The sequence below is a fragment of the Pinus tabuliformis genome, chromosome 3_2 (genome assembly GCF_031772625.1).
Source record: "Pinus tabuliformis cultivar Carrire ecotype Pingquan chromosome 3_2, CPIR1, whole genome shotgun sequence".
NCBI lineage: Eukaryota > Viridiplantae > Streptophyta > Pinopsida > Pinales > Pinaceae > Pinus > Pinus tabuliformis.
In genome coordinates, this window is record NC_142302.1 from 1,100,527,553 (window position 1) to 1,100,599,641 (window position 72,089).

Here is a 72,089-nt window from a genome sequence, read left to right on the forward strand (position 1 = left end):
TGGATAAAGTGTAGGACTTGAGATCATTCCCTGATAGATATGGGGAAACTGAGTTCCTCCATATGGATTGTAGTAGTTCTGCACACATTAGAAGAAATAAATATAAGCTTGAGTTGGTTAGTATTTGCTCTCAGAAAACAAACCATCTTGTAACAAAGTGTTTCAAAGCAAAAGAGGATTAAGGGCAGCTGTACAAACCGGATGATAAGTGTAATCTGTGGAGTATGGAGAAAACCTGAAACAATAGAGCCAAATATCAATGCTAATGTAGCATTGGTTATATATATATATATATATATATATATATATATATATATATATATATATATATATATATATAGATATATATATGTATATATATAAAGAGAGATGGATTGAGAGATTTATATCCCTGGAGATAGATATTACAGTCATTTTATTTCAAATACCAATCCATCTAATTTATAACTATGGTTTCAGTTTATATATTCTAATATCCAACATCTCTTTTCATGTCTAAACTTTAATCAGAGTTGAAGATTATGAAAAAATAACAAGGAAACTCATAGGATTTAAACTCACCCATATATATGATATGGGAAACCCTCCTGGAATGTGTACTGGCCAAAATGTTGAGGAAATGTTGGCCTACTAGGGTATCCAGGCCCTCCTATCTAAAGAGCGAAGGAAGTCATCACTAGGACCTGATTTCCTGATTAAGATCATATATAAAGCACGTTTCATCAGTGTGAGACAGACCAACATTTTAACACACAATAGAACAGTTGCAATTGCTTTATGAGAAGGAAGATGTCATACATAATAGTTCCATCTACCTATGGTGCAGTGCACAATGGCCATTGCCGAAGCTAGCTTGGCCTATGCAAGAGCACCAAGATCAAATATATAGTATCTAACGACCGAGAATGAGAAACTCATAAAGAACTTTCATGCTTCTAGGCAAGAGGTACAACAACTCCGAGAAACAACACATAATGTAGTTTCCGCATTGGGGGAGATGTGGACATTGATACTTGTTAAAGTATTAACACCTGGAGAAACCATGTGGAATCTCTATGACAGATTTGTCACCATCGATAAAGTCGTTGTCCGTTTGCATGGCCTACAATAGTGGAGCAAAGAGTTTGTTCTAACTCTCAAAAACATACATGTTTCCATAGCCCATGTACAAGAGTGAAAAATGTGATACAAAGGAGCGCTACTCGAATTAATGAAGAAGATGAAGCCATAGGCAGAGCTGGAGAAAGCGAAGGTCTGAATGTTGATTCATAACAACAAGTAGCTCACCTCATTCATCGGCAACACACAGGCCTCATATTGCAGTTGTATAGTAGTTTGGATGTCCTGGTGAGAAAACACCAAATCCCATCAATCGGTTCCCTGAACGATGCTAAACCCAACAACCAAGTCCAACAGGAGATTGATGAGGACTTGGAGTTGCTAAGACAAGAAAACACCAGGGGAGACTTGGATCTGAATGCACACAACATGCAGAAGTACATTGGTGGTCTTGTTAAGATCAAGACAATGTTGCTTATGCTTCATAACGAGTTGGATATAGGCTCCAAGACAATATACTTGGATGCCATTGAGGCTAGAGTCCAATTCTAGAAAGACACCATTAAGCAGTTTGGGGACACCATTACACAATACCAAGCTTGTCACCAATATGTGACCGAGAAGCAGTAAGTGGAGGTTTTTGAGCTGGACTTCCCCCAAGATTTTGAATCGCAATGTTGTGTCTTGTTAGGCTATCTCTACCCTATTTTGTCTTATATGGGTATGAGTGGAAAATGTAATATTTTCTTTAATTATTTTGTAAGTGAAATTTTAAGTATCAATATTGGAATATGAAAACTCATCATGTAATTTAATGTGTTATTTTGTGAAGAAGTTGAAGAGTCATGAGGGTAGTCCAAAGGTCATAAAGGGGAGTTAAAGAGTCACCCCTCTTGTTATAACTAGAACCTCATAAATCATGTAACATGCTTTTAGGATCCAATCTTTTGGCTAGGCTTAGGCTTAGAAATATCTTGGGATTATTGTGAAGAGACTTGGCTTCTCCATAGCATAGAGTGAGTATAGTTATTTGGAGGAGCAAGTGTTCTTCACTATAATGTTCCACTATTGGGGCTAGTGGTCATCAATGGTGTATGTATGGATGGAACTCTCACTTATAATAATAAAATCATAGCAAACACGCTTTCATGCATATGTTTTTAATATAGTAGGATTGTTCTTGTTGTATTGGCAATGTATGTTATTTAACTTACGCATATTCATATGAACTACTTTGTTTTCATTTGTATGAATCTTGTTGGATGTGTGTTGTTGGATTAAATCATCACTTTAACTTGTGGACTATTCTACATTTTAGCTTGTGATGTCGTTTTTCTCCTGTGTTCCTTTCAAGCTTTGTACTATTACATGCTCCCAAGGGGCACACTTTCTTTTCCCCTCCGTGTGTTAGAACCTTCATGCATAAGGGTCACACACTTTTTCTCACTCAAATTTATCATACTTTCCTCTACATGTTTCCACGGTCAAGGCATTACACTACTACCCACTACTGGGACTCTTGCTCCAAACGGTGTGAGGTCTAGTTGGGACTTCATATCGAGGAGATCCGCTAAATGTTCGTGGATCCAACACCGTCAACATTTCTGGCGCTAGAAGGAGGGCTAGATGACAAGCTGAGGCCTTGAAGTATGTTTTAAATTTTTGCACATATTTCATGAATTCTTCTGTAATCATAACCTCGACATGTTTTTCTAACACTGCAAATTTTGAAGTGTCGGCAAGCATTTTAAATGACTTGTCTAGAATTAGGTTTAAGGGCAAGGGTGGGATAACCTTTCTCAGGCACATAGTTTCTTTTCTTGGTTTCTGTGACAAACATGACATTTCTTTTGAGGATGTTTCTTGTGGTTTGTTTGCTCTCACGTTTGAAGGGCACACAAAGCAATGGTGTCACACATTGCCCGCAACATCCATACACTCTTTCAATCAGTTTGTTGGTGAATCATGTCATTCTTTCATTCTTTATGATCGTAAATGCCTTAATAACAAAATTTTAAAATTGCGAAAAACACTTAACGAATCTCTTCAATATTTTCATGATCATTTCCTTCAATATTGTTTTGAATTTCCTGAAGATGAAGTTGACTGAGAATTCTTGGATGAAATATTTCAATATCTTGTTCATGTTTCTAAGATGGAAAAGGTTTTTGTCCCAAGTGACCCTCCGTCCCCTTCTCATCAAATAGCTTGAGCTCCGTAGGTCAAGGTGGGAGAAGTTGAGAATCCACCTGTTGACTTATCACCACCTCCTCCAACCTCCACTGCTCATAATTTCTGTGCAGATTTGAACAGTAACTCCGATGGTTCCCATGAAGTGCTATTTCCTCATCCTCCTTCCATCAGTCCCTTTGATCCTCCAGATTTTGGTTTGTTATGTTAATCTGTCTCGGATCCTTCTTGTGATGTTCATGACGATCAAGTTCTTGACGGAGTTGGCATTGAACAACCAACCTGGGATATCATCTTTGATGAGAATGTGTGGGAATCAGAACAAGAATCTGCGGTGAAGGGCGACCTCCTTCTGTTTGCACCTTGTCTGCTTTATCCTAATATCTTCCATGATTCTATCATTTCTGGTCCCTCTTGTGAAAATTCATTTTCAGGTGTTTCAACTTTCGATCATTCACAAAATACGTGGAATGTCAGTTTTTCATTTGAATGTGGAGAGGACAAATCTATTTTCCTTACTCCTCCTAAACTCTCATATTACCTTTATGGAAATGTAGAGGGTGAAATTTCTTGTTTTTCATCATCCCCTCTTTACAATTCATCAGATCATGAGGATGCCTCTGTTCGTCATCTTGAAATTTTTGATCATGGATGTTGTGATCTTTTCATTCATTCATTCGATCACGATTTCGATTTGTACACTAACTATATTTCTAAGCCACACGTCTTTGATGATCCATCTTCTGATGAATTGGAACTTCCCCAAGCTGTTGAGGCACTTCAACCCGAGCTGATGGTTATGTGAGGTTGTTGTAATCTTGAGGTTAGGTCTAGTTCCAATAAGAAATTCACTGAATCTTTCCAGTCTCCTCATCACTCAGTTGTTCACATTGAAAATCAATCTATCTTACAAGTTTTGCATCCTCCATCTGTATCACATGATCCTATCACTCGATCATTGGAGGAGTGATACGTAGTAAGCACTGTTGCAAAACGAAAATTTTCTTATTTATTCATGTTTTCTCATTTTCCAAGTTCAAAAATGTGTACATGCTTGTCTTCCACTCACAATGTGTTAGGACATCATGGTACATCGGCAAAGTGCCTCCTATGTGATTTTCATTGTTACTTTTCTGTGGATGCATTCAAGCTTCGAACGTTTTGGTTTGCATTATTTTATATTTCTCATTTGTTGGTTTGCTTGTATATCCTTCTTGACATACATGCTCTCGCCTTCATGGGCCAACCAATGCGTTGATGGCTACATTGGAAGTGTCACTTTGCGTGACTTGGCCTATGTTCTTCTTAGGTTAGGAGTAGGAGTAGTTTTTCTTTTCTTCTTTGCTTCCTGATTTTCTTACTTCTCTTTCTTTATCCCGCTTATTTACTTTTTTTATTTGCTTTTACACCCGTAAGTTAGTTTTTGCATGAAACCATGTTTGGCTTCTTAGACAAGAAAGGTGAAGTTCAGGAGGAACTTGTACAACTATCAACACTTGGTTATTTGTATATTCTCTCTCTTTATGTGAATCTTGCATTTCTTCTAGTCGATGATATCCTGATGGAAAATATGTTCCTTTAAGAGAGAGTCATGTTCAAATCATGATGTTTGCACTTTTAACTAGTACCGCCTACTCTTATCTGTTTTCTATTTTTAGTTAACCCTTGTCAACTCAATCAAGTAGAGTAAGGAGAGGGGGGAAACCTTAACAAGTATCTCAAAGGTATATATAAATATCATTTTTTGAAGGAAAAACCTCTTATTCTCTCAATAAGTCAGGATCCCTCTTCTGCCTCATGAAATAAATAAGTTCCTATGCATAGTTCTTTGAAAAATGAAATAAAGGGTGAAAGAAGAGAAAGGCTTCTTGTGTAGAGAGGTGAAGCAAGTAACTCTGTCAAGGAACTTTCTAGGCTCATTGGCAGCGGAGCAATGCTTGTGTCCCTAAAGTGACTCCACCAGGGTACTTTCCAGGTCTATTGGCAGCAGAGCGACACCAGAGATAAAAGTAAACTATTATAGTCTATTTTACTAGTGCATCTATATACCCCTCATCCCTAATCGAAACAACCCAATTGACTTGGCTTGGTATGTGTGCTTCCAATGAAGAGAATGGTAGGGACTATATCTTTAACTCAAGGTAAGTGAAGAAGCTATGATAATAAAAGAAATGAACAATACTACAAGAATAGTTAGACTCGCTTTGCAAGAGACAAGGGTCGCACAGAGAGCCAGAGTTCTACAAGTGTGTTGTTAATGTTGTAGCGGCTACAACCACCCTCCAAAATTTTTCCTATGCTTCGATTTTGGAGCCTTCCCTCTAAACCATAACAACTCATCTCGCACTGATCCAGGTATCCATACTTCGACTAATACTTATCCTTTTCATTTTGGCTTGTGTTTGCGTACTTATTTTATTTTCTAACTCACAAGTTGATCTCTTGACTTGGTCCCACAATAGTTCTGGGCTTTCCCAAGAAACCACACAATTCTTGAGGGTAACTAGCCTTGCTGTTTGGAATTATGCAGTCCTTTCTGCTAGTGAGCCTTGAGCTCTGAAAATGTGCATTCATGAGGGGGAAGCCCAACAATGAGCCTAGAAATTGGGTAACCCTCACTGAGCTAAAAAACTATGCAATGCACTGAGTCGGAAAGTTTCCCAGTCCCTAGAATTGCATTGTCTTTCCCAACAGTGTGCATGGAAATTTTCCCTAGAAATAGCCAAAAAGGAAACAAAAAGAAAAAAGCATCCCTAGAAAATAGGGATCTATTTTTAGTATCATGAAGGAGGCACTTGCGTTATTTTTAGAAACTTTCACCAAGTGTCACTTTTTCCTTGATTTTAGGCATGCACATCATAAACCCTAATTTGTCCAAATATTTTTAATCGATGATGTTAGATCTCATTTTCACACTCGATCTTAGACCTACAACATTCTCAAGGTGATCAAGGAACCTTCGGTGTGATCATATTTTGTTGCCTTTTTCTGCTTTTTCTGTCGCTTTTTCTTGCTTGGTTTGTGTTAGTGTTGTTTCACTTCCTTGTATGCATGATTGCTGGTGTTTTAACTTCTTTTAAATTATAGACGAGTTTTTTCAAGTTATAGATTGCCTTTTCCAAGTGTAACATGATTTTTCATGTTTTTGTACCAACGGTCGCCGTTGCGGTGACTCTCCTCACATTCTTTGTTTTCCTTTTGATTAATCAATTGTTGCACTTGTTTCACATGCATGCATCTACACTTATTCATATCTACACTCAACTTGAATCTATCTTTTAGATCTGTTTTTTTTCCACACTTCCCTTGGGTGGATCTAAGCTTTCCTTGCCTGGATGTCACTTTGCACAAGTTGCATTGCGCAATCTGGAGACTCAAGCCTCTAGCTTGGCCTTTAGAATTGGATAAAGCATAGCCTAATCTAGCTCCAAATGCACACTGCACAATTCCAGGAGCCAACCTCCTAGCTTGGCCACTGAGACTGTGTAATGCACACTCTCCCCCAGGCCTTGGCACAAGCTGAAATTGTGCATTGCGCATTTCCAATCATCAAGCTTCCACCTTGGCTATTAGGACTACGTAGTGCGTAGTTCCCACAGTTAGTCAACCACCCATGTTAAGAAAAACTGTGTAATCCCTCACATTAAGTGCCTGACTTGTTGCTTGAAATTTCCTTGAAGTTGTTTTGGTTTTTTAACTGGCATTTGCTTGCATGAGTGTCCTCTTTGTCCCATAGCTACAATAGTTGTTGAGCATCTCTCCAGCAGTCACAGTTAACATCGCATCCAAAAAAGTTGCATCAAAGGAAACTACTGAGAGAAGTACTGGGAAAGAAGTTTAGAAGAAATCAGTTATTTACCAATGTATGTGGATACTCAGTTGTTTATTGAGAAGGGAACATCACTGACATGGAAGAAAATCAAAGATATTTTTGCAAAATACTTTGGGGAATATTCAGAGGATTGACATGTCTATCTTAGCATACGGTAGTCAGGGTTATACAAGGTTTCATGCAGGTACCCTTCCTTCCCTTGTACGAACATCATCAGCTGGAGTGCCTCACATACAGATGAAAAAATTATGACATTGAGTATTTCCAACGGGAGGAAGCTTGCCACCTTCAAGGAAAAAGACTATCAACAGATGTATCACTTTCCTGAGTTGGTGAAGCACATGGAATCACTCTTCTATGCCACCCATAGCTATGTCAATACAAGAGGCATTGTCAACCACTAGGTGAAATAGTCATTAAAGTTTAGAGAGACACCCACCCATGTTTACAAGACAAAGTCCCTCAAGAAGGCTTACCAGTTCTCGATCATATTTTTGTGTAGAATATATGGTCAAGAGAGCATAGAGACCTTCCCTGAAGGGTGGGCAGTATTACGGGACTAGTTGGTAAGTGATGGGAGGCCATTCAACTTGTCATATTTTTTGGTTCAACAGTTGAAGTCCCATGTAGCTAAGTCTTGAAATCTGCCGAAGAATGAGCAAGCAAGTTTTTACATGTCTGCATACTTAATTGATACAATATGTGCATAGCAGTAGTTCCCTGGCATGAGCTAGACATGGAAACCAAAAGAGACTCTCATGAACATATATTGCAAGTTGCTTTCTGAATGCAGTTATCGATGAGTGATGGAAAGGCTAAGTGGCCACTTTATCATCCCACTATACAAGCTTGTATTTGAGCAAGATCCAACTTGGATGTCCCGAGAAGAAATGGAGGCGATAGTAGACATTGTAGATTGGTATGCCTTAGCAGGTGGAACCTTCATCAAAGCGTTTGGTGGAGAGAACCTTCCGCGTGTCTTACCAAGGTATACCACTGACAAACTGATCATGCAAGAAGTTTCATACCACCTAGCTATAGGGTTCTTAGGAGGACTGCGTAGGAAGAAGAAAGTGCGATGGCCCACTCTTCCTTTGTGGATTAGATTATACAAGATTAAGATCTTGAAGGATGTAGATACTGAGGCTAAGGATATAGTGAAATTCTAGTTTGGCACCAAAGGCTTTAATCTTTATAATCCCCACAGTATTTACAAGGACCATTGTATGAGAGTTTACTTTCTGTGGATCATCAAGGAATTTCATTGGCTAGAGGAGGATCCTTGGAGGTATTTTTACAATGCCTCTAAACTCGATGAGCCAGTTAATATAGAAAGGGCTTAGAAGGCTCCTCCATGTATATCAACTGCTCCTGAAGCAACAATAAAAATAGTAGAAGGAAACAATCCAGCATAGGACAAGAGAAAGAGGAAGATTGTTGAAGATCCAGAGGGAGAGAAAAGCTGCAAAATGATGGCATATCCTATTATTGGAAAGGGAGCTTGTTGAAAATAGAAACAAGAAATGATAAAAAATAGAATCCAGAATATTCCAATTTTAATTTGTCCTTGAATTAAAATTGTGAATTAAATTCGAATTTAGTCTCACCATGTTGAGAATACAACAAGATGATGGAGCTTAGTGGAAAGGAATCGCCTTCACTAAGTGGGCCCACAGGCTCTTTTTGGCGCAAAGTCTATTTTTAGACATATGGATCATGGTCTATGAGTTGCAGGATGCTATTTGTGGATGATTGTTCATGTTGGTAAAAATAGATGGAATTCTATTTTTAGACATATGGGTGGAGTCTATTTTTAGACTGCCAGGCTAAAAATAGAACAGTCGAATATTATTAGCTCTTAATAATATTTGGACTATAAACATTATCTTATCCTCTTGGAGCACTTCAGTTTGAGCTACGGATGTGGCACATGCAGCTATCAAAAGGAAATACACTTTTCTTATGGGTCAGTTGAGCTATTGCATGATGGACTTCAGTTAGAACTCAAGTGATTGAGTTTGGTGGAGTTGATTGAGGAGTTGATGGAGTTGTGTTCAGTTTGACTTAGTTGAACTAGTTGTATTTAGTTTAACTAAAAATACACTAGTGATGAGTGATGTGAATTAATTGTTAATTAATTCACTAATTATTAACTCATAAAGCAGCTAAAGAATACATCAATTAACTCAGTGCATGGACAGTTCAGTGGAGATAGGTGTTAGAGGTTGAGATTGCTATCAGTTGTGACTATAGTTGTGCATGAGATTTGCACAATCAATGGATTGAGTATTGCCAATGAGGATTGCGTGGTTCAGCCAAGGGAAATACGAGTTTGGATCAGCCATTATCATCTATTCTCATGCAGGATTGAGCAGTGGAGGCAGGCAAAGCAGTGGAGGAGATTTGAACCTGTGATTGGTTCAGATCTGAGCTAGTTTTGTGTGTAACAGGTGGAGATAGTACTGAGTACTTGTGAGGAGTATTGTTCTATGTATTGTTACATGTTCTCAATCATTATAATATACAGATAGTGTGGGGTTTTCAGCTGTATGCTTTCCCCAGGTTACATACTGTGTTAATGTGTGCATGCGATTGATGTTTCACTGTTTTTAATGCTGCTAAATTGATGATCAACGTAGAGGAGGTTATGTATTATGCATGTATTCCGCAATAGTGTATAATCGTGATAATCTCTGTGAATAAGTGTCATATTATTCAAAATTTCTACATGGTATCAGAGCAGAGTTGATCATCAGATCTATTATTCAGAAAGTGATTACATTTTATTTCTTCAGGCAGAGTCTGTAATCGGGCCAAGTAGCCTCTGGATTCATCCTTCTTTTGGAATGTGAGATATCCAGTGAATGCCCATACAGTCAATCTCTATAAGAGAAATACTTTGTTCTCACGAATTTTAGATCAGAAGTGGTTGAGTTTTGAGCTGGTGGAATCCGAATTTGCAGCAGTGTTTTCTTGGTGTCAAAGTTGAAATGTCTTTCAACGGATTGCGATTGGAGTATGCTCTTGAGGGTAGCTTGAATTATATTGCATGGAAAGACAGGATGGAGGTGGTGTTAGATGATAATGGGCTGAAGGAGTTCATAGAGGCTAAGGTCCCAAAGCCTACTGATGCTACTGAAGCTGTGGTTTGGCAAAAGAAGACAGCAAAGTGTCGAAGGATTCTGTTGGAGGGCGTGAAGGATCACATTGTATCCAGCCTACATGGAAATGCTTCTCCATATTTGATGTGGAAAGAGTTGACAGATCTATTCCAAAGCAAGAGTGACTAGAGGAAGTTTGTGCTCAATGATAAACTCAGAAACATTAAGTGTGAGAATGGAGACAATATGCCCAGGTATCTCACGAAGTTCACCCAATGTCGGGATGAGCTGGGAAGTGTGGGGGTGACTGTTGATGATGAGGACTTGGTGAGCTTGGCTCTCCCTGGTCTTCCGAAGAGTTGGCATTCCTATCAGGACTCTGTCAATGGTCGGGAGAAATTTCCAGGATGGGAGAAACTTTGGTTGGATCTTGTGCAAGAGGAGATTAGACAGAGGACCAAAGACAGTTCTTCATCCATGCATGATGAGGAGAATTGTGCCTTAGCGAGTAAGGTGAAGAAGGGGAAGGAGAAGGGTTCTCTTTCCGAATCCAGTTCTTCCAATAATGGGAAGAAGGTTGACAAGTCGAAGGTGAGATGCTTTCGTTGTCATGAGTTGGGCCATTATGCTACTAATTGCCCAAAGAAGAAATCCAAGAAGGGATCTGGGGAAGGATCTGAAGGTGAGACACTTGCTTCACAATTTGAGCTGGATTTCACACTCTTCGCATGCATGGTTTCATCCATGGTGGGAAGTGGTTGGTTTCTTGACAGTGGAGCTTCTTTCCACATGACCAGTGACAAGAGTTTGTTCAGTACTTTGGAGGAGAATGATCTCCAGATATTCATGGCGATGGGTAATGATGAGAAGTATAGTGTCTCAGGTGTAGGCATGGTTATTTTTTAGAGGGAGCATGGAGCTCGCCTTACCTTGACCGATGTCAAGTATGTACTAGGACTGAAAAGAAACTTGGTTTCGATCACGATGCTGGAAGACAGAGGCTATGATGTAGTCTTCAGCAAGGGAAAGGTTTTCCTTAGACACATCATCACTAGGCAGGTGAAGCAGATTAGTTCACGGGTCAAGAACCTATATGCTCTTGAGGTTCAAGATGCATGCAAAGGCTTAAGCAGCGAGGCAACTGATGGAGACTTGGTGGTTGAGAGGGAGCGTATATTACCTCTCAACATGCAGAGCCAGAAGAAGTCTCAGACGATTGTGGAGGAGCCATGATTGCAGCTTCAGGAGGTTGTGGAGCAACCACAACAAGGGAAGCTAAGAGGAGATCGAGTAGAGACATCTACTCATGCAGAGACCTCCAGTGGGGGGAAACTTTGAGCCAGGTGGGCTGAGGGATCACATGCAGCCATACATCCAGGTAGGAGGTGGGGCGATATAGAGTGATCGTCCCAAGGAGGAGGGGCAGGATCCTTGAGGTACCCAACCTCTTGGATGAGACCTTGCTACGGGAGCCCCGATGTGGAGTAGAAGGAACTGACTAATTAGCTAGAGACAGATGTGGATGGAGCAGCAGAGAGAGCGACAGTGTAGGGAATCCCAGGACAGCGCATAGATAGTAGGTTGCAGCAATGCGAGAGGCACAAGTGTGTTGCACAGTGCAGGGTAGCACAGAGAAGGGTGCAACGATGTGAGATGCATGGAGATGTTGCAGTAGCGTAGAGGTCAGAGAGGGAGCACTTGTCAGCAGTAGGTAGAGCTTCAGCATCAGAGTATGTTCCTAGCCCAACAGAGTGGTCAGTTGGGAGTGTTTTTGTTCCAAGTGTTGTTGGAGCAAGTGGACCGGGCAAATGTGTTACATGCAGAACATTCCAGAGTTGCAGGATAGGGGTTGTAGATAATCCATATCTTGTTGAGAGGGAGTGTTGAGAATGCAACAAGATGATGGAGCTTAGTGGAAAGGAGTCACCTTCACTAAGTGGGCTCGTAGGCTCTTTTTGGCACAAAGTCTATTTTTAGACTATGTCTATTTTTAGACATATGGATCATGGTCTATGAGTTGCAGGATGCTATTTGTGGATGATTGGTCATGTTGGTAAAAATAGATGGACTTCTATTTTTAGACATATGGGTGGAGTCTATTTTTAGACTGCCAGGCTAAAAATAGAATAGTTGAATATTATTAGCTCTTAATAATATTTGGACTATAAACATTATCTTATCCTCTTGGAGCACTTCAGTTCGAGCTACGGATGTGGCACATGTAGCTGTCAAAAGGAAATACACTTTCTTATGGGTCAGTTGAGCTATTGCATGATGGACTTCAGTTAGAACTCAAGTGATTGAGTTTGGTGGAGTTGATTGAGGAGTTGATGGAGTTGTGTTCAGTTTGACTTAGTTGAACTAGTTGTATTTAGTTTAACTACAAATACACTAGTGATGAGTGATGTGAATTAATTGTTAATTAATTCACTAATTATTAACTCATAAAGCAACTAAAGAATACATCAGTTAACTCATTGCATGGAAAGTTCAGTGGAGACAGGTGTTAGAGGTTGAGATTGCTGTCAGTTGTGACTATAGTTGTGCATGAGATTTTCACAATCAATGGATTGATTATTGCCAATGAGGATTGAATGGTTCAGCCAAGTGAAATACGAGTTTGGATCAGCCATTCTCATCTATTCTCATGCAGGATTGCGTAGTGGAGGCAGGCAAAGCAGTGGAGGAGATTTGAACCTGTGATTGATTCATATCTGAGCTAGTTTTGTGTGTAACAGGTGGAGATAGTACTGAGTACTTGTGAGGAGTATTGTACTATGTATTGTTACATGTTCTCAATCATTATAATATACAGATATTTTGGGGTTTTCAGCTGTATGCTTTCCCTAGGTTACATACTATGTTAATGTGTGCATGCGATTGATGTTTCATTGTTTTTAATGCTGCTAAATTGATGATCAACGTGGAGGAGGTTATGTATTATGCATGTATTCCGCAATAGTGTATAATCGAGATAATCTCTGTGAATAAGTGTCATATTATTCAAAATTTCTACACACCAACTGCCTAGAAATAATTAATTAATTCATTATGGATTAATTAGTTGGAGAAATTCAAGTTAGAAGTCTTTCTAAAGTCATGCAAGAGTTATCCCTTAAATTAAGGAGATTATCCCTTAATTAAGGGGATAAGGTTGAGTTATATTTGATTTGTAATTAGCTGACTCAATTTACTGAGTTAAGTCCAGTTAAATTAGTTCCAAACCATTTGAGGAACTAATTGTGAGTTATGAGTCAGTTGATGCATGCATGCACTCAACAAGTGTACTCCAGATAACTAAAGATTCTCTCATTAGAAACTCATGCATGTCTATTATGAGGAATACCCAATTGAGCTAAATGTCAAGACAGGTTACTATCAGTTTCATGTGTTTTCCTATAAAGGAAACTCATCCATGCAGTCAAGGTAAGGTTCCTTGAGGATTGCGCAGTTCTGACAGTGTGTTAGAGCAGTGTGTGAGAGCAATGTTCCATTGGGTGAAGGAGATCATCCCAGAGGAACTGCGCAAGGAAATAGGAGCTTGGAGGGTAGAGGGGAAGGCTTGTGAGAAGCCAAGTTTGCTTGTGAGCATCCAGGAGGATTGTACTGAGAGTTGGCTAGCTGTGAGAGCTAAGGCTTTGTATAATTCTAACGTATTTCCACCTTGTATGATAATACATATAGTGGGGTTTTTAGCTGAGGCTTTCCCCTGAGTATTTTCTGTGTTTCATGTGCATTGATTCTTCTTCTTATGGTTATATGTGTTCAGCTCTGATTCAGCTCGACCTTTAAGCTTCCGTAAAGTTGATAGCAGAAGTAGATTATAGTATTTTGCTTTGGTATATTGCATTATCAAGTTAATCTATAGTTAGATTTTCTACAGAGATCTCAGAGGTAGATTTGTAAATAATTTGTAGGAAATTATACATGGTATCAGAGCCTAGTTTATCGAACCTGTGAACAGTATACGAAGAAGAGAATTCAAAGTTTGAAGTTTGGGGTTGTAGGTGCAAATCGAATTCTTATCATACTTCAAGGTTGGCCAATGGCATTCCATGGCTTGAGACTCGAGTATGCCTTGGAAGGCAGCTCGAATTACATAGCATGGAAAGATCGCAAGGAGATTGTATTAGAAGACAACGGCTTGAAGGATTTCATTTATCAAGAAATCCCAAAGCCAGGTTCAACTAATGCACAAGAGTTGGCTGAGTAGAAGAAGTGTGTGGCGAGGGTGAGATGGATCATCCTTGAGGGAGTTTGAGACCATATTGTCTCGAGTCTCCGTGGGAAGGATACTCCATATTCAATGTGGAAGACATTAAAAGACCTCTACCAGAACAGTAGAGACCCGAGGAAATTGGTTCTCAAGGATAAGCTTCGAAGAATCAAGATGGAGAACGATGATACTATTTCCACATATTTAAACAAGCTCACCACTTGCAAAGATGAGCTTGGAAGTGTGGTAATAAATATTGTCGATGATGATATGGTGAGCCTTGCTCTCCTTGGCCTTCCAAAGAGCTAGAATAGCTACTAGGACTCTGTGAATGGAAGGGAGAAATTGTCGGATTGGGAACGACTATGGTCAGATCTCATGCAGGAGGAGATCAGGAGGAGCACACGAGATGGTTCTTCATCCAAGGATGATGATGAAGAAATTCTGGCCTTAACAAGTAAGGCAAGGAAAGCGAAGGGGAAGGCATCCCATTCTGAATCGAATTCTTCTCATGGAGGGAAGAAGGTTGACGAGTCTAAAGTGAGATGATTTAATTGTCACGATATGGGACATTATGTGACTAATTGCCCATCGAAGAAGTCCAAGAAGGGATCCTTGGATGGATCGAAAGGTGAGGCATTAGCCTCTCAGTTCGAAATGGACTTTACCCTCATCACATGCATGGTGTTATCGATGATGGGTTGTGGTTGGTATCTTGACAGTGGAGCCTCATTCCACATGACCGGTGATAAAAGTTTATTCAATACCTTGGAGGAGAAAGACCTCAAGATTCCCATATAGATGGGTGACGAAGAAAGTTTTAGTGTTTCAGGAGTGGGCACGGTTGCTTTTCATAGGGAGCATGGAGCTCCTATCACCTTGACAGATGTGATGTGTCTGGACTGAAGAAGAACTTGTTATCAATCGTAATGTTGGAGGACAAAGGCTACGATGTTGTCTTTAGTAAGGGAAAGGTTTTCCTTAGACACATCACCACGAGACAGGTGAAATAGATTGGTTCACGAGTCAAGAACCTATATGCTATTAAGGTTCAAGATGCATGCAAAGCCTTGAGGAGCAAGGCAAATGTTAAAGACTTGGTGGTTTAGAGGGAGATTAAATTAACTCTCAACATGCAGTCCTAGAAGAAGTCTCAGACAATTATGGAGGAGCCACAATTGGAGAAGTCAACAAAGGGATCACATGCATCCATACCTCCAAGTATGAGGTGGGGTGATGTGAAATGATAGTCCCAAGAAGGCTAAAATTGGGGAGGGTCCATTGAGAGGTTTTATCTCGTGGATCATACCTTGCTACGAGAGCCCAAAGTACATAGTAGCGAGAGGAATCAGTGGGATTGATGAAGTTAGAGATCAAAGTGACTGAGGCTAGAGCAGTTAGATATTGAAGAACGGAGAGAAGGATTGACAATAGTGTAGAAAGGCTGAGTCAGTAGAAGCGCAGAGTTTTCTGTCGACAGAGGCAATAGTAGTCAAGGACTTTGATGACAGAGGCATCATACTAATTCAGGTTGGATTTTTTGTTTTTTGTTTTTGGAGATTGCCGGAGCAACAACACTTGAGAGAAGTGTTGCATGCAGAACATTCCAAAGGTTCAGGATCGGGATCGAGTTGTATTCCTTTCTTGTTGAGAGGGAGTGTTGAAAATAGCAACAAGAAATGATAAAAAATAGAATCCAGAATATTCCAATTTTAATTTGTCCTTGAATTAAAATTGTGAACTAAATTCGAATTTAGTCTCACCAGCTGCTTGGAAATAATTAATTAATTCATTATGGATTAATTAGTTAGAGAAATTCAAGTTAGTAGTCTTTCTGAAGTCATGCAAGAGTTATCCCTTAAATTAAGGATATTATCCCTTAATTAAGGAGATAAGATTGAGTTATAATTAGTTGACTCAGTTTACTGAGTTAAGTCCAGTTAAATTAGTTCCAAACTGTTTGAGGAACTAATTGTGATTTATCAGTCAGTTGATGTATGCATGCACTCAACAAGTGTACTCCAGATAAATGAAGATTCTCTCATCAGAAAATCATGCATGTCCATTCTGAGAAAGAACCAGTTGAGCTAAATGTCAAGGATAGGTTACTATCAGTTGCATGTGTTTTCCTATAAAGGAAACTCATCCATGTTCAAGGTAAGGTTCCTTGAGGATTACGCAGTTTTGACAGTGTGTTAGAGCAGTGTGCGAGAGCAGTGTTCCACTGGGTGAAGGAGATCATCCCAGAGGAACTGCGCAAGGAAATAAGAGCTTGGAGGGTAAAGAGGATGGCTTGTGAGAAGCCAAGTTTGCCTGTGAGCATCCAGGAGGATTGTACTGAGAGCTGGCTAGCTGTGAAAGCTAAGGCTTTGTATAATTCTAATGTATTTCCACCTTGTATGATAATACATATAGTGGTGTTTTTAGCTAAGGCTTTCCCCTAAGTATTTTATGTGTTTTATGTGCATTAATTCTTCTTCTTATGGTTATATGTGTTGAGCTCTGATTCAGCTCGATATTTAAGCTTCTGCAAAGTTGATAGTAGAAGTAGATTATAGTATTTTTCTTTGGTATATTGCATTATCAAGTTAATCTATAGTTAGATTTTCTACAGAGATCTTAGAGGTAGATTTGTAGAGAATCTGTAGGAAATTCTACAGAGATTTGGTAGCAAAGGCAAAGAGGGAACAAAGGATGAAGGGAGAAGAGCAGAGGGAGAGATAAAATTAGAGGTTGGAGGAAGAAAAACTGAAGTTACGGGAGACAAAGAAGACGCTGAAGGAAGAACATAAGTTGAGGAGGAGAGAATGATAAGAGAAGTAGAAGCAGGGAGAAGAACAAAGGAAAGGCACAATTGAAGAGGAAACAAAGCCGATACAGGTTGATGAGCCAGAACAACCAATAGCTAAGGATGAAGGTGAACATATGCAGGATCGGGAGGTTGCTCAGCAGATTGAGTAATTAATTGAAGTGGAAGACATGGACTTTGAACAAGATTCGCAACATGAAGACATTGACCTAATGCTGAAAGTACCATAGGTCATCCCTTAGTCTCCACCACCTCTAGTAGCAGAGCCAACCCTGAGCAAGCAAGGAGATTTTGTTCTCCTTTATGATGATCCATTCATGGATATGTACAATCTATCATTCGATGAGTTTCGAAAGAGGATTTTACAAGTGCAAAGGAATCACTTTCCAGATGATCACACATCACTTACATTCATCGAAGAAAGGGTGATAGTCTCGAACACCACGAAGCACCCAACTATCATTGTCGAAGCTAGCTTGGCCTATGCAGGAGCGACAAGATCAAATATTCAGTATCTGGCAGTTGGGAATGAGCAACTCGCAAAGAACTTGTAGGCTGCCAAGAAAGAGGCAAAACAACTATGAGAAATAGCACAAAATGCAGTTTCCACATTAGGGGAGATGAGGACAATAATACTAGTTGTAGAATCTAGACTTGGAGAAACCATGCAGAAGCTCTATGACAAATTTTTCACCGTGCATAAAGTAGTTGTCCATTTGCATGGCCTACAATAGTGGAGAAGAGAGTTTTTTCAAAATCTCAAAAATATACATGCTTCCATTGCCCATGTACAAGAGTGGACAATGCGATACAAAGGGGCCCCTATCAACTTAGTGAAGAAGATGAATCCACATGTAGAGTTGGAGAAAACGAAGGTTTGAATGTTGATTCAAAACAACGTGTAGCTCACCTCATTCATTGGCAGCACACAGGCCTCATATGTGTGGTTGTATAGTAGTTTGGCTGTCCTGGTGAGAAAAAACCATATCCCATCAATCAGTTCTGTCACCGATGTTAAACCTAAGAACCAAGTCTGGAAGGAGATCGATGAGTACTTGGAGCAACTAAGATAAGAAGCCACAAGGGGAGACTTGGAGCTGAATGCACACAACATGTAGAAGTACATCAGTGGTCTTGTGAAGATCAAGATAATTCTACTAATGCTTCAAAACGAGTTGGATACAGGCTCCAAGACAATGTACCTAGATGCCATTGAGGCTAGAGTTGACTTCTAGAAAATATATCGTTAAGAATTTTGAGGACACCATCACACAGTACCAAGCTTGGCACCGATATGTGACTAAGAAGCAGCAAGTGGAGGTTACTGAGCTAGTCTTCCCCCAAGCTTCAAAATCATAGTGTTGTGTCTTGTTAGGTCTTCTCTACCCAATTTTGTCTTATATGGGTATGAGTGGAAACTGTAATATTATTTGTAATTATGTTGTAAGTGAAATTCCAAGTGTCAATATTAGAATATGAAAATTCATCATGTAATGTGATGTGTTATTTTGTGAAGAAGTTGAAGAGTCATGAGGGTAGTCCAAAGGTCACAAAGGGGAGTTGAAGAGTCACCCCCTCTTATTATAAATAGAACCTCATAACTCATGTAATACGCTTTTGGGAGCCAAGATTTTGGATAGGGTTAGGCTCAAAAAGAGCTTGAGAGTATTGTGAAGAGCCTTGGCTTCTCCATAGCATAGAGGGAGTATACTTCTTCTGAGGAGAAGTTGTTATTGACTGTATTGTTCCACTATTAGGGCTAGTGGTCGTCAATGGTGTATGTATGGATGGAACCCTCACTTATAATAATAAAATCAGAGCCAATATGCTTTCATGCCTATGTTGTTAATATAGTGGGACTATTCTTGTTGTACTGGAAATGAATTTTATTTAACTTACGCATATGCTTATGAACTACTTTTTTTCATTTGTGTGAATCTTGTTGGATACATGTTATTGGATTGACTCATCACTTTAACTTGTGGACTATTTTTCATTTTAGCTTGTGATGTCATTTCACTCATGTGTTCCTTTCAAGCTGCGTACTGTTGCAGGCTTCTGAGAGCCACACTTTATTTTCCCCTCTATGTGTTATAACCTTCATGCATCGCACTTGACTCTCTGCAAGGTCACACACTTACTCTCACCTAAAGTTATCATACTTTCCTCTGCATTTTTCCATGGTCAAGGCATTAGACTACCACCCACTACTGGGACTCTTAATCCAAATAGTGTGAGGCCTAGTTGGGACATAATATCAGGGAGATCCCATGAATGTTGGTGGGTCTAGCACTGTCAATAGGACAACAACATAATTCTCCACAATTTGTACTTTTACTCCAAATCAAATTTCACAGTGCTTACATGAATTTTGAGGGATTCAATTTGATAAAAGATGAAAAACTTGAAATTTAATCACCACATTTAGCCGAAAAGTATAACATGTCTTCATGTATTCACCCTTAGACATGAAATCCCCATATCCATGGTAGTAGCTAGTCCTAACAATAATGCCTCATACTTTTCTATGTTGTTTGTAGCCTCAAATATGAATCTATAAGAGAAATGAATTCTTTACTCATCAAGAGAGGTGAAATATATTTTGACCCCATTTCCATATTTCAAGGAAGTACCATCAAATCTCATCCTCCACAATCCATCAAATTCCTTTCTTTGAGGAGCATCAGTAGCCATGACCATGTAGGATCCCATATTTGCTTCTCATTTTTCTTCTACAATCTTGAATTTATTACATGGATTTCTAGGAATTTCTACATGATTCATCCTATATGCATCCCAATATAATCTAATAGGATCAACTTTGGGGGTAGGAAATGTGATGTAAGATAAATCCATTTGAATAGCACTATCTACATCTACAATCAATTTTATAATAATAACATTCCCAAGCCAGTGGCACATCTAATACTACAATATTCAAACTTAAGAACACATCAGGATGTGCCATGAGGTGGACGTGCAAACCTTTAATCAAATCTTTGGATAGGATTTCACTAGAATGAAATGAACATATGTTTTTTATGGACGTGAAGTTCTAAGTCCCATAATATTTCCCACCTAAAGGCCCATGACATTTACTATAGCCTCAAAATCCATTATGTGGTTATGAAGTATTTAATCAATCAAAACCAATGCTACCAAGAAAGGGTCATTTAAGGGGTTATTGCTAGGTTTGTTGTACATTATATATATGAGAAACACAGGGGGGTCCTCACTTTTTTATACATTAAGGGTTTTGACTCATAAATGTGTGGAAATTGACAACTTAATTAAGGGGAATAGGCACCTTGACATTGTTGGCCCAAGAAAAAAGGTCCACATCCATTTTCCTCAAAGTTCTGAGGATTTGGGTGATCAATTGGTTTCTTGGATGAAGAGAATGTTTGACTAGATGTGTGACTCGGAGAGGATGTTTTTTTAGCTTTCCATTGATAAATATTCCCTCTAAAATGCTCAACATACATTTTTTTAATCTCATCTTAAGAAGGAATCCTTCCAAACAACCTAGTGGCTTTGTCAACTTTGGGCTCATTTTCACGATGCTCTCGTTCACCAAACAAATAACCAATCCATAAAAAGGAGGAGAAATTACAAGTTTTTGGAAAACTAAGACCCTTGGGCCTATTTTCATTATATACCTCTACAAAGGTTATACATGTGAACTTGAAATGGAAATTATCACAATCTGTACAAAAACAAGGATTCAATTATTCTAAAGAATTGTTAGACTCTAAAGGTTTTGGAGCCTTACGACCTTAAGAATGGGGCTTTAGAATTGATTTAGAGGTGAAATTATTTTAGGGGGAAATTATTTTTTATTCCTCTCTATTTGCATGATTTTTTTTTGTAATATATGTTGGCCTTGCACCATTTTTTTCATGGCTAATTGGAACTATTTAAATTGATTAGCTACCTGGGAAATGGGGTCATCTGAGTTAGAAGTTGAAGCTTTGTCTTTCCTTTCAAATTTCTTAGTTTGAGACTTTCTTATGTTTCAAGTGGAGTCATGAAGTATGTTTTCTAGATAAAGTCATACTATCATTTATAGGCTTAGCAATAGATTTTTCTTCATCAATAGTTTTTAGTTGTGGATGAGAAAGGAAGAATTCATAGTTTCCTTTATAGGCATTGAGATAATAGGTAAGGATAGCTTCCTCGGGTGGCCTATGGTCATGGGGGGCCTCTTGGACCACTCTATCAAACCTAACATTAAATTCATCTACTATTTCATTATCCCTTCTTTTAGTTTCACTTTGTGCATTTAATTAAAATCCAACATCCTTATTTGCAACTAGATTTCAAAAAATTCATCTTTCAATTGACCAAATCCACTAATGTTATTATCAGGAATACTAGAAAACCATCTAGGTGCATCACCGCTTAATGCAAGAGAAAGCATTTCATTGCTACATATACATGCTCTTCTTTCATGCCAAACATAATTCGAGTAGATACTTTCCAAAATTCTATTATAGTTTTTGCTTGATCTCCCTTAAAAGTAGGCAATGTGTTTAAATAACAAGGGAGAACATGAGGATGATCAACTATTTTTGGAAAGCCAAGAAGTTTTTAAGGATCGATCAACCATGGAAAGTTCATTGCTTTTTTATTAGATGTGTTTTGATTTAATGTACATGGAAATAAAGATTAATGATATTCAAAAATTCTCTAAATGAAAGTAATGCAAATTGAGATGCAAGTATATTCTAGTCCCTACTTTTAGCATTATCTTTCTTATGTTGACAAAACAATTCATGTTCTAGAGAAAATATTAACTAACCTTCATTATAAGAACTTATTGTGTGTCTTTTGTTTTGATTAGGTCCTATTGAAGTCCCCTTAGTTGGAGTCACAAAATGAGATAACTCTTTTAGGTTAGTCGTTAAAAGAAATAATCTCATCAGAATACAAAAAAATAATTAAAAACTTGCCAAAGTGGATTGATGTCGTATATGACTAGGTTGAATGACCTTATCCCCAAGAACAATGCCAAAAAATGTTATTGATAAAATCAACAATGTTGCTAAGGATCTGACAACCTACTATATGGGCACACACCCAGGACAAAGATTCACTATCACCTTGACCAAGGACCACACTATTTAGGCCCAACATATCCTAAAAAACAAATGGAGGAGTGCCTAAATTTATCCCAAATAACTCCCATGCAATACTAGTTCCTTCTATGGGGTCACATAAGGTGGAGGTGTTCAGTTATACCTATTACCTAGTTGTAAAAATGTCAATATAATAGGAAAAATCTAAACAAAAAATATTAATAACCAAAACTCACTGAGAATATGGCTCGTAACAAGTGGATTTTGGTCTACACTAAAAATACTATCTAAAAGCATAATTATATTTTAGTTTGGGTCATTTATTATGGATGAATGGCTAAAAAGAACTTGCTTTCCATGTAACAGATTGTAAAACTTGCATAAAATGCAGTGACAATAATTTAATGTGATTCTAGAAGCCACCCTATAAGTTCCTTAGAGCCTATATATGTTTAGTTTATGGACGGAGAAGATACAAGGGTGAGTATAGAGGCTTTTGGGGCCTCCCTAAATGCAAATATGGTTGAAAAAGTAAATTTCCATCAAGCTGGAAATTATTTTCATATTTCTAGGTGAAACTTTTATGTCTTTACACACCCATAAATTTCCAACTTTAGATTTTGACAATTAATTATGGTTGGAAATTAATGAAGTTTAATCGAAATACTAAAAATAACACTTTTTAAAGAGTATATAGTAAAGAGAAAAGTTATAAGATGGTTTTACCATAGTTTTACTTACTTGGAGAGTTATAGACCTTGTCAAAATTCACAAAAATCACTCTGGTACAATAGATTAATCTTCAAATCTTCAAAAGCTAATGGCTAGATACAAGTGTAAAAATAACACACAGTAGAACTTGTATCATATATTGGCAAAGATCTATCAATTTAATCAATTATCCCCAATATTTTAGTTTGTTAAAGAAATGGAAACATGAAAATTCAATAAGCTCATATCCTAATCTAACTGTAGAAAAATAAAATATTTTTTATTTTTATTTTTATTTTGAAAATGGTTTTTATGTTATACATGTACCATTTTATGTCTCACTTTTTGCTAGAATGAGAAGTCAATACCTATCTAAGTCAATATAGATGGTTTGTTCCAATTGAATGAGCTTGGTCCAAAATGGAAGTTATCTTCGTTGTTATTTAACCCTTTTGGTGACTTTTAAACTGATCCAGGAGGATCTCGTTAGATCAATTACACAAGTTCAGGTCGTCGTCAACATTCAGTTCGGTGTCGTTCAGTTTCAACAAAGTTTTTTATGGTTCAAGTTATTTAGGTAATGTTTATGGTTGATATGGTTTTGTACCTGGTTGTCGACAAGTGTTCATCGTTAGTTCTGCCAGGGTTGATCATTGACATGGGTGTGTCGTCCGTTGCAGGGGTTTGATATGGGTTCATCGTCATATGATGTTTGTCACAAATGTCACTTTGATGTAAGTGGTTGATGTGGTCTTCATGGTCGTCATGACCTTCTTCAGGTTCTTCTGACATGGTGATGGTTTTTTTTTTTACAACATTATAATACACCTATTTTAAATGTCGGATCTAAACCCTAGAACCTATGTCTAAAGACCTAAGACCTAACACATTAACCTAACACCTAATACATCAAACCTAAGTCTACACCATACATAAGTCCTACACCTATCAAAACAATGTATCAAATGCATAACCCTAAGCCTAAAACTATTAAACCATATTACAACGCTAAGTGCATTAAAATACATAAAATCTATATTCTAAACAAACTCTCGGCCTTTGAAAAACCAATGCAAAAACAATATAAAACAAAATATCAGTCCCTAACCGCCATCTGCTAACCGCGTTGGGACTATGCCATGTGAGCGGCGAGAGGAGATTGGGTGGAGGTTAGCATTGACTGTAGTGGAATATGCTATTGGGCTTGGAAACTGCAAAGAAACCACATCGAAAACAATGGTAATGTGATTAGATGTTAACCGACGGAGTTCACCATTGCAATTACTGTGTTGGGTTGACATGTGAACAAAGGTTGATAACCATCGGAGCAGGAAACTGTAATATGTAAACACCAGAGCACCGTCAGCCGAGACCGTCGAGGGAAAACACAGAGGTGGTAGCTTGCAGTTGGTCACATGTAACGGCCGCCCTCCTCCACCCGGTGAGAAAACCATTTACGGTTTTTCTTTATTATAAAGTTTTATTTTGGTTTTTCGTTGCAATTTTGGTGCAAACTAATTCAACCACCAAGCAACCTTATCACTAGGTAGCAAATCATAACTTGACCGAGACTCATGAACCAAAACTTCAACCAATTCATGCCAAGTTTAGTCCATAGAGGTTTGAATGTACCTGCGGGGCTATAAGAGGCAGTTTTTGCTCATTGAAGTAGAAGAGAGTGGTTTTGGGTTTTTGGTATGCAGGTACTGGAGGTTATAGTCGTTTTTGTTTTCAATGTAACAGGAGCATCGGGAGTCAGAATTGGAAACTATGACAGGCGTTGGAAAGTTGGTTCAGAGAGATTTCTCATGATAGTGACCAGAAGTGCCTATGTGCACATTCAGTTCAGTCAAATTGTTGTGTAATTGACCTCTTTGGTTTCAATCCTAATAAAGCGGTCGCCCATCTTGAAGGTGGACCCGGAGACGTAGTCCATCAAGGACGAACTCCGTAATCAATTTTGTTAGTCTGGTATCATTGTGTTTTTGTTGTTTTCACTTCTGTTTTGCATTGTATTTATGTTTAATCATCTTTCGTAAAGTCTTCTTCTTAAGTAGATCTCACGATTTCAACACTTTCAGTTAACATTCGATTCATTAATGGCATAATCAAATCTACATCAATTTTCACATATGATCATTTCAAATCATATAATCTGGTATCAAAGCAGGTTGCGTTTGTAGAATTTTCCATTGAATGTTAACCAAGTCAAAGTCACAATGTGGAGAAGGCATCCTTGATCAGATTGATCCAGAGATTGGAAAGCTTCGATTTGTTCATAAGTCGACCATGACAGGATCTGATTCAGGTGAAAATATTGAAACTAAGATGAGTGATGAACAATTTCAACAAGCATTCTTAGATATGCATCAAATGTTGGGAGAACTCTACGAAGACAAAGAAGGCGAGAGATGCAGCTTCTTCTTCAAAGACATTGAAGAAGGAAAAGGTAAAGGCAAGGTTGATAAACCACCTTCACCTCCATCATCTCCATCATCATCATCTTATTCTTCTTCTTCTAGTGCAGAATCTGAAACATAAAAGAAACCTAAGAAAACATCTCTTTTGAAACTTGATGTAAAATTTGATTACCTATTTATGATGGCGAAATGAATCCTGAAAAGTTAGATAACTGGATTAAGCAGTTAGAAGTGTATTGCCGTATTGAAAACATTTCTGATGATAAAAAAAAAAATTGGTTAGCTGCACTTAGAATGTGGGGAACAACTTTAATCTGGTGGGAAAGTAAAACTTAGATAGATGTAAAGTGAAAAGGTAAAGTCATCTATTCATGGTCTAAGTTTTTAAAAGTTCTTAGGAAACAATTCTATCCTTTAGGATACATGCAACAAGTTGTTATTAATTAGAAGCATCTGAGGCAAGGTAAAGGGCAAAGTGTTCAGGAGTTTACTTACGAGTTCAGAAAGAAAGCATTGGCGTTTGGTAGTTCATTGGATACACGTGAAACTTTATTTAAATACATCAGCAATTTACATTCATATTTGTAGCATACATTATTGATGTTTAATCCTGATGATTTCGATGAAGTGTGTATTCAGGCCATACATATTGAATCAGGTGGCAGACCATTCAAGTTTTCATCGCAATCATCCAAAGAATTGGAAATCAAAGATTCCAATGACAGTAAAGGGAAGAACAATTCAAAGAGAAAGAAATCAGTGATAGCTCAAAAGGAAAGACCTACTTGTTCTCATTACCAGAGAATCGGTCATGATGAATCGAAGTGTTGGAAACTTCATCCAGAACTTAAGCCCAAAAGGTCCCTTAAGGAGAAGGATGAAAAGAAGGCAAATGCAGCAGCCCAACAAGATCTAGGTTCAGATTTAGGTGATGAAAGGAGGATAACTGCTATGGTTACGACAAGTAAAACTTCTGACACTAGTTCAAGTTCTAATACTATTACATCTTCATCAAACATAAATCCATCAAATGAGGATAAAAGAGTTGAATTGTTTAACATAAGGATAACTTCTAAGCACACAAATATAGATACAATTTTTGATAGTGGATCATAGGCCAATCTAATATCTGAATATTTAGTTAAGAATTTGGGTGTGGAAACACGGAATCATCCAAGACCTTACCCATTAGGATGGCTAAATAAATCAACTTAGATAAAAGTCACCAAACGGTGTCGATTAAGATTTTCCATTACAACTAATTACATTGATGAACTGGAAGTAGATGTGGTTCTAGTAGACATATGTGGAGTTGTCTTAGGAACTCCTTATCTTTATGATCGTGATGCAGTATTTTACATAAGAGAGCATAAATATCACCTTAAGAAAGATGGGATTGAATTTATTGTCAGGGCACATCAAAACAAAAATCACTTGAATTTAGTTGTTGCTAATCAGATGAAGCGATTAATAAGTTCAAATAAAAGATTTGTAATCATGTGTGTAAAGGAACAACATAAGAATCAACATGATGTTTGTTCAATTTATGAGTCTCAGCTTAAAGATAGTCTGATCAAAGAGGTAGAAAATTTTCCAGTTCTATTTAAAGAAACCAAACATCATTCTCATAAGCAAGGAATACAACATGAATTACATTTTGTGCCTAAAGCTCCTCTTCCTAATGTAAAGAATGAACCAATTCAGTTCAAGTTTTGAAATTAACAGTTACAGGGATGCAGGTCAGTATTGGGAAAATTCAATGTTAAATTTCTCTTGCATTGTGTCACCATTTCATGTTTCAAACAGTTTCGAACCCTCTTTTCAAGTGGAGAGGAAGCCTATTTGTTTTCATATCAAAGCCTTTTCTAAAGCAGTGTCAAAGCATTTAAGGGAAACTTATGCATCAGGGGAAAGTGATAATCAATGGAAACAACATTTAATAAATGAAGAAACGGTGATTCAAACAAATCAACAGCTAATTCAATACTTTCAAAGACAAACTAAGTTGCAGCAGTTTTCACCTTACAGTTTGATGGGTTATTTGTAGCAAGTTCACTTAGTAATCATGAATCAGGAAAGTATATCAAGTCAAGTAGCTGGTTTGATGTCAAAAATGTCTTTGATTGTCTTAGTCATTCTACAAAATAGATTGTTAATACATGTCAATGGTATTGAACAATATCCTGTAGACGTTGTTTTCAAAGATGATTATGAATCACTAACTCATGGTATTTCGTGGAAAGAAATCAATTTACATGTTCATAACAGATTTCTTGACCATCGTCGCAAGTTGTTCATATTGCAGATGGATGGAACAGGTCACCGAATCAAAATGTTCCATGGTCAGTATCATCAGGGTCATCACTTGCAGGTGATTGATCGAATGTATTGGTGCATCATCAGGTCAAGGTGGAAAGTGAGGGAGTTCTACCCTCATCGACTATTTGTTTAAGTCAAACTTTTTGGGTTCAAAATCTTTCAAGTGGAGAAGATTGATCTAGGAGGATCTTGTCAGATTAGTTACACAGGTTCATGTTGTCATTAGCATTCAGTCTGGTGTCATTCAGTTTCGACAGAGTTGTTTATGGTTCAGGTTGTTCAGGTAATGTTTATGGTTGATATGGTTTTGTACCTGGTTGTCGACAAGTGTTCATCGTCAGTTCTGCCAGGGTTGATCATCGACATGGGTGTGTCGTCTGTTGTAGGGGTTTGATATGGGTTCGTCGTCATATGATGTTTGTCGCAAATGTCACTTTGTGACAATTTGATGTAAGTGGTTGATGTGGTCTTCATGGTCGTCATGACCTTCTTCAGGTTCTTCTAACATGGTGATGGTTTCTAGTTTTACAACATTATAATACACCTATTCTAAATGTTGGATCCTAAACCCTAGAACCTATGTCTAAAGACCTAAGACCTAACACATTAACCTAACACCTAATACATCAAACCTAAGTCTACACCATACATAAATCCTACACCTATCAAAATCATGTATCAAATGAATAATCCTAAGCCTAAACCTATCGAACCATATTACAACTCTAATTGCATTAAAATACATAAAATCTATATTCTAAACAAACTCTCGGCCTTTGAAAAACCAATTCAAAAACATTATAAAACAAAATATCAGTGCCTAACCACCATCCGCTAACCGCGTCAGGATTGTGCCATGTGAGCGGCCAGAGGAGATTGGGCAGAGGTTAGCATTGAGCATAGTGGAATAATCCATCGGGCTTAAAAACCATGGAGAAACTACATCAATAACTATGGTAATGTGATCAAATGTTAACCGTCGGAGTTCACCGCAGCAATTACCGTGTCGAGTTGACATGTGAACAGAGGTTGATAACCATCGAAGCAGGAAACCGTAATATGTAACCATCGGAGCACCGTTAGCTGAGACCACCGGGGGCAAGCGCGGAGGTGGCAGCCTGCAGTTGGTAACATGTAATGACCGCCCTCCTCTGCTCGGTCAGCAAACCGTTTATGGTTTTTCTTTATTATAAAGTTTCATTTTGGGTTTTCGTTGCAATTTTGGTGCAAACTAATTCAACCACCAAGCAACCTTATCCCTAGGTGGCAAATCATAACTTGGCTGAGACTCATGAACCCAAACTTCAGCTAATTCATGCCAAGTTTAGTCCAGAGAGGTTTGAATGTACCTACAGGGCTATAAGAGGCAGTTTTTGCTCATTTAAGTAGAAGAGAGTTGTTTTGGGTTTTTGGTATGTAGGTTCCAGAGGTTATAATCATTTTTGTTTTCAGTGTAACAGGAGCATCGAGAGTTGGAATTGGAAATCGTGATAGGCATTGGAAAGCTGGTTCAGAGCGCTTCTCATGACAGTGACCAGAAGTGCCTGCGTGCACATTCAGTTCGGTCAAATTGCTGTGTAATCGACCTCTTTGGTTTCAATACTAATAAAGTGGTCACCCATCTTGAAAGCGGACCCAGAGACGTAGTCCATTAGGGATGAACTCCATAATCAATTTTGTTGTCTGGTATCATTGTGTTTTTATTGTTTTCACTTCTGTTTTGCATCGTATTTATGTTTAATCCTCTGTCATAAAGTCTTCTCAAACAACTCTCATGATTTCAGCACTTTCAGTTAACATTCGATTTATTAATGGCATAATCAATTCTACATTAGTTTTAACAAATGATCATTTCAGATCACAAACCTTCCTAGGAGTAGCCTCTTCTTAAAGTAGCATCTCCAACCTTTGATCTTTGTATGTTGTAGACTACAAAATCTTGAAGACAAATTGAAGCTCTCTTAACAAGATGGTTCAAGTGTTTGGATTGGCCTACCTACAAAACTAAGAAAACTTAAGTGGGGATTCTTCCTAATTGATTATATCCACCTCATTGGGTAGCCCCTTAATGGAAAAATTTGTTAGTCTTGGAATAGTTTTATTAAACAAAAAAATAAGTTAGAATAATTATTAACAAATCATATATCAAGAACAAGGATAAAAATAATAAACATTTCACTAATGTACAAAATAAATTACACAAGGGTTTGCAAAATATAAACTCTTTATTATGATAGCACTTGTCTCAATTAACAACAAGAACTTTACAAATACAAATAAGGAGGGCCTAGCCTTTATAAACAAAATTCTAATAGCTAGTGAGACTCTCCTTAATAAAATATTTTCTTGTCATCTGTAAATTTGAGACTTAGCAAATTTTTAATTCTTGCAATATTACAACAATAATTTGATATTTCCCTCATGAGGAATGAATTGAATTAGATTCCACAAGCAGGCCCATGAAAACCCTTTGGAAGTGATTTTTGGTAGTCAAGGTAAAAAATACTAGCTTTGGTCTTCTAACATTTCTCTTGCTTGGTCCTTTACCCAATTTGACTTGCTCTAGAAAGTGGTACGACTTCTTCTTTATGGATCAACCTGGCCCTTTTGTGAGAAAAAATATTTTAATGACTATTTCTTTGGTTCATCCTCTAACCTCTCAGTCCATCTTGGCTATAATGACTAGTCAAGTCATCCCCAATGGCTAGTTTGACTTGACTTCTCCCCTTAGTAATTTGACTTGGTCACCTTACCACTAGATCCCCAATGTCCTCATCCATCTAGCGATTTTAGAACCTAGGTTTTTCTCTATTGGTCCTGATATGTACTAGGTATGCTTCTTTCCCTCCACATCATCTAGGGCTTTGCCACATCATCACTCTATATGCTACATCATCATGCCTATGTGTCATATTTGTAATGCCTTAACTTCTCTCTAAAATCTAATAACTGGGCTTTCTTTGCCTCTTTGTGTCTATCACTTTTGACATATTGCATCCCTAATTCTGGTCAATGCTCAACTGAAATGCCCCCTATAAGCTTTTCCTAACTTGTTGACCAATTTTGACCAAATGCTTGGATTTGAAAAATTCGATGTGGTATTGAATTCTCTTGTCATGCTCGACAATTTGAGAATGGGTTGAATTTTTTACCACTAAGACCACATTGCATTAGGAACCATGAATTGCCTTAAGAAATGTGAGCATTATCAAAAGAGATTGTTATTCTTTGGGAGTTGCCGTGAGGAATACTTCACCATGGCCCAAATCACATACAAACTCAATAGATTTTGACCATTTGGAGTGATATAGGTCTACCTTGACATGGTATAGATAGGCCCAATCATCGATGATCACCCCTACAAATGTAGGCTCCCATTAAGCCACGAGTTAGCAAGAGAGTTCACCTAAAGCCCTCAAATTCGATTAGGGATAAAAGATAACTTAAGCAGAATTTCAAGGGACAAGGGACAATTTAATCAAACAACTAAATATAGTCTCAATGACAAACACACAAGTCAAGGATGCCTAATATAAGGCCTCACATAATTTTTACATAGTTTTTGACTTGTTACCTTAGGGTTACAATGGTGATGAATGTTACACTAAAATATAAATATATCCCTATTTGACACACAAAGTAACAAGTTATATTATAGTTTTCATTAGCTAAGAAAGTGCTCTTTTGGATTAGTTTTTTTATTCCTTTTAAAAATATGGCAATCTTTAAGATGAAAAATTCTGAAAATTAGTTTTTTAAACACTTAAATTTAAGTTATTTTTATTAAAAATACTTTATAAATCTTATTATGCTTTATTTGTTAATTTTCTTTCTAACTAAACCGAGTGACATCCTCGAGTAAAGAGATTCTTTTGCAAATGATCACCCTCTAAAACTAATTAGACTCGTGCATAGGTTTAATTATAATAATTTTAACGATTGCCCACATATCATAAAGAAGTGAGAGTTGGTGATTTCATTCTTTAACAAATAAAATTTTGAAAAAATAATAATATTTATTTTATTTTAAAATTATTTTTTAATCATGTATATGTTTATTGTTATAACATTTACTTTTTTAAGTTTATATTTTATATATATTAATAAACTAAAAAAAAAATTATATTTTAAATTGACAAATATAATTTATATAATATTTGATAATACCAAATTTAAAATCATATATATATATAAAAGTTGTTAACTCAATTAGTTATTTTATATATATAAATTTTATAAATAAACTAAATTCTTTTAAAATAATATATATATAATTAAAATTAAGTAAAGTTTAATCAAAATAAACTTCCCACAATAAACTCCAACTCTCATCTCCAAGTAACCTTATATATTTTTATTTTTCAAATTTTAGACCTCCCTTTAGTAAAGAAATAAAAAAACTGTATACACATTTTAAACCTCAAGACACTCCTAGTCTTATTAAACGCGTTTTATGACATTAAATGTATGGTTTGTGTCAATCAATTACTTAAAAACTACAAAATTGCAAAGCCTGCAGAACCGTATTCGGCAGGGCCCTGCAAACATCTAAGAAACTGTTTTAAAAGTGATAAATGAATGAATTGTAAAAGGCTGGGCAGCGTTAACATCTAGGAAAACTCTTTTCAAAAATGACAAATGAGTGGAGAAGTATGGAAATACTACACAGTCTGCTCGAATGATGAGCATTTTCTGGACTATATATTATTCTATTGGCTAAAACAATGGTCACGCTATGGCCATCACAGATACACACAGCATTGCTCCCTTTGGCCTACATAAAAGTGAATACATTATTAAAAAAAATATAACCGCAGCTTTTGTTAGATCCCATCGAAGTTTGGCCAATCACCTGAAACTATGCATGTCACGCCAGAATGATTAAAACCAATCACCTGAAGCTATGCAGTGTCACGCCAGAATGATTAAAATTGCATGCCAATGTGAAACACCATCAATTTTCTCTGACCCATTGAACGAGGAACCAAATAAATATTAAACCAGATGAGCTTTGCAGGAAACCAGTTGCCCTGAGTTCCATTAGATGCAGTACTGTACTGAGAAACCAATATATAATTTCTTCTCTTGAAAGCTTGGGAAGGAGTTAATCTTAATAATGTGATCAGGCTGTACTAAACTAAAATTGCTAAATCTGCAATTAGAAGTAGCATATCCATTCACTAGTGGAGAAAAATTAGTTGTCAAAAATGGCAGAAGTCTTCGCTTTTTTATGTTCACAGAGTGCATATTGTTAGATTCATATAGATTGCTTCAGCTTTCCTCATCTTGCTGACTGTTCAATGGGAGGGCCTTACGCTGATGTATCACCTCCTTGCTGTGGTATATAGCTGGCTGAACTGCATATTGTTGGACTGTATGATTTGGGAGTACAGAAACTGTCATTACCAAATACATAGTCACACAGTTTTGTTCAGTAATAATTTTGTTCTTGAATTTTCTTTTCTTCTGAAATATTTTGAATCAGTTAATCAGGAGAGATCACCTGTGGTTGCAGGAACTGCAGCAGGTGTGGACATGATTCCCCCATAAGTCTGCTGTGGCAATCTTGAAATCCCATTGCCAGGTGCTGGAGTTGGGAATTGTAATACATGTGCAGGCACACTTAATGTCTGAGCTTGAGGATATGATCCACCGTTAGCAGTTTGCAGAGGTTGATTGAATGGATAGCATGGATAAAGTACAGGACTTGAGACCATTCCCTGGGAAGGATAGATATGGGGAAACTGAGTTCCTCCATATGGATTGTAGTAGTTCTGCATACATTAGAAGACACAAATATAAGTTTGGCTTGGTTAGTCTTGCTCTCAGAAAACAAAACATCTTATAACAAAGTGTTTCAAAGCAAATGAGGATTTAGGGCAGCAGTACAAACCGGAGGATAAGTGTAATCTGTGGAGTATGGAGAAAACCTGAAACAGTAGAGCCAAATATCAATGATAATGTAGCATTGGTTATATATATATATATATATATATATATATATATATATACGTAGCATTGGTTATATATATATGTATATATATATATATATATATATGATAATTGGTTATATATATATATATGAGAGATAATGTAGCATTGGTTATATATATATAAAGAGAGATGGATTGGGAGATTTATATCCCCGGAGATAGAAATTACAGTGATTTTATTTCAAATACCAATCCATCTAATTTATAACTGTGGTTTCGGTTTATATATTCTAATATCCAACATCTTTTGTCATGTCTAAACTTTAATCAGAGTTGAAGATTATGCCAAAATAACAAGGAAACTCGGAGGAGTTAAACTCACCCATATATATGATATGGGAAACCCTCCTGGAATGCATACTGGCCAAAATGTTGAGGAAATGTTGGCCTGCCAGGGTATCCAGGCCCTCCTGTCCGAAGAGGGAAGGAAGTCATCACCGGGACCTGATTTCCTGATTAGGATCATATATAAAGCGCGTTTCATCAGTGTCAGACAGACCAACATTTTAACACACAATAGAACAGTTGCAATTGCTTTCTTAGAAGGATGATGCCGTACATAATAGTTCCAGCTACCTATGGTGCAGTGCACAATGGCCAAGGCTTTGGTGTTAAATTTACTTACATTTAACAAAACAAAAAAGCTTTGTGTTTATATATATATATATTTATATTCTCACATAAACGGTGATAGGGTACTTTGTTAAAGCATTCTTTAATATGAAGTGACTGGTTCAATTTTCTATTTTGATCTAGGGGATATATTGGACATGATGAAGATGTAATCCTACTAGACTTACAATATATATATATATATATACACCACACCACATTCTACATATGGCAAAATTTTTGTCATTAAGTTCTATTCATATTTATAATAATAAAAAAGAATAGTAATTTAACTGATGAAATGATATTTTTGGCTGGAATCAGTTAATTTATTTTTTAGTGAGATTGTGATTTCTTGTTATTTAAACTGCATTCTTGAATGTGTCAATTAATTATGCACCTTGAAAAACTCCAAATTAAACAACTTAAAACTACATTCTTAAAAATATTTATGCTATTTTGTACAAATTTGACCAAAAAAATGTCTAGCAAAGAGTGTTTTTATCTATCAGTTAAAGTGGAAATATGAGTAGTGTATATGTATGCATGCACATAGTACAAGTTTTCTGTGTTAATTTTTATTAACATTTCATTGATAATAAAAGTCAGTGTTTATATGGGCTGAAAATAACCAACCTGCCAATGGGCCATAAATGCCAGGGGGCTGTATATGCCTACCATTAGATCATTGGCCTGCTAAAATCCAACAACAAACATATACAGCCGCCTGATATTTATGACCCATAAACAAACTGGTTATTTGTTACCCTTATAAAAAACATATTTTTTAAGTAAAAAATTATATATTCAAATTTAGAACAAATAAAATATGCACATTTCAATAAACTTCGGCCCATAATTACTATATAAAAAAAATATTCATAGCCCCATATTATTATATATAAACCCATAGGTATAAAGTATGTCACCTCCATTTCTGTTGTTATTGGGTATATATTTTGTGGTGTGAGGATTATAAACCTTTTTCTTGTTTCTAGATGATTATACTTATTTGCTTGACTTACTTTTTTCTCTGAACATATTTGTAAATGAGTCAAATATGACAACTTTGGAATACACATAAGATCCAAATATCCAAACCGGTAAGATCTATGTTCCAAGTAAAGACGAATCTAGACCGGTGAAAATTGACAGCAGGTGCAAGCCAAGTTAATAATGGTATAAATTGACAACTGGTGCAAGCGAAGTTGACACTAGGAGTGCCAGAACCCATTATTTTCAAATCCGTGCTATCAATAAGGAACACAGACTGATAAGACCGGCCTACGCGGGGCCATTCGTTTCCCTACACGAGACAAATCCAGGCTGGATCTGCCTGGCAACCGGCAAGGCGACGTATTCGTCATGGCTGTGGTACAGTATACGAATACGTCACCGTTCTGTCTTTCATGTCACTCATTCAAGACAGGATTACTGTTCATGGTCATGGCTGACAGAAACCCACCATGGATTCTGATAACTTGCTGCACTTCATTACCGACGTGATTGATTTTCACTATTATGTTCCAATTGCAAATCGAAATCCATTTTCCTAATTCAATGACCTTAAAGCAAGAAAGAAAGAAAGCAATAGAAGATCATCCAGCATTTCAGGTGGATATTCCAGTCACCATCAAGAACAAGAAATCTTAAAAATGATATTCCAGTCACCATCAAGAACCAGAAATCTTAGAAATCTTAAAAAGGATAAGTGCACTGTCCACCCTATACCTTAGAAAAAACCTTAATCTTACATGGTTCTCTTCTAAAATTTTCAACTGACTTTAGAAATTTCCAATCACATATAAATTCAGACATTCCTAATGAAAACAATCTATGAAATCAAAACTAATCTGTTTCTGATACACTGGTGGGGACTTTGGGTTTTAGAAATCTTAAAATAGAAATCTCATAACTGACCAACCTGGCCGTGGTGTACAAGGTTGGGAACGCCGAGAGCCGAGCGAAGCCAGGTTGCAATTAGCTCGTCTTCCATCGATGATCGGGGCGGGATCTGCACAAGCTCTCCTCGCAGAATCAGGGTCACGAAAAGTTACCTGGCCCAGAGATTCAACCATGGTCTTCATCATTCCCATGCACCTCTAAACAAATCTATATTCATTGATAAGTCTATGAGAGTTTTAATGGGGATCGTTTTGTTATGAAATATTATGTAAATTATGAAATTTAATGTTAAAATTGGTCACCAATCAATTTAATCAAAAAAACATTGTAATATATTGATAACAAAAATCTAATACATCAACAAATTCAGGATAAAAAGAAAAAAAAAAAATACAAAACTAAAACTAATATTGTGTAAACCATAAAATTCAAAAATGAAATCCACCAAATCAATCTAACCAAAAAAACACTATAATACATTAATAACAAAAACATAATACATAAACAAATTCATGATAGATAAAAAAGAAAGAGAAAAGAAGAATACAAAGCCATAGCCCCTGGAGCGTCCAGTGTTCTTATCAGTAATAACCACAGCCTCCAGAATTTCCCCAAACTGTTCAAAGTAGAGATGCATAGCTTCACGTTTTGTCTCCCAAGCCAGACCTCCCACAAAAACTTTGGTGTTCGTTGTATCTCCAAATACCTTCCCATTGCTAGATCCAGTTCCTTCCATGGCTGCCTGCCAATGCCAATGCCAATGCCACCAAGATCCCTTGCAATGTTTTACCTATCAAAAATCAAGACCGTGACAATCCCTGCAAGTACTGTAAGGCTTCTTCTTGCTGGCTATCAAGAACTCAAACAGACCGACAAGTTGTGGGCGCAATGAATGCTCTGGCCGTGGAATTTCGATCCAAAGGAATGGGGTGAAGCACTGACAGAATTAGGGTGAAAAAGATAATGAGAAGGGGGAGGATTCAGTGGGGAGCAAATGCAATGAAAGAAATAATAATAAGGCCTATAGTTATAGGTATGTAGCTAGTTGGTGTCTGACCCTGCCTGACTGGCCTGGCATGGCCTTGATCACCTCAACACCTGCCTTTGCTGAGGCCACCTACTTGGCAGCTGCCAAATTTCGTACACAATCAGACTTCTTCCATTCCAGTTGGCCAGCTTGCAGCTTTGCCATCGAATTGCCTTCTTTGACCACAGACGGAACTAATGGCCAGCCACCAAGGGCCGTTATTGTCTTCTCACATTTTGTTCCAAGTTGTTGGAACTTGGTTATATGCTAAAAAAAAGCGAGGTTTGATTGAACTGGAATTTTAGTCAAGCTGTTTACCTATTTGGATGTTTCTGGATAATTTTGAATGGGACAAGCTTTATCACAATAATAGCTATTTTTTATTATACATTTAATATCATTAATATTTTTATATTTTAACACTAATTTCACTTATAAAAGAAATTGTCATTTTTCAGATTTTTTTTTGGTTAAATTTACCATAAATTTATTAGAGATTTATGAAAATTACAAATATAAATTTTATTTCATTTATAAAATTTAAATATTTCAATTAATAAATAATTTAAATTACAATTTTATTTTAATATTTTAAATTTTATTTTGGAAATTGCTTAAAATTATATGTGAAGAGATTTATGTCTAAGGGTCTCTGACACTATACAAATATAAATTTTATTTCATTTATAAAATTTAAATATTTCAATTAATAAATAATTTAAATTACAATTTTATTTTAATATTTTAAATTTTATTTTGGAAATTGCTTAAAATTATATGTGAGAGATTTATGTCTAAGGGTCTCTGATAGACACTCATAGTGATTAGAGGCATGGGTGTTGGATAGACAATGATCGTGATCAACACATTCTTTATATGAAGTTATGGGATAAATTCGTGCCCGAATTAGAATAATATATTAGAAATAATAAAAATATAGTCCAACCAAATTTACAAAAAATATTATTTAAAAAACCCTTGTTTATTATATAGTTAGTTTATTAAATTTATGAAATAAAATTTTATTATAAAATTACTATATAATGCTTTAATTAAATTTAACTAATAAAAAATTTTAAAACTTTTTTTTTAAATATATTATAATGTTTTTATAAATATTAATCAAATTACTTCATTTTTATTTTTATTTTATTTAAATGAAATAAACTATTTTTTAAAATATAATTAAATTCATGGTTTAAATTATAATTTTAATTTAATATTAAAAATATTTTTATTTTATTTACATTTTAAAATCTAATTAAATTCGTGATTTAAATTATAATTATAATTTAATATTAAAATTTATAAACAAGAATAAAATTATTTTATTATAAAATTAATTTACTTACGTGACAAGATACTTTCTCACATTAAACTCGATAACTATACTATTTTTCTTAAAATCTAACAAACCAGAAATCTCTAAATTTAACTTTAAATTTAAAGAAACCAAGCGCCCACATAGTAAATTTGACAATTCTGTTATGTTTATCTAATTTTTTTTTTGCCAAAACCCAGTTGGACTTATGGGGTGGAAAAGTGGGCCATTTTACCATCAATGGTCCATGCTGTAAATTTGACAATTTTTTGGATAATTGTTTTCCCATAGTATTGTTTCTTTTTTTTGTAAGCTAAAGTAGGACCTTTAATTTTCTATTGAACCAGGTTGAAATAAGTACAAGCATTTGGTGGCCTCAACCCGCCCCGAGGGAAACCGAGTCTGTTGGCCACCTTAAGTCTTTATAAGCCGACCAGTAGCAAAAAAGAATAAGTCTTTCTATCCATGCCAGGTGAACTATACTGCCAAAAATACTAAACTAATTTCCTATCATCATTAGAAACTATAAACAAAAGGAGAGCTACTTCTTGACTAACTATCAAGGAAACCATGAGCACAACTTGAAGGATTAATCTACCGTGTTTTCAGGAGGGATGTCTTCATCTTTTGTTACTGGAACTATCTTCTTCAGTTGTTGTTGAATCTCTTCTAACTTGCTATACATGAAGGGCATGCTTGTAAAGAGACAGTCATCCCCTGGTATTACCCGGGTCTGGAATCAAGTTACCCCAGTCCTCCATCTCTGGTTCTGAGTCCTCCTGTAGTGCATTGGCCTCTAGTTCTTGGATTATCCTGCGGATATCAGCGTCGGTGCCTTCGTTATATGCTTTTTCGGCCTCTTGTACCATATGCTTCATGGTTTTCTGACCACGTCTCTGGCCAATTAAGATGCTGGTCTCTGTTCTTGTCTGCCAAGTTGACGACCTCTATCTCTGCCCCTGCGTCCTCTTCCTTGACCTGGGCGCGTGGGTTTGTTCCGAGCGGCTGTCTTGCTTCCTTGTCCAACTTCGAAGGATATATTCCCTGTAAATTCCTCACCTCCAGGCCCTCGGGTTTTCTTTTCTAGGTTTGTTTTCTCCTCTTGCTGGTCTCTCCCGGGGTTTCTGACTTTCCCTACTCCTCCTTTCCTCGAGTGGATTTGGTGAAGCTTCTTTGTGGTCTTCTCTTCCTCCCTAAACATCTGTTCTTTTGTCTCCACCTGGCCCTGATCTATGTCCACCCGCATTCCTTGCATGGTTTTATCCTGACCTGTCCGGCTTCCTCCCTTGCTCGTGTTGGCCTCTGCCTTCCCCACGCTCTCACACTCTGTCTTCTGACTGATATTGAAATAGGTGAGCTCCCAGTCCTTCTCCTTTCGACGATCTTCAACAGCTAATAAACCTCTTTCCGTTTCTATACTCCTGCCTGTAATCTCAGTATAGGTAGTGGAATGATTCACGTATACGTTCCTACTCCCAAGGAAGGTTGCAGAACATGCCACCCAGCCTTTAAATCCCTGCTTCTCCTTTCTTTGGCGCATGCAGTCCTTAGGATCGCCCTCTCCTACCCTTACTAATCCTGTGCCAGCTACTCGACGCCCCATCATTTGATCGCCGCTGATCTTACCATCCTCCTTCATCATTTGATCACCGCCGTTCTTGCCACCTTCCTCCTTCATGACTCTGTCCCTTCTATTCCTCGGGAGTTTGCCGAACCTACAAACCGTCGCAGTGTCCTATATAATTATGCTGTTTCGTGGTGGCCTGCACTGCCACCTTCCTACCTTCATTATGTTCCGGCACGTCGCCACCTCTTCCACCCCGATCGGGGGCCATCTGTAGCCTTTATCATGAAGTTTTACTCTCATTGTCATCCTGAGTAATGATTGAAGTGAGGGTCTCCCATCGTGGCTTGTCCATTTGAGTTGGCCATATACTATCTACCTTTCCATCCTGTTCATTGCAACCCCAATTAGCTAGGAAGTCTGTTGCTTTATTACCATCCCTTCTAACATGGTTAAAGATTTTGTAGTCTACGTATTTCATTATGTCTGCTAGGTCCTATATTAATCCTGTGGAGGAATTAATCCTGTCGTCCTCCAGCTCTTTGCTACATGTTTCCAATCCTTTCCGTTATTCAGTTTCCTAAGAATCTCTATAACTAACTGTGAGTCTCCTTCAATCTCCAGCTGTGTATATCCATTTCTTATTGCTATTCTGATGCCTTGGTAAACTGCCATCAATTCAGCTTCATTATTACTCATTATGCCTCCCCGATCTGCATAAACCCATCTGGTTCATCCTTGATTATCTCTGAAGATGCCTCCGAATCCTGCTGGCCCTGGGTTTCCTTTAGAAGCCCCATCAAAATTTAGTTTGATGAAGTTTTCTCGAGGGTATTTGAACTTGGAAGGGCTCTGGTTCTGGATAATCTGGTTTCTTTTCTTTTGAGGATAAACCATGCCATACTCGATATTTACACTGGCTAAGATTCGACCCTCCTCTAGGGTTGTTTTCCAGTCCTCTTCCTCTCAGGCCTTCGCTAGAATAGTTTCTCTTATGAGATTTTGGTTTTGCTTCCATATCATTTCAGGAAGATTGGCTTTGTCTTGAAATATTCTTTGATTTCTCTCTTTCCATATTAGCCATATATTAAATCCCATTACTAGACTCCAGGCTTTCCTAACCACCGGACTAGAGAATTGACCTTTACCCCAATGGAGGATGGTTTGTTTGATGTCAAGGGGATCCCTATTTGATTTTCCAAAGAGGTTCCTGACTTCTTCCCATTGCTGCTGGGCAATAGGGCATGAGTTCAAGAGGTGTTCCTGCGTTTCTGTGTCCCGTTTGCAAAGGCTACATCTAGGAGGTCCATAGAATCCTCGCTTCTATATCTGGTCCCAAGTCAGGATTCTTCCTTTTCCTACTAACCAGGTGAATAAAGTTACCTTTAGCCACCAGTTGTACTCCATATTTGTTTCCACATTGGTGCGTCCTCTTCTTGTTCCTGACGACTGGTTAGATAGTAGGCTTCCTTTACTGTGAAAGTTCCCTTTGTGGATCTACCCCATCTAAGTATATCCGGGCCTATTCTAATTTTGATTCTTCTTGATTCCATTTCTTTTACAAGTAGCGCTCTTTGTCCAGGATCTATGTTGTTGTCCCATTCTTCTGGATTCCTCCAAATTCGCTAGGTCTCATCTTGCCTTTCTTCTTTCCAATATTCGTTAACATAATGTAACTCCTTCGTTGTAGCCTTTTGATATGTATTTTGTAGGGCTTGTATCCCTATCATCCTCTCTCTTTGCTGCCAAGCTTCCTCCCAAAATTTGGCTATATTTCCATTCTGTATTTCCCAGAAAGCATGCCTGCCTATAATATCTCTGTTTTGATTGGCCAGGTCCCATATTGTGGAACCTCTTGGAACTTCCTCCAATCTAAGAATGTCTTCAGCAGTTGTGGGCATAGAGTATTTTTGGGTCCAAATCTGTTTCCATAGATCTTCTCCTCCCCTTATCCATCTCCACCATAGCTTCGCTCCTAGAACTCTGTTCATAGTGCCCGAATCCCTAAGACCTAGGCCCCCTTCTTCCTACTTCCTCCAATCTAAGAATGTCTTCAGCAGTTGTGGGCATAGAGTATTTTTGGGTCTAAATCTATTTCCATAGATCTTCTCCTCCCCTTATCCATCTCCACCATAGCTTCGCTCCTATAACTCTGTTCACAGTGCCCGGATCCCTAAGACCTAGGCCCCCTTCTTCCTTATGCTTTGTTAGTCCTTTCCATGATATGAGGGCCCATTTATTTTGCTGTTTTGGACCTCCCCAAATGAATTTTCTGAATATTTCTATCATTTTTGTACATACTCCTTTGGGGGCCGCCATTACTGAGAGAGGATAAATAGGAATTGCTTGAAGAATTGATTTAAGGAGCACTAGTCTTCTTGCTATGTTCAACGATCGGAAGGACCAGTTTGCCAGTCTGTTCTTGAGTTTCTCCACAGTTTGCTGCAAGTTTGCTATCCTTAGAGGGCACAATGCTAATTGATTTCCAAGCTATTTTGTAGGTAATTCTCCAGGGTTCTGGTCAGGTGGGTTTTGATCACTTCTGGTGCGTTGAAAAGGAAAGTGCATGATTTCTCCCTGTTAATTTCCATGCCTGAAGCTTCCATGAAAAGATCCAGAATCCGTTTTACCCTCTTAACTTCTCTTAATGAAACATCACAAAAAAGCATAATGTCATCAATGAACTACTGATGAGTAATAGGTAAGTTGTTTCCCCATGGCCTCAGTCCTTTGATTTTTCCTTCCCTCAATTCTTTTTTGAGATATCATCCCAGACCTTCTGCTGCAATTATGAACAAGAATGGGGATAAAGGATCTCCCTGTCGCAGTCCTCTTGTGGCATTGAACGTTGAGGTTGGTGACCCATTTAAGAGAATGGAGAAATTGGGGGTGGATATCATCTCATAAATCCAGTTTACCCATCTATTGCAAAATCCAAATGCCATTAGGATTGTTTTGAGGTAATTCCAATTTAGACGGTCATATGCCTTAGAGAGGTCCAATTTTACCATTATTCCCATTTCTTTTTTTTTCTTCAGGGAATGAATCACTTCTTGAGATACTACCAGGCCATCTAGAATTTGTCTCCCTTCCACAAACCCAGTTTGTTCCGGGGAGATTATACTAGAAAGGATTGTTTTCAATCTCTTAGCCATTAAAGTAGCAATAATTTTATATATTACATTACAAAGAGCAATAGGATAGAATCCTTGGGCAGTTTTTGAGTGAGCAAATTTAGGAATAAGAGATAAAAGAGTTGAGTTAAGACCAGGCCATACCTTCTGGTGTCTTCGCAATTCCTCTACCACCTCCAAGATGTCTTGCGCTAGGAAGTGCCAGCCTGCTTGGTAAAATTCCATTGTAAATCCTTTCGGGCCTGGGGATTTATTTTTTTCATCCCTTTCACTATTTCCTCTACTTCCTCTAGGGTTGATGCCCTCATCAGGGTTAAGTTTTGGTCTCTCGTGATTATTCTTGGGATTTCATTACATACCCTTCCTATAGCTTCTTCTCTGTCCTCTTGAGGTTCCATAAGGATTTCTTTAAAGTATCTTACTAGAGTCCATTCCATTCCCTCATGTTGAGTTATGCGTTGCCCTTCCTCATTTTTGATGGAGAAAATTATATTCCTTTGTCTATGCTAGATCATGGCTTGGTGGAAAAATTTTGTATTCTTTTCTCCCTCACGAAGCCAGTTTATACGAGACTTTTGCTTCCATAATATTTCTTCCTGTTTTCTTCATTCTTCAAGTTGACTTATCAGTATTCCTTCTCCTCTGCTTCTTTCCTCAGTTCTGCCTTCAGATATAATTTCTTGTTGCAGCATTCTCATTTTGTGCTTTAATCGCTGCTGCTCCATGAATATGTTCCCAAATTCATCTTTATTCCATTTTTTTATTTTTTCTCTGAGCTCTTTTAGTTTTAGTTGGAAGGTTTGCATCTTACTTCGTCCTCTTTGTTGGCTCTGGGTCCACCATTCCTCCACCTTTGGCATGAATTGCTGATTCCTAAGCCAGAACGCTTCGAACCTGAAGGGGCGTCTTTTTGGGCTCGTTTTGATGCCGATTTCTAGTCTGATAGGCCAACGATATGAACCTATAGCAGGGAGGATCATGGTTTCTAAGAAAATATCTCTGTTTATAATTTTCTCTGATATTAAAAATCTGTCCAGTCTTGATGCAATTTGATTTTTGCCCCCTCTTCTATTGTTCCATGTATGGATCCCATTTATGGTGGGAATATCTACCAATCTTTGCTCCAATATCATCTCGCTGAAGGCCTCCATATCTTGGTCTGGTCTTCTTAATCCTCCTCATTTTTCCTCTAAGGTGGTAATCATATTAAAGTCTCCCCCTGCTATCCATGGCATCTTTAGGAACAGCCTTCGAATTGTTTTCATATTTTGAAGAAAGCTTTTGCGCTCACTTGATAAATGCGGCCCATATACACCTGTAAGGATTAACCATTCCGACGAACCTATCATTCTGAAAGTTCCTGAAAGGATTCGAGGGAAGCTAACCCAGTTATCAAATTGAACTTCCTCAGGATTCCATAGGACTGCTAGCCCTCCTGCTGTGCCTGCCACATCCTGACCCATTATCTCATAATGAGTATAAAATTTTCTCATTATTTCTTCCATTTTCTGAGTACTAATCTTGGTTTCTTGAATTATCATTGTACTAGGTTTATCTTTTTTCAACCTATCCCTCAGATATCTCTGTTTTCCTTCACTGTTGAGACCTCTGATATTTCAGCTTGTGATTATCATTTTAACATTTTTGTCGGTTGTTGAAATACCTCTGGGAGAGGTATGACTCTTCTTGAATTAACCAGCATCTCCCCTACCACCTGAATGGTTTCACTTATTGGACGCCGACCTCTTTTCCTTCCTCCTTTGCTAGTACTGCCCATTCCGATACTTTGAGACCCTTGCGCTCCTATTTGCTCTGGTTGACTTGCCGAAAGTGCTCCTACCTTTTCCTTGTATTTTTGGAACATCTTTTTATATAATTTCTTTTGTTCTTCTGGTATAAATCTTTCATCTAGGTACCTCCATTCCTGTAGTAGTCTTCTCATTATTCGCTCCTCGTCACTTTCTCTGTCTTTTTGAAGGTTGACCTCCATTTGAGTTTGTTCATTGAGTAGATCGATGTTCACCTCTTCCCCTCCTTGTTCCATGTTTATCTGAAATGAATCTTGTTCTTTTGTTTCTTTCAATAACTCCATGGGTTCCTCATCACTTTCTTCCTTTTCCATTCCCTTTTCCTCTTCCTGGAGAGCCTTAAACTTATTTTGATTTTCCAGTGGCGCTGTTTTGACAGGTGGTTGCTTCCTGGGCGGTCCTTTTACAGGTTTTCTTCTTGTGGGCACTTCTTTGAAACCCTCTTCTGTCCTTTCGGTTTCCTCTGTTGACTTCTCCTCCTCTGCTTTCTTCTCCATTGATTCCTCTGTGGCATTTAACGGGCATTGTTTGAAAAGGTGGCCATATTCATGGCATCGCCTACAATGAAATGGAATGTGTTTGTAATCCACGGGTTGCTGCCATACCTCGTCATGGTATTCTAACTCAATAAACTCTGGTAGTGGCTCTGTTATATTCATGTATACACATATCCTTGCATAGGATGTGTATCGCCCTCTTTTGGTGGTCTCTGCTATTTTAACAAATGTTCCAATTGTATTACCTATTCCTTCTAGGATCTCTGGATCCCAAAACTCCATTGGTAGTCCGAACAGTCTGATCCATATGGGGGCTGCTAACATTTTTTCCTTGTCTGGATTATAACAGTCCTCCCAATGCTGCATGAATAGGCCAACGTTGGTCATGAAGTATGGTCCTCCCTTGAAGACTCTTTCCTTGTCTTCCAGATTTGAGAATATAACTGTAAAAAAACCCTTTGCCCCCAATTTCAAGTCTATATGCCCCTTAGGTTTCCACCTCTGCTGAATCCATTTGGATAGATCCTTCTCAGACGGCCAAAACCCTACGAACTTACAAATTAAAGCATGATCTCTCATATAACTTCTATAATCTTCGAGTTTGTTATTCGGAATTACGAACCTAGGTTTTTCAGTGCTCTTGGAAGATTTTCCATTTAGTCCCGCTTGCCATCGAGCTCCCAATACCGGAGGATCTCTGTTATTTTTCCTTGAGCCGCTTTGCATTCCATTTCTGCTTGACTCCCCTGCTATTACGTTTTTGTAGGAGGGGATCTCTCCCCTCCCCTCTTCAACTATCATTTCCCCGTCAGCTCCCTCTATTTTTTATTCCTGTCATTCATCCTTTTCTGCAATCTCTGATCTGATCAAGCGCAAGCGGCGCACAACCCCCTGCCCTGATCTTTGATACCCCTCTGTTCATAGCCACTCCGTTTCAAACCCTAGTTCTCCAAAAACCCTCGCCTCCCAACGCTCCCATCCTCCCTCCTTCGTTCACCGACCTATCATTTTTCATAGTCTTGAAAAACCATAGTATTGTTTGACTTTTGATTTCGATAGGAAAAGGGAATTTTTATGATATTAATTTATTATAAAATGGAAAAAATAAAATATAACTATTAACTAAATTAATTTCTTTTAAAAATATGGAAAATATTATTTTAATATAATTAATTTATTATTTAAATAATAATTTTAGTCATTTTACTCAATCTTTTTAATAAAATTTGTACAAAATAATTTTACTATAAAATTTATAACATTCTTTATATATATATATATATATATATATATATATATATAAACTAATTAATAAATTAAATTTCAATAATTTTTATAAAATTTCACAAACCAAAATAATTGAATAAATTAACTTATTATAAAAAACTCTTCTTCATTCTTATCATTCAAATCAATCCAGAAATATAAAAAAAATCTAAAACCTTAATTTTTCAATTAAAATTTCCACATTCAAAAACCAAGGGAAAAATATAAAACTCAAATATATTAAAATTCACAACAATCCTTATAAAAACACACTCCTATCAACCAACTAATGGATCAATTTTCTATAATTTCAATAAAACTTTATAAACTAAAATCACTAAATACCTCATAAACAAAAATCATTAAATACATCTAAATCGTTATCTAAATTACAATTCTCTTAATTCAAGTCTATCTTGACAATTTCACATTCAAGAACCATAATTTCTTTTAAAGTTTAGACATTACCATTATTCCCATTTCAACTAGCAAATTTAAACCAAAATCATATTTGAAAAAACACCGAATTTAAACCAAAATCATGCTTAAAAAAAAACCATAAAACCATAGCAAATTTAAACCAAAATCATATTTGAAAAAACACCGAATTTAAACCAAAATCATACTAAAAAAACCATAAAACCATTGTAATGAGAACGTTCTAATAGTAAATGTTTAAAGCGCAGTGCAGATAAATTAGGTTACTCCCACGACTGTACTTCAAAGATCCGGTAATAACCAAGAACCCTAATCCAGTCATTGTACGCGGGAATTCGAGCGCGACGTCAGAGCCGCCATGTGCAAACCCTAAAGCCGAGGAAAAAACCATAAAGAGGAAGACGACCCACCTTAATTATTATTACTAAGTCTGTGCAAAGGCTGCTGCTGCTTTCTCTGCGCTTGGAAAATGGATAGACACACCCACCCTTCCCTTCCATGGCAGTTTTTTCGATTTCTCACCCGTCTTCTTCATCTGACCATAGGATTTTAGATCTGCTGACATCACATTAGATAAATGGGGATGAAATGCTGAAGCGTGAGAGACCATGTTCTCCATGTGAGGGGTGGTGAAACCTCCACATACCCAACATGGCCAACTTGTAACTGGTCGGGATTGGAATGAATATATATTATCTATATTCAATACAACAATTTTGACCAGCTGTGCAAGTGGAAAGTAGACTTTATTGTTAATATTATCATAAAATAATTTAGACAATTTTGACCAGCTGTGCAAGTGGAAAGTAGACTTTATTGTTAACCTTATCATAAAATAATTTAGATTTTAATGTGTAGAATGTGAGTTACTTACTATTTAACTAGTAAGGATTTTTAAAAATTTAGGTTAAGGATTTTTAAAAATTTAGGTTTAAGTAGTGTAATTTGTAGAATTTTAGTGACTTAGGGTTTTGAGTGTATTGAATCTATTTATACATTAAAAAATGTATTTTAAGTAACAAAAAATCACATTCTCAATTGAAATTATATTGTTACGTGAAAAAACTATATATAATTAATGAAAGTTAACTTATTCCATATATAAATATATATAAATTATGATGCAGGAGCATCAAGACCTTTTTCTCCATTTGTAAATATGGGGTGTGATAATATTAATTTGTAAATATGGGGTGTGATGATTTTTAATATTTTATTAATTAATTTGAATTAGATAGGAGAAGGTGAGGATTTATGTAAATATCTTTTTATTAATAAAAGGATATGAGGAAATTTAATAAATTGAAGGATTTTAGGGATAAAAACCTATCCTTTAGGGATGTTGAGAGATTTAGGGGTTTGTTGAGGATTTTAAGGGATTGAGCATTTAATTTAATGATTTTTTTTAAATTGTATAAATAGGAGGGCTTTTTGAGAGAAAAGACAATAGAGAATAGTGAGAGGAGTAGAGAGCTGGTTTGGAACAACCAAGGCTGTAAGCCTTTGGTAAATTTGTAAGGGCCAAATGTTGAATATCTAGCCATGTATAAAGGGTTTTGAAATTGATTTGAATTTGTTTATACAATAAGGAATTGTTCTGAAATTTTGTGTGAGTTTTGTATTTCTGGTCAATTTGGTATAATGAGTTAGAATCTTAAATTCAGTCATTTGACAAATTTTATAGACAATCTCTGCACATAAGTAAAGAATCGACATTAGCCAGCATTATAGTTCTTATATTTTAATGTCGATTTATAAGGGCGCATTATGAAACCGTGTTCATAGAATTGAACGAATTTACATTTGGGAAAACTGAAATTGGTTTCAATTGCAAAATTTAATAGACATTGTATGAAGTAGGGCGCAAGGTTTCTGCAAAATTCTGTAATTGGACATTGGCAATGACCGATTGAAATGCTGTGTTAAAGAAATTGTGAAGTCGATCTGTTTTGCAGATAGCCGAACTGCAACCAAGTTAAATCGATACTCAGAATGGGTATGTGTTGGGCAAACATGTTAGTACGTGTATGGACAACGTTGATAATGCAGTGCAGAAAGCGTTGAGTTAATAATGGACAGCGTTGAGTTAATAATGCAGTGTAGAAAGCGTTAAGCACTGGAGATTCGTTGTTCAGGAATGCGTTAATGATTTCTGGTATTCGGCCTGCAAAATAAGCATTAAATTGTGAATGATGACTTGCCATTAATAATGATTGTGTTTGGTTGAAGAAGCAGATTGCTGGAGTATGGCGTTGTTGAAGATCTGACACTGTAAGCGTTGAAGACGATACCATTGAACTGTCAGGGTATCTGTAAGGCGTTTCAATTCGAATTGGCAATTCGATATGAGTTAAATCGATTGCTTTTCTGTTTTGATCGATAGTGAGGGCGCACGGTAGTTATAAAGCCGCATGAAATTACATTGATAGTCAATGCAGAGTTCTGGTTTAATCATGTCAATTGAAACAGGTTTTGTTTTTGCCGGACGTTCTACAACTAAAATGAAGGATCCATTGTGAGGCAGTGTTGAAGAAATTATGTATTTGGAAGTGAATCTTGAATGAGGATGCGTTGAAGTCCACGTGTAGCCTGGAGATGTGTTGAATTTGGACGCAAATGACTGATCTGTAAAGAGTGCGTATTGTAGTTAGCTTGGAGGAAACGCAGATGCAAACTTATGCCATGATGACAGCAGGTATGTTTTATGACAATGGACTTTTGAAACAGATCAATTTCAGAAGTCGAATAGTTCGATTGTTAAAATCTAGAATCTGAAGGGCGCAGTCTAGAATGAGTAAGATTGTTGAAATGGTAAACTTCGAGCTGTTTGTTAATGAAAACTTAGAGCTGTTTGAACTAAATAGATTAGTGGCAGACATATGAGGATTAATCATCGGAGTCTAAACGTAAGGTGCACTCTTTAAATGAGTCCGGCCAATATACTTTGAAATTGTTTATGGGAATGTCCGAAGAGTTTCAAGATTTGGATTTGGGTTGTAAGGTTTTCATGTGAGATTGAAATGGTAGCAGGGCGGCATCTTTTTATTGAGTTTGATTTTAAACTCTGACATTAAAAACATGAAAGTATGATTGAGTGAATAGAGGATGATGCATGTGTATAGAGAATTGAAAAACTTTGTTGTCTTGGAATTGTTTTAGATGGAAAGTATTTGAGTTTATGAATTGAGTTTGATTCCAAGCTGTGGTTGGGATTTAATCAATGGGTTTTTGTTTTTTTGAGAGGATGGTTTCATGGTCATGGTTTTACAACCATAAAACCATATAATGGAAAACTTCCGCATGTTGAAATGGGAAAATGATGAATTTGCCAGTGATTGATGTTTTGATTTGGGTAAATGCTGAGTATGCATTTTGAAGCATGGTTATTTGAAGATCCTGGGTATGGCAAGCTCCAGGCTTGCGTCAAATTATTTTTTAATAGAGAGAAAACAATTTCAATATATCTCACATATTTAAACATAATAGTTTTAAAATAATTTTTTTAAATGATAATAATTTTAATAATAAAATATATTTTTAAAATCATATATAGAGTATATTAGTTGGATTTATTTTTTGGTAGTTAAATAGAATGGTTATATTTTTCCTTGTCAAAATTTATTTATAATAATAACATGTTGATATCGTCATATCTTTATAATAAATAACATGTTTGATATCATCTTATCTTTATCTATAATATAGGAAAAGAAATAAACTATTAATTATTATAAATAAAAAATAAATTAATAAAAATTAAAAATTAAAATAGCAAGACAATTACAACATTACATTATAATATTTCTATCCTACAACATGTCAACTTAAGACACTTGTACAAGATACTTGAACTTGAGTGAAGAGAATAACAACTTTCCTACCCAAACTAAAATCAATTAAATAATTCTAATTTATATATATATTTTATTTTTTTTTTAAATTAAAAATTAATATAATATTAAAATAAAATAATTTTCTTATCATTGTTTAATTTTTCTTAATTAAAATTTAAATACTATATTAATTTGATTTATAATTTATTTCAAATTTTTTATTTTTCTTTTTTCGTTTTATCTTAATTTACTAATTCTTAAAATTATTTTATACTTTATTCTTTTGACTTAATATCAATTATGGATTATATTCATATTTTAATTTTTAAAGTTTAACCACCTCTTTCATTTATCTCATTATAGACTTCACTTTTAATTTTAGTTCAACCCTATTTTGATACTCATCATTTTTTAATTTAACTCTCATAATATTTTTTAAATTTTACTTCAAATTATTTTGATACTAATCGTATTCAATTTATTTATATATATTATATATATATATATATATATATTAAAATTATTTTGAGTTTTTTTTAAAGATTATAACTGTTTTCTATGTTTCAGATGACTGTGAACAAATATATAGTTTTTTTATTATTTTTAAGATTAATTTAATTTTCATATATTTATTAAAAAAAATTTATCTATATTTTATAATTAATAATAATTTTATTATTATAATAAATTTATTTGCCTTTCAAATAAATGAAGTGTTTAAACTACATATTGAACATTTAAAAAATTTATATAACTTATTCTCACAAAATTTAAAACTAACTGCGAAAGTTTACACACTCATAATTTAATATTTATTTATATATATATTTTGGGAATACAATTTTCTTTCTCTATAAAAATGATATAAATATTAAATTATGAGTATATATATATATATATCCAAGAAAAAGTCATCGCAACAAAGTCATTGTTTTCAACTATCCAAATAAAGTTATTACAATAAAGTCATTGTTTCCAACTAGTCAAGATAAATCTATTTAACAATTAAAAATAAATATTATTAAAAATTAACTTCAATTAAAAAATAAAATATTATTCATCTAAAAAATATCATTTAAAATAACCTTTTTAATATTGGAATAGGATCTAACCCTACGTCTAATTAAATAAAAACATTTCTTTCTTTAATGTAACTAAACACGCTTATAATCTAAAGCTATCTGGCATTAATACAAGTTTACCTCTTTATAAACCATTAAATTTTAAATAATATGATTTTCCTGAGATAAAATAAAAATTTATGAGCTATTAATGAATTATTTTATATAGCATGTGAGAAGAGCCCTCCAATAATTTTATATGCACTAGTGTTCTTTAAAATGTAATCAATAAATCATAATCTTGACCATATGATGTTTTTAATATATATATATATATATATATATATATATATATTAGCGTTATCCCTAGGCGTTCGTAGTGGGGGTTATTTTTTGGTATCCATATTGAGATAGAATTTCCACATGCTCAACGAAACAATATGAGAGTGGCTAGTGCCATTTTAAAACCCCACATAATAATTATGTGGGATTCAAGGAGATTTATTACATTTTTTTTGGGATTAACCTATATAAAATATGAGCATACGTTCATTAACCTGGCCAATTACTTAAACACATTAATTTATAAAGTTTCTAAGTCCCAATAAATTCATTAAATGAACAAAACACATTGAGAAATACAATGTGTACACTTGAGTATAGCTAGGTGCGACCTAAGGCACCGACACTTTTCCTAGATAAACAAATGTAAATCTAGTACATACTCAATCTGTAATTGTGCCCAGTTTGATGAGTGCAACGGTCATATCGTTGAGGACCCTAAAGGAATACTAATGCAATGCTCATTATAACATCAAATTGACTTGGTTGAAGTTCATTGGTTTTAAGATTCTCATTTTCCAAAATTACACTTATTGTAGATTTTTATGGGAGAATGACGAAAATTAACATAGATTCATAAACTTATTGGGTTAGGAAATATTAGGTCTAGATAATTTCTAGGTGAAAATTAACATAGATTCATAAACTTATTGGGTGAGGAAACACTCGGTTTAGATAATTTCTTGGTAATGGTCTTAGCATTTGTGGGTGATGGTGTGAGCATCCTTGTGTCCAAAAAAGGATAGGGCATGACATATTTGCATTAACTCACTCACTCTCAACGAGATTATTTCGAACAATTAAAATTTGTTATTACAAAGTGATTATATCTTGAACCAAACACAAGGTTAATATTAGTATTTTACAAAGGTTGACTTCAATTCTAACTTATAATACCAAGCACTTAAAAAGGAAGTTCATAGATGGAAAAAACATTAAAAAACAATGATAGTCTATATGAATGGTTCTTGATGTCATTTGTCTAAGTTAATGCACCTACCATATTTGTGCTTCTAATATATAAGTTTCTCATTTTTTTATAGAATTATTTATCATTGTTTATCTAGATGACATTCCCATATAGAAAAAGACATGGGAAGAGAATATGGATAATGTGATGAATATTCTAGAAGTACTACAACAACATAAAATGCAAAATGCAAAAATATTTTAGTATTTCACTTTCAACATTGTAATACTTTTAATATGGACCCTTGGAAGATACACTAATGTGAATATTTCAATCGCATGAGAAACTAGTGAAGACTTGCCATGAGATGCCAAAGTCAATGAACATGTGAGATGGTGTGACCTTATGAAGTTGGTATGGAAAGCGTATGATAATACTATTCCTATATGAATTATTTTGATTTTTTTTAATATTAATAAAATAAAGTGCACTTGAAGACAACAACATCCTAGGAGCAACATGAGGGAGATGGGCTGTGGAGACTAGAATAGGGAGAAAGTGACTTAACCATATTGATAAGTTGCATCTTAAGGAGCCTTTCACCTTTCATTTCTCTTTTCATTTGTATGTTTCTTAAGAGTTCTTTTCCTTGCTTGGGGATTCATTCAAACACTTCACTTAGGTATGCAAAATAATTCTAATAAAATATTGGACTTGTTTTTTGGGTCAATTTTCACCATTTTTAGTTGCGTTGGAATATTCTTCTCCATTTGAAGGAGGAGAAAGGATTTTGGACAACACTAAACCTTTGTCCTAACTCAAACTAGTTCCTCCATTTCTTTGGCTAATAATATATTTACCTCCTTTTCCTTGATTTCTTCATTCCTTAGCGATGAGGTTAGGGCCATCAGTTGTGCATCCACCAAATATGAATTTGGGTCCCATATGTTCATTTCAAGCAACACCAAGTTGTGCATGTAGAATTATGCAATTTTGACATTGTCCTCAATGTTGCTTTGGAGGAAAAAGCCAATGAGTTTGCAAACATCTTACATAGGGAGAGAATCGGTTTTTTCTAGCATTCTAATTTGGATTTGGCACCATTGATCTTTTAAAATATGGAATAGGTCTTTCAAGGGTACATGCAACTCATAGGTTCTAAGAGAGGTGGGACATAGTTCCCATATTTCGTTCTAAGGAGGCAACTTGGCTTTCTTTTTCATGTAGCAGCCTTTGTGTTTGCTACAACTAGGCCCTTTGCTTTTTACTTTCGTTTCCCAGATGGTCTCTTTTGTTAGCTTCATCAAACCTGAGAAGGGTCATCTCCTCTCTCATTTTTTTCATCTCTTCTTCCATTATGCTAACATCAACAACCCCCTTAGGCTCTGCAATCTGCTTCCACTTGTTAGTTTTAACCTTTTTGAGCTCGAGCTCAAAGAATAAGAGTGCTAAGTGAATAGGGAGTACTTTCACTGCCTCAATCCAAGAGTAGAAGGAAGAGGGGATTTTTGGAGCTTCATGTGGTGCTACTGTACGTTCTTGTAGCTTGGTTGGTTTCTCCTGTAGTACTATTGTGTGTTCTTGTAGCACAACAATTTGCTCATGTATTGTTGTAGCTTTCTCATGTGATATTGTAGCTTGAGTGCTTGGCCTTTTTGGTTGTGTTTGCAATTATTTTCCCTTAGGAAGTGTGGGAGTCACCATTAGCTTCTACACTTCTTTCTCTTGAGGTCCTTCCTTCTTAGGGCTAGGTGATTCTTCTATGGTGATTGGAGTGGGAGATGGAGGCTGAAGTTTTCCTGTGAACTTTATTCTATTGCTTTTCCTTCTCCTAAAATAAATATCAAGTTCTCTTGGTTTTCTTGTTTTGGGCCTTGTTGGAGTGCTTAGGGATGCTAAAGTAGCATCAACCTCCTCCTTTATATTTTCTTCTCTTTGAGCTATAGTGCCTTCTTCTATCTCCTTATTTATCTTCTTTGTTGGTCTTGTTTGTGTCTCAATAGCCTCTCGAGGATTTTGAGATTCTGCCTATGGTACTGGTACATTCTGAGCCTTTGTTTCTGCTAATGGAGCTTAGCCAACTCTCTCTTAGCTTTTTTTGCTTCTATTTTTGGCTTAAATTTGACCTTTTCTTCTACCTCTATCTTTTCCTCTATTTTTTCCTCTATATTTTCCTTTGTTTCTGCCTCTATATTTTCCATTATTTCTACCTCTTTTGACCCTATCTCGAGTTCTGATTGAGCTTCTAGAAAATTCTTCTTGTCCATGTCAATGAATTCTTCCCAGGAGGAAAGATTTTGCTAGTGTTTTAGGGTATCCATGACTATGGGTCTAATCAAACCATGATGATCCAAATGAATTTGCTTTCCTTCCTTTACTTTGGTGCTCATTTCCTTTATAAACACAATTATCAAATTAATGAGAACTATGACCTCAAAACTAGAACTCTAGCCAAAACCCCCCAAAAAATATGAAAAAACAAGCAAAAATAGAAAAGTTGTATGTTGAAACGTTTTTTTTTTTGGGGGGTGGGGGGGGGGGGGGTTGTAAATTTTAAACATTTTCTAAAAATGACAGTAAAAACCAATTTTTTTGTGAAAAAAACATGAAAAACATCCTAAAAACGAAAAGTGTTAATGTTGGAACACCAATTTTTGCGGGTAAATTTTCAACATTTTTTAGCAATGGAATTAAAGATCAAATATCATGACTATGAAAAACCTTAAAATTCCAACAATTTTCAAATATGTCATTAAAGATAAAATATCGTGTCTCTGAAAAGCCTTAAAATTCCAACTATTTTCAACCATGGCATTGAAGATAAATATCACGACTCTAAAAAACCTTAAAATTATGACATTTTTCGACCATGGTGTTAAACATATCAAAGAAAATATATATATATATATATATATATATATATATATATATATATATATATATATATATATATATATATATATATATAGATATTTCTATTAATTAATGCAATAGTAAACCAAACCAATGGGAAGCATAACCAAATTTCGATCCAACTATTCACAACAAAAATTTTAAGCCATTACATTAAAAAACTAGAATAATGATATGTCTTTCCCATGGCATGAAAAGGGGACAAGCTATATCAAGTGTTATATTACATTCATGCGCTTAAATCGTCCAATTAAAATAACCTAATAAAACCATTCATTTGATTGTGATAAACTAATCAAATGAATGAGTTATAGTAAATCAAGGAAAAAGAACAAAATCCCTAATAATTACATGGTATTCAAGGAGATTCAGTGCATCTTTATTGGGGTTAACATATGAGTATATGTTTATTCATCTGTCCAATTGCATAATGTAAGATCCCAAACAGTTAAATTTTCAATAAATATGTCACATTAGAGTGTCCTAAAAATGCTTCAACACAGAACACATAATACAATGGGATCTGAGAAATAAATGTTGATCAGTGGTTGTCATTGATATCAACCCAAGCAGTACCAGGGACTACCATGATCTTGCATGGGAATTTTTACTTGAAAAATTACTCTATTCTAAGTCAAGGATCTTCTAGATAGATTCTACTCATCAAGATGTTTCTGTTGATATATGGCACGCCATGTAATTCTTCACGGTTTGAGAGATATTCGTGTTTGAATTTATTAACCCCAGTTGGTGGGCTAAAACCCTATGGGGTTGTCGCATGACACTCATAATCGGTTGTGGTCATTGAACAATAAATAATTAATCATTTTTTTTTTGCTCCTAAAATCCCTCCAACATTCACTTGTTGAGGACCCTCATATCCTCCTCTGGTAGGGATTTTTGTGGTTTCAAATAGGTCATCGTGGCATTTTCACTATAATTTTTTTTCTATAAAGCTTCAAAATATGAAATTAAAACCCATTTGAGTGAAAGCTTGATGAACCTCTTGACCAAATTTCAGATCTTGGATCGCTATATTTTTGGAGATATGATATGAGGAAGTTAGGGTTTTTGCAGGCTCCCAAACTCCATGTCAAACAGGTGACATTGGGAAAATCGTCATAACTTTCTCTTTGAGCATTGGATTCAAATTTCATAACTTGTGAAAGGAAGAGGACGAATTGTAGTTTTTTGGGTATCGTATTCAGGGCCGAAGGTTGCAACAATGACATGTGGCACTTTGTACAAGTTTTCTCTACTGAACTAGTATATAATCAGGTCATTGTGTTAGATTGAGCATAACTCTTTCTTTAAGAATCCAATGTTGATCAGATCTGTGGGATCGGAAAGAGGACTCAGAGGGATACCACGAGACAAAATTTTAGACCTTGGATATCTGCACTTACATAGATACAACAGATTCCATATCGATCTCCTAGAAGGCAAGAAAACACATGCGTTCAAGGATCACTGCATTAATGACCATACATCAACAATCAAGGGTTAGTTTTGGATATAGCCTGCATAGAGTCCAGGCCTATATCAAGAGTGGGAGTCTTTGTCTACTGATGCAACAAGTCAACAACAAAAGTGACAAGCACACATTAGGTACGCATTGTAATATTTATTCATTATTAGGCACTTACGTGTGTTTTGCAGGGAGAGGTAAGTTGAAGGGTATTTTGTTTTGTTTTGGGATTGGTTTCTCCAGGAAAATTTTGCATGTAGGTAGAAGAATATTCAAGTACAACATCAAGAAAAAATTCGAGAGAAAAAGTATCAAATCAAAGGAAGCATTGTAGTGGGACATCCTTGAAGACATGACAACCATACAGATATCATGAAGTATTATCAAGGCCAAGAGTCATCATTGTAAAGTTGTAAAAGAGTCATTTGTGAAAGAGTCATCATTGTAAAGATTACAAAAGAGTCATTTTTGAAAGATTCATTCTGTCTAGAATCAAAGAGGCAGTGTTGGGAGGTATAGGAGTCACTGCTGGGAAGATGTCATGGTTGGGTTGCAAGTCATAGAGTGATTGGGTATTTGGTCAAGTACAAAAAAATCATTGTACATCTTATTGTATTGTGGATTATTGTCCCTGGTTTTGGAATCCACAGTCTTGTCTTATTTCAATCATTATAGGGTGGTAGGGAGGTGCTAGGTAGGTGTACGAAGTCGCCTATAGGTTGGGGCCCGTGAACAATTTAGGTTGGTAGGGTGGTGCTAGGCCGATTTGTGGCTCACTAGGGTGTTGGGGCATCCATTTAGTTGATTAATGAAGAAACTAGGGCATTAGGGCATCCTTCCAGTGGGAGCTGGAGAAGAATGCTTTTCTAGAATTCTAGGAAGTTGTTGCTTTCATTTCAGTTAGGGCTGAAGATTAAAGAATTTATTAGAAAATCGTTCGATGGTTTTTTACCCGGAGGGGGTTTTCCACCTAAAATTATTATGCCTATTGTTTTCTTTTATTTACTATTATTACTGCAAAAACATTAATAATAATTGAAGATTAACTAATGCTCTAAAAAGATTTAAAAGTGCTAATTGCTAAGCAATAATGATTTACCCCCCCTCTCAGTATTTCCAACAATTGGTATCAGAGCTTGGTTCCTTCAGTAACAGCTTAACTGCTGGAAGGCAGTTTTCAAAGCATAGAGATGGGAAAGTCAAAGAAATGGGTTGCAAGGATTTCAAAGGAAGGTACAAGTACAACAAAATATGAAGAACGTGAGTATTGTGTACCAACCACTGATTTTGATGTGGATAATTACTGGATATGGGAATCCAAGATGGGATTACATTTGTAAGAACATGGAGTATGGGAATCAATTGTTTTTGGAGACACATCTACCGACGAAGCTAAAAGGTATAATTCAAAGGCCATGAATGTAATTTTGAATGTTTTTCCAAATTCTATGAGAACAAAATTTGGTCGATGTTCAACAGCTAAAGGTCTTTATGAAAAGCTTCATAATCTCTATTCAAAAAAGAAATTAGGTCAATATGTTATGGAAAATTTGGATCCTTCAGATTATGATGAAGAAATGGGAGAAATGAGTAAAACAGAGTTCCAAAATCAAGTGATCAAGGTGATAAAGGAACTCAAAAGTCAAAAGGAAAAGACAAGAATTTTGGAAGCAAAATTGAAGACAACAAAAGAACTCATCAAATAAAATGAAGAATCTGAGAAGGTGATTAACAGCTTTAGAACTCAATTGGAAGAAATCAAGAATACAGAGACACGAGACCTCAAGAGATATGTCCAACAAAAACAACAATAACTCGACAGAGCGTTGCAGAGATTATCAGGATCACACAACAGATGCAGGAAGCAGAAATTGAAAGGAAGGAATTTGATCAAAGGTACATATCCACAGTTGATAAAAAGAAAAAGGAATTAAAAACATATTCAGTAGAAATAAGCAGGTTCAGGATTGAAAATGAGAAGTAAAAGGAACAGATAGAGGGTCTCAACAAAGAAGTAGAGAAGACCACTCTTCTCAAGCTACAGGTTGAGGAGGCAAAAAAAAGAAGGGAGATCTTGGAAAGATGGTTTCAAGAAGATATTTCTCAAAAGAAAGAAGAACTTGATGCAACCCATGATGATATCAATAAACTCAAGGGATCACAAAAAAAACACTTACAAGATAAGACATATGAAGAAGAAAATAAGAAGGCAATAAAAGATGGTAAATCTCCAGTTGATGAAGGTACAAGCTCCACATATTTGCAAGATGATTCTAAGAAGGAATTTGATCATAGTGAAAAGCCAAAGAAGAATGTTGCAACTCCAAAGAACAAGACCAAAGCAATCAAGAAAAAATTCCAACAATAAACTATGACATTGCCTCCAAAGAAGAATGAAAAATCTTCCAAGTATGTTCATTTATTTAATGGTTATTGTTTTTCATGTGCTAACAATGGACGTATGGCCAAGGATTGTAAAGTTGTTGACGGGTACAACTATCAAGGACCATCACATCCAAATTAAACATTGAGATATGCACATTTATTTAATGGTTATTACTTTTTATGTGCTAACTATGGACATATGGCTAGGGATTGTGAAGTTTTTGACAATTGAAATCATTATTTGCAAAACCCTAGAACCAAGTTTGCAAGATCAAAAGTCAGGTTCCACAATGACTTTGTCATAAGACAATACGTGCTAGATGGGCAAAAAATTGAATGTTTCAAATTCCATAACTATGGCCATAATGCTCGTGATTGCAAATATCATATGGAATCACCTATAGACAACATTGAATGCTTCAAGTGTCATAACTATGGGCACATGGATCTAGATTGCAGGAAGAAGAAGGTATGGAAAAGGAAATAGGTATAGGAAGACCAAGCAGATAACAAGGTTTCAATAGTTATGCTTTCAGGATTTGTAAAAGAAAAAGGTCATGAGGAATTAGCAATTGCTTCAGATAATGACTCAAGTCAAGATGACTGATTAGGTGAATCGCTATTTTGAACAATCTGGCTTGTGGACTCCTTGATGTATGTAGAGGAGGAGTCTATGTAGCAGTATATGGCACAAGTCTACGATTGACAAGAAAGTAGTTTTAACAAGATGGTAGTTTAATTACAGGTTCACGGGGAGCAAACAAATTGAATGAGGACGGACATGTTACTAGGAACAAGGCAAGATTAGTATGCAAAGGATATGCACAGGTTGAAGGAATCGATTTTGAAGAAACATGTGCTCCCGTTTCCAGAATGCAAGCTATCAGGATGTTTCTCACTTATGCTTGCTTGAGAAAAACCAAGGTCTACCAAATGGATGTTAAGTAAGCTTTTCTAAATGGTGAATTGGAGGAAGAAGTTTAAATTGAACAACCTGAAGGTTTTCTAATCTCTCACAAAGAAGACTACGTCTATAGATTAAGGAAGGCTCTATATGGTCTAAAGAAAGATCCTAAGGCTTGGTATGCTCATCTTGATGGATATCTACATCAACAGGGATTCAAGAAAGGAAGTGTTGACATCAATCTTTATGTGAAAGTGGATTGAGATAACCTAACAATTATCGAAGTATATGTGGATGATATAATATTTGGAAGCAATGGTGATAGATTAAGTAAATAATTTGCCACAAATATGAAAAGTGAGTTTTAAATGTCTATGCTCGGTGAACTGACATAAATTTTAGGGCTTCACTTTTCTCAGCAGGATAAAGGAATATTCATATATCAAACCAAGTACATCAAAGAAATGCTCAAGAAATTCCAGATGGAATATTGCAAGTGTTATAGATCCATTTGGACACATCACTCATATCATCTAGTTTAGTATTTTAGGGCTCATCAAACCCTAATTTCAGTTTGTACATGCCCTAAACAAGTCACCCTTTTGAATGCCTCCTTCCTAGATAGTTTCATGACTTTAAGACATCTTGAAATGACCTCTAAAGGGACCAGCACAGGTCGGCCCATGTAAGGGTGCAATGCAGAGTAGTTGAGTCCATGCCAGGGTGCTCTGCAAAGCACTTAGGCCCTCTTTCACCTGCACTGGGCGAGATTGAGCGAAATTCACATAGGGTTTGCTGAATATTATTATCTCTTGGAGTCATCGAAAAGTTTCCCTCACTTATCAAATCCTATGAGCTCGAATATGGATGAGGAATGAGTTAAGATGCATCCTATTCTCTCATCCCTTCCTCCATGGAACTAATTCTAAGTATGGAAGGCCATTAAATAACCCCATTTATGACATAACCTCCTTCATCTTCCTATAAATTGAACACTCATCTAAGTGATCAAGGGTTGGACTATGGTGAATTGTAAGGGGATAATATTGCTATGAGAATTGACTTTGAGACAAGTATTGTTATGCTACAAGTTTGTCATGCTTTTGATGTGATGTGTATGGGATCCAAGCTGGAGGAGTGACTTCGAATCAGACTTGATGGTTGTAATTCCTTCTTCTATTCAATAAAGTATTTGAACCTTTTTCCCATATTCTTATTTTGTTATATTATTCTTATGTGTGTCAATGTATCTGATTCCATTTACTTGTATTCAATAGATCTTTTGCTTTGATTGGTTCTTTGTCTTCTGTTGACGTCTACAAGTACTTCTCAACCATGTTAAGTACGGGAAGGAACAACAGGATCGATACAAAGGAGACAAGATGAAAGTGGAACAACCAGTAGGTCTTCTCATCTTCTTTGTCTTATATATTGCTTATAGGAAAAGGCTAAAGTGTTTTAAGCTGTTGTTCTACATATGGCTATTTATCTAGGGAATTAGTATTTATCCGTAGATACCAAATTCTCCAAAACAAATTGGCGACTCCGTTGGGCAAGATCATCCTTCCTAGTAGCTTATCCACCTCCTAGGACACTCTTGTAGACCCTACTTTTGTTCATTGATTGTATTTCAACACTTTTGCATTGAATTTTGGTCAAAAACTATGTCAAATTGCCACTTGAAATGGCCCACTGTCACCAGTGCAGGCCTACGAGGGACACAGTGCACTGCAGAGCACCCTTGGCTTAGGGACAGTGCTTTGAAGTGCACTATCTCCTATTCAAGGCTATGATGATCCTCCTAGGGTCAGATTCCCACCATTGGATTGAGTTTTTTGCCAAATTTCTTCTGTTTGATTGCTTGATGATTGATCAATGAATGTCGTGTCTTAGAAAACAAGATTTTATATCCTTTGCTAGCCCTACTTTGACTTGGTTGATTAATGTTTCCTAAATGTTTTCTTTGTCATTATCGATCCATAGTCAAAGTTAGATTATAGTCGATTAATCTTTGTTCGAAAGAAAGTGTCGTAAAAGTCTTCTTTTCCTTCGAAACAGAACTGTCGTAAAGTCTTCATTCTTGTTAAAGATTGATTGATTGTATGTGAATTAGTTTCCTTTTTTCATAATCACATTAAGGAAATAAAAAAGAAATATATGCATTTTCCATTGAAAAGTTTGTGTGTGCTCATAGGAATAGTTTAGGGAAATTGCATTAGATTGTGCTCTTTGCTCTTTGATCGAAAGAAATCTGATTGCTCTATCCCTATTAGATAATATTTTCATTGTTAAATTGAATGGAAAAAAAGCTTATCATAATAGTTGCATTCCTAGGAATTGCAGAGTACATCACATGGTGAACTTGAAAGGCAAATTCCTAAGCAAGATCAACTTAAAATTAATATCAATTTAGCTAATGGAGCATTGTCACCTAATAAAAAGAATTTAGTGGTTCTAGGTTAGAGACATGTTCCGGCATCGTAAAACAAAGCAATTGTCGCTAACTTGTTTGCAATACATCTCGAGTGTGATACCTCATTCCACGTATGTGAGTAGATCGTAGCTTGTCCATGTACCTTCAGGTATATAGGGTGGTGTTACAGTATGTAAAGTATATGGGAATGATCTCACTGTGCGGTTTTGCATTAGATAGCGCTTATACGGATTGGGCCTCCACATACTTTTGGGTATATACGGGAGGAAAAAACTAGGTTTCTATCCATCCTTAGGTAACCGAGTTGACCACCTTATACACTGTGATACATCGAACACAAGATTCAGGGAGATTGCCTGCTCGTACTTCTTGGTTCGCCAAGAGGTATTCTGTAGTTCACAGTTGCTTGGTAAGCCTTTTGCCTAGTTTACCCCTTTTTTTTTATTTATTTTTTATAATAAAATTAATCAACAATCGTGGAGGAACATCAACCCTTACCCCAGCGTTCACGAAGAACAGTGAGCAAACCACCTTTGCCACCCGAAGCTACACCTATTCAGTCAAAGCGGTCTTGTTTAACTGAGTCAAGTACATCAAGAACTCCTAGTTCTTCATCTGAATTACCAGAATCATCCATTTCAGTAGCAACTGAGACTCCAGTTACTCCAACTATTTTTGGTACATCTATTACTGAAGAAGAAGTTTCACAATTACTTGACGACACTATAATTGATACTAGTGAAACAGTAACCGAAGTTGTTCAACAAGAAGTTGATCCTCAACTTGAAGTTGCTCAACAAGAAATTACTTCTGAACTTGAATCAATTCAACTAGAAGTTAATCCAAAACCTATCACAGTTCAAATAGAAGTTACTTCTGAACCTAGAGTTATTCAGGAACCTCTCCCTGAAACTGTTGTTCTTTTACCATAACATCTGGACTTCGAATTTGAACATTTAGAATTTGTTATTTTACTAGAAGACAATCAACTGTTTAACCCTAAGACATGAGTAACTACTAAAACTTCCACTTTACCAACACCAGAAGTCTATTATGGACCTGACAGTGAAGTTCTTCCACCTGGTTTAATTGTTGTTGAAGAAGAATTTGAAGAAGATACTACACCTGGAACCCCATTCCATTTTGGAACCAGGCTTTATCTTTACCCTTATACTCCTCATTTTACTACTCGTTTTGATCCCGCTTCTTTTGAAATACGCGTTGATTTTTTAGGATATCTATTGGGTCAGTTAACTATGGTTGAACAATCGTCAACATCCCAGACTGTATCATCTAATTTAGCTGCTGTAGAATCTTCTGTCGCAACCTCTTCAATGTTTTCTACTACTCCTGAGTCACATCTATATGGTGAATCGTCTGCCTTGGTTGGTTACCAATCTTTATCTAGAACCCACTCAGGGGTTGCTTCTATGCCATGGTCATCACCCATTTCCTCAGCCAGAATTTTACCTGGTTATTCATTTATGGGAACTCAACAATTTGATCCTGCATAATATGAAACTGGGAAATCTAGTCAAGAACGACCTATGTATCCATTAAATGTTGGATTGCCACCATATGGAGAGAAAAATGCTTATTCACCTTATCCTCCATATTTATGAGGACCATCATATGGTAGTATCTCGCCGTATTTAGGTCAGTCTATAATTCAAGTCTGTTAATGGAAACCAACAATGCCAGTTCAACCAAGGCTTGTGTATCCAACACAACAAATGCAAACTGTGTTAGCTATTCCTACTACACCTATTGTTACCATTGTACCACAGTCACAAATTCAAATGGTTATATCTCAACCTATACAAACTGCTCCTTCTACCCCGTAACCACAAGTTTGGGGTCAAGAAGTCCAAGTTTCTCGGGCCGTTGTGCAACAACCGCTTGTGTCCGGGGTCCAACAACCTTAGGTTAGTGTACCTTTATCTAGAGTGACTCAGGCTTACACTAATATAATTTATTGACAACTTGGTCAACCTTACATTGTTGGGAAACAAAAACTATTGAATCAACAACAGTTGTACCAAAAACAACAACAGTTGATTCAACAACCGTGGCAGCCCCAATATCAACAACCTCAATTCTGGCAATTCCAACCCCAATTTGGACCTGCCCAACAAGCTCAACCTAGGTTTGGACAATATCAAGCTTACCAAGGTCCTGGTCAACAAGGCTTTGCTGGTTATGGAAAACTGCAAATTCAACCTGGTTATCAACAGCCACCTTATACTGGATATGTTCAACAACCACCTTATCAAGGTTACCAGATATAGATGCCCTATATTGGTATGCAAAGACTATTGCTCAGGTAATTCCATCATATCCTGGGTATGCTCAACCTGACTTGAATCAACAGTTTCCATTTGTATCAACTCTTGAATTAGCATATTTGAACCGGCTCACTAATGATCCAATTTTATATGCACCTTGGTGGCCGGTGATTCTGCATAAATTACCTTCTCACATTACAAAATTCAATGTAAATCCCGAAGAAGACCCATCAAATCATGTCATGACTTTTCATTTGTGGTGTTCATCAAAATCCTTAAATGATGACTCAGTTAGACTCCGTCTTTCCAAAGAACGCTTACTGGTTCGGCTGTAAAGTGGTACATTGAGTTACCACGAGATTCTTTCGACAACTTTACGACTTTAACCACCACATTTTTGACCCACTTCTAGTTACCTATCAGATATGAGACTCGAACGGAACTCCTAACCAATTTTAAATAGACTACTGCTACTCATATATCAGATCATATTCATGAGTGGTGGCATCATCATCAAATGGTTAAGACTTATGTTCCTAATCAGCTTTTGGCTGAGTGGTTTATAAAATCCTTGCTACCACCAATCACTGAGGATGTGGCTAAAGGTGGAATTGTCATAGAAGAGCAAGTAATTGCTCATGCCCAATGTTTGGATTTGATTTATACACAATCCGGCACACTCTACGACAAGATTCTGAATGCATCCCAACCAGATTTCACTATTCCTCCTCCTCCACAATTGAGTAAGGACTCTCATGCCGACAATGGTGTGATTGGTTCTTCGAGCACGCAAATAGTAGGTAGACCATCTGGTCAAACACTTGCCATTTTCAATCAAACTTCCAATGCATCAGAAAACACTCTTGCTTCTGAATTCAATGCCGTGACATCTGATAAAGGCAAGAATCAAAAGTAACCAGGAGGCAAGAAGAAGGGGAAAAGCAAGAAGAAACAAGATAATCCCCCTCAAGAGAAATCATCTGATTCCTCTACTTTGGCAAGGAAACCTCATTATCCATGTTTAATTTTTAATGATGAGAATTTTGCAAGAGATTTTCCACACCACTCGGAAGTCTCTAAGATTTTAAAGACTTCTAACACATATGCAGTGTTGACTGATCCGTTTCCAAACTCGGAGACACATTTGGTTGCAACAGACCATGATTCCACATCCCAAGTACTTATATTGTCCATTACAAAGCCTCAAAATGAATTCAACATAAAATAAATATTATGGAAATCCACTGTCATCATCGAATAATCAGGCTACTGATCAACCTAATCCTTTGACTTCGACTTCATCTAAAAATATTCCATCGCCTATGGCACCAGAATTTACAATAAAACCACCAAATGGAGTTGTGCATAAATTGACATTTAACCCTCGAACTCGAGCAACTCAGAATTATAACATAGTAGAAGACCTTGCTTAATCACCTTCTATTATGTCGACACTCGAGGTGTTACAAAATTGTCCCTCCCAGAATCAGGCTTTGCTATTAGTAATTGGTGAAATAGACCCTACAGATTCCAATCTTGTGGTTTTTAACCATGCAGGATATACACCACAGTTACTGGCACAATTAGCTTTCCTGATTCAAGTAAGTGCTCTCAATAAAAATGTTCATCGAACTATTATTGACAAGGGGGCATCTACTTGCATTATGTCAATGAGCTGCTAGAAAACACTTGGTTCACCACTATTGTCACGATCACCAACAACTTTAGAAAGATTTCGACGGATGAACATATACGGCTTGTGGGATTTTGAGTAACCTGCAAATTGAGCTAGGGGGAAAAACAATTATTGTTGAAGTTGAGGTAGTTTATGGACCCCTCCACTACAACATTTTACTGGGAAGGGCATGGGTATATGCAAAGGTTGTTGTGGTTTCCACGTACTTTTGTACGATTACATTCCCTCATAAAGGTGGAATCACAGTTATCAATCAGCTTGCCTTCTTTGCATCTAGTTCTCACGCTACTGGAAGCATTCCATTGGTACAGGGACCCCCGCTATCACTTCAAAATGTTGGTGTAGGTCTTTTTAAATATCCTTCCCTAATGGGTACTTTTACGCTACCATCACCATCTGATTTGGTGGAAGTGGAAAGAGTAGAGACTTGCAACATGATTTCCTCCACCCCATCTGATTTAAGGAGGATTACCAAGAATTTTGAAGTTGAAAGTAATACTGAAGTTATGCCACTAAGCCCCATTGAACTTTCATAACAATCAATTTTTCTGGCTTGTGTGGCAAACCCAAATCCACTTTCACCAATTATATGGGTAGATCGTTCGTTAGAATATGGTACTTCTTAAGATCCTTTTTCACGTATATTTTCTATGGATGAAAGAATCGTCCAATCAATGATGATAGGAAAAGAACCTTGGGAAGATTATCATCATCATTCTCATCTTCCAGATGAAATTAAAGATTATTCAAATGAACTTAACCACCCTTTAGTTGTTGATTTCCTTTCAAATATTGTTTTCATAGATACAGTAGATTCCGAGAAAAACCTGTCAAATATTGAAGAAACGATTTCTATTAATATTTCGACCAAACCTAATGTTGTAGAAAACATTCATGTCAGCAAATCTTGTTCTCCATTAGAACTTGATAATTATCGTACTCTCTTTCATGAATTTCAAGATATATTTGCATGGTCATACGAGGAGATGCCAGGTATAGACTCTAGTATTGTTGAACATGAAATCAAAATGTATCCTAATGTCAAACCAGTACGACAACGGCTTCGACCTGTTCATCCAAAGAAAGCCACTGCCATTAAAGCAGAAGTTGAAAATATTTTGCATGCTAGTTTCATTTACCTTGTACCTCTTACTGACTGGGTTTCCAACATTGTTCCTGTCATGAAAAAACAAGGGACAATTCGAGTGTGCGTCGATTATAGGGATGTAAATTAGGCCTATCCAAAAGACAATTATCCTACTCCCTTTATCAACCAGATAATTGATGAACGTGCCGGATGTGAAATTTTATCATTTATGGATGGTTTTTCTGGTTACAATCAAATGAATGTCCATCCACAGGACTAATCTAAAATAACTTTTATTTGTCCATGGGGCACATTCTCTTATAGGAAACTCCCTTTCGGTTTGAAACACACAGGGGCCACATTCCAGAGGGCAATGAACTATGCTTTCCATGACATCAAGCACATTGTTCAACCTTACCTTAACGATTTACCCGCTCATTCACCAAAGCGTACTAATCACCCGCAACATTTGAGAGCAATATTTTTACGGTGCCGACACTACAAGATACAACTCAATCCACACAAATGTGTGTTTTGTGTTGGTTATGGTCGATTGCTTGGATTCATAGTGTCTAGACACAGAATTCGACTCAATCCACTAAATGTTTAGACAATTCTTGATTTGCCTACACCTTCAAATCTTTTACAGTTACAGAGACTCCAAGGGAAGGCTAACTTTCTGAGGAGGTTCATTCCCAATTATGCTGAAATGGCTAAAGGTTTTACACGTCTTTTGAAAAATGGGACACCCTTCCATTGGGATTAGGTTGCGTAAGATTCCTTTGATGCTCTTAAATATACCTTGATTAGAGCATCATTAATGTATTCTCTGAATTATCAAAACGACTATTACTTGTATCTCTTCATTGTAGATACAACCACTAGCATGGTTTTACTCCAAGAAGAATATGGGATTGAACATCCATATATTATTTGAGCCACAATCTCAATGATACAAAAAGTAAGTATTCTTATGTCGAAAAGTTAGTTTTGGCATCTGTGCAAGCTGTTCAGAGATTTTGCCACTACATCCTACTTCGGAAGACCACTGTCATTTAGGATTGCAACCCTATGACATATATTTTGTCGCGTCCATTGCTAGGGGGGCAGATACTAAAAATGGATAGTCATTTTGCAGGAGTTTTATCTGGAATTCATCAAGTCCAAATCAAATAAATCTCTCATTTTCTCCGAGCTACTTTGTGACCTTCCCTCGACCTCCATTGATTCAACATTTGAACCATTGATTTTGGATGAATCTTTGTTCCTAATATCGTCATCTGATCCGTGGTATGGAGATATATTGATTTATCTCTAGACCCAAACTTTCCGACCTGATACCTCTCGCTCGCAACAATGACGTATTCAATATCAAGCCAAATATTATCTGATCATTGGCAACATTCTTTACTGTCGTGGTATCGATACAATTTTATGTAGGTGCCTCATACATGAGGAAGCCGAGAAAGCATTGAATGATTTCCATTTAGGTGCTTGTGGTGGACACTTATTTGGTTATGCTACCACGTAGAGAATTCTCCATGCCGGTTACTTCTGGCCTAGTATATTCAAATATTGCATAATTACTGCCAGAAGCTATCATGCATGCTAGATCTATGACTGTAAAGTTAGAGCCACCTGCACCATTGCATCAAGTCATTGTTGTTGGACCATTAGCCAAATGGGGTATTGACTCCATGACATGTAACCCCACCTCGACCAGGGGGCATGAGTATATTATAGTCACCATTGACTATTTTACCAAATGGGCTGAGGCGATGCCAACATTAAACAATAGTGGTGAAATGATTGCTCTTTTCTTTTTCAACCACGTGGTTGCCTGGTTTAGTGTACCACAAACCATAGTTACAGATCATGGGTCACATTTTTGCAATCACATGATGGTTGAGATGATTGCTAAGTTAGGACTGTCACATGATAGTTATTACCTTTATTACCCACAAGCAAAGGGACAAGTTGAGACCATCAACAAGGTCCTTAAGCAAATGTTGCAAAGAATGATAGGGGTTCATAAACGAAACTGGAATTTAATCATGTACTATGCCTTGTGGGCATATCGAACCTCGGTGAGAAATGTAATTGGATTCACACTCTTTCAGTTGGTGTATGGTTTGGAAGCAATATTATTGATACAATGTGAAATTTCATCTCTCAAACTCGCGATTGACCTGTTACCCGACAGTTCTGAAGAAGAAGCACATTTCTTGGAACTTACCCATCTGGATGAAACCCGTCATGATGCCGCATTGGCTAATGAAGTGCATAAGAAACAAATCAAGGCACAATATGAAAGAAATGTCAAGCCTCGTATCTTCTTAGAAGGAGACTTGGTCTTGCTTTACGATCAGGAAGCTGATAAAATTGGAGCAGGGAAATTTGAACCAATGTGGATGGGTCCTTATATTGTCAAGCGTGTTTGGGAGAAAGGTGCCTACGAGTTAGTAGACTATGATGGGATTCCTTTGTCGCAGCCCCGAAACGGGATGTACCTCAAACATTACTATGCTTAATTGAGTGTAGTAAAACTCACTGTATATATGCTTTCATTGCATGTGTGTGTGTCAGTGTTTGTCTTTTAGATTTTTTATCTAGTTAGTAATCCGCTTTGCATTTGTTGCAAATGTTGGAATCTTCAGAACCATTTTTTGGTTATGCCGATGGTGCTACTCGTAGTATGCAGAACCTATCTTCTGCAACATGGGCTATTTTCGCTTGAAGTGGCGAGTTAGTGAGTCTTCAAGGGATTTGTATCATTTGTTCAACAAACAATATCGTTGAGTATAGTGCGTTGATCGAAATTCTCTCTGATGCCATTTCACTTGGCATTCGACAAATCAACATTAGGCTGGATTCACAACTCGTCGTACTACAACTTACAAGTGTGTATACCATCCGAAACCCAACAATTCTTCGTATGTTCCTTAGAGTTCGTATTTTTGAAAGGAATTTTGAATACATTCAATATCAACATATTTCTAGAAACTTTAACACATTAATTGATTCTCTAGCGAATTATGTGTTAAAGAGACATTTGCGACACATGTAAAAGTAACATTTTCAATTCACATCATTAACTAAATAGGATTGCACATAACAATAGAAAACTCTGAAAGTAAAAATAGATAGATGTTTTAAAAGGTTTTACAAAATTTGTGTCCAAGACAAGTTTGGTCATCTGACTCAAAAACTCAAAATGCATGCAAAATATCCTAAGTAGACCTAGTGATGCTAATGATAACAGGTCACAACCTGTGCTATCATGCGCAAAGCATCATCTAATGCCTAGGAAAACCAATAGTGTGGCACTGCATCCTCATAGGTAACTCCTCAATCCAAACATTTGGAATACCAAAGGTTAATCCCTCTATGTGAACCTGCAACTCTGCTAAGGTCTCGACCAAATCCAAGTCCTGGAGAACTACTCTCCCAATGTTTCTCTGCACTGGCCCA

General features: G+C 36.4%; 1 protein-coding gene across 2 annotated transcripts; it reads right to left on the reverse strand.

The window, feature by feature from the left end:
- Window positions 1-32,388: 32,388 nt before the first annotated feature.
- LOC149184517 (uncharacterized) lies at window positions 32,389-37,473 on the reverse strand. 2 transcript variants are annotated; one of them, XM_089417559.1, is made up of 6 exons: window positions 36,793-37,473; window positions 36,265-36,397; window positions 34,051-34,180; window positions 33,629-33,665; window positions 33,239-33,509; window positions 32,389-33,107 (listed from the first exon to the last, which is right to left on the reverse strand). In XM_089417559.1, exons 1-6 carry the CDS (start codon window positions 36,979-36,981, stop codon window positions 33,007-33,009), a joined length of 861 nt encoding a protein of 286 aa, XP_089273685.1. In that variant the 5' UTR covers window positions 36,982-37,473; the 3' UTR covers window positions 32,389-33,006. The 2 variants fall into 2 exon arrangements, with proteins under 2 accessions (XP_089273685.1, XP_089273684.1); XM_089417558.1 differs by having other exon boundaries at window positions 32,389-33,131; window positions 36,793-37,468.
- Between the last annotated feature and the right edge of the window lie 34,616 nt (window positions 37,474-72,089).

Bases quoted from the DNA above. Each gene is read 5' to 3' on its own strand.
- LOC149184517 (XM_089417558.1), bottom strand. From the start codon at position 36,981: ATGGAAGGAACTGGATCTAGCAATGGGAAGGTATTTGGAGATACAACG. The intron at 34,181-36,264 runs GTTGGTCAGTTA...GATCCTAATCAG, and splicing joins ACCTTGTACACCACGGCCAG to GAAATCAGGTCCCGGTGATG. The intron at 33,510-33,628 runs GTTTGTACTGCT...TAATGTATGCAG, and splicing joins CAGATTACACTTATCCTCCG to AACTACTACAATCCATATGG.